Here is a 72,089-nt window from a genome sequence, read left to right on the forward strand (position 1 = left end):
AAGATTGTATATTCTTTTATCTCTGATATTTATACTCTGCACATGGTAACGTCTCTTTTGAATTAGAGCCGGCAGCTTTACACTTGGCAGCGTGTAATCAGTTAAAACATAAATAGTGGGCATGGTAAATATGCAGTAATTATTGCACATATGCACATACCAAACCAACACGCAACCCACTAATAAATGATTATGACTGTTTTTATCTCACTTAATTATTTTTCTAAGAAATATAACCGTTACAGTAACTACCAAAAAATAAGTCAAGTAAATAAATAATGCCACGCAAGCATCAGGATTTGCATCAGAACTTGACTATTATCAGAATTTAACGGTCATCAGAACATGGCTTCTGTACTTAAAAAGTGAATGACTATTTCTGTGTTTCTTCACATAAATACTGACTGGTTTCTTCAGAGTTTAATCATCAGAACATAATCAGAACTTGTCCTCAGAATTTATGCAAATAATACTTAACTGTTTATCAGAAACAACTTAATCACCACAGTAATTTTCATCATTCATATGGAGTGATAGTGTGTGTATGTGCAAATGATCAGATAAAGATTAAAGTCTGATAAACTTCAATATATCTTAGAAATAAGGCATAACTAAGAAAAATGGTTAAAATATGTCTTGAATTGTGAAGTCTACTGTAGAATAAAGTTATGCAAGAATCCACCTCAACTAGTTTGTGCTTATTTTATGCATCTTTTGAAATTATTTTGACAATGGCTTCTCAGTGTAAATGAGTTACAACTGTCATCAGAATTAATGCTGTTATCAGAATATTTCTCCAGTAATCAGAGAATGTGAAAAGTCACCAAGAAAAATTAATTTGCTTTTCTAATGCATATTACTTAATACCAGCAATGCACTTGGATCTTCCCTTTCACATATTTACTCTAGATCTCAAAGGAGTACCTGATTTCAATTTTTCTTTTCTTTTATTTTCTTCAGATAAGTGAGGCTTATCAAGCATGTAGTTCATCCTTAAGATTTACTGACATCAGAATTTGATAGATAAGAAGCAATAATCTAGTTTGTGACTTAGTAATAAGATACAGGAAGTAAATTTGACTAAGATCAAAATCAGAATTTTCTTGTGTTAGTGATTTCCACATAAATAACTAATTCAAACATGGGATACATAGTTTGTTAAAGAGTACTACGTCAGCATCTAACAAGATAATCCTCATTGGATTGAATAGTCACAGAACATTCAAAATACTTTCAGAGTTTATAGAATCACATCAGATAATAAGCAGTGTTTAATATGTTAAAATTTAAGCACATATTACATTGGGATAAGAAAATCTGTAAACACTGATCATAAAGTCTGATGAATGAGAACAAAAACTAAACAGATTTTGAGAAAGAACCTGAAACCATTCCAAGTTCATTTACCAGTCTTGTAAAAGTAGCTTCACATAGTGGTTTTGTGAAGATATCTGCTAGTTGTTGATCTGTTGGAACAAAATGCAATTCCACTGTACCTTCCATCACATGTTCCCTTATGAAATGGTACATAATGCTGATGTGCTTTGTCATAGAATGTTGAACTAGATTTCCTGTCATAGCAATAACACTTTGATTATCACAGTAAATAGGTATCTTAGAAAATTCTAACCCATAGTCCAGTAACTGATCCTTCATCTAAAGAATCTGTGCACAACAGCTTCCTGCAGCAATGTATTTTGCTTCTACAGTTGATGTGGAAATTGATTTCTGTTTCTTGCTAAACCAAGAAACCAATATGCCTCCAAGAAATTGGCAGCTTCTACTAGTGCTTTTTTTGTCTATTTTTCATCCTACAAAATCTGCATCTGAGTAACCTATTAGCTTAAAATCTGATTCCCTAGGATACCACAATCCTAGATCAGCTGTACCCTTGAGGTACTTGAAAATTCTTTTCACAGCTATTAGATGAGGTTCTCTTGGATCAGCCTGAAATCTTGCACAAAGACAGGTAGCATACATGATATCTGGTCTACTTGCAGTTAAATAGAGTAAAGAGCCAATCATACCTCTGTAGTTAGTAATATCTACTGATGCTCTAGTATCTTTATCTAACTTGGTGGCAGTGGCCATGGGAGTTGATGCAGTATAACTATCTTGCATTCCAAATTTCTTGAGTAGATTTCTGGTTTACTTGAATTGACTGATAAAAGTACCTTCTTCATTTTATTTGACTTGAAGTCCCAGAAAATAACTCAACTCTCCCATCATACTCATTTGATATCTTGAATGCATTAACTTGGAAAATCATTTCACAAAGTTTTGTATTTGTATAGCCAAAGATGATATCATCAACATATATCTGTACCAAAAGTAAGTCATTTCCATGGTTGAGGTAGAATAAAGTCTTGTCAATTGTGCCTCTGTGAAATCCACTTTCCTGAAGGAATTGAGCCAGAGTCTCATACCATGCTCTAGGAGCTTGCTTAAGGCCATAAAGTGCCTTGTCAAGTCTGTAGACATGATTTAGAAATTTTGGATCTACAAAGCCTGGAGGTTGTTCAACATATACCTCTTCTTCCAATTCTCCATTGAGAAAAGCACTTTTCACATCCATTTGAAAGACTTTAAACTTCTTGTGAGCAGCATAAGCCAAAAAAAATCCTAATGGCTTCTAATCTAGCAACTGGTGCAAATGTTTCATCATAATCAATACCCTCCTATTGAGAGTAGCCTTTAGCAACCATGATTGCTTTATTCCTTGTAATTATGCCATCACTGTCATTTTTGTTTCTGAAGACCCATTTTGTACCAACAACTGATCTATTCTTTGGTCTTGGCACTAGGGTCCAGACTTTATTTCTTTCAAATTCATTTAACTCTTCCTGCATTGCTTGCACCCAATCAGCATCTTGAAGAGCTTCTTCCACTTTCTTTGGTTCAGTCTGAGATAGAAAAGAATGATAGAGACATTCATTTGAAGTTGCAGTTCTAGTTCTAACACATGCTTCAGGATCTCCAATTATTAAGTCAGGTGTGTGTGATTTAGTCCACTTCCTTGTAGATGGAAGTTGATCTCTAAACTGGATCCTCCCCCATGATCCATGTTGTCTCCATCAGCATTTTCTGATGTTCCCCCTGAAGTTATGCTCTCTGAGATTCCAGAATTTGAGTTGGATCCTTCAGGAATTGAAGAATTAGAGTTTCCAGAATTGTCAGAATTTGGCTCATCAGAACTTGATGAATCAGAACTTGAAGAGCCAGTGACTGGTTCTGATGCTTCTTGAGAGTCTTGAGATGTGGTATGATCATCAGCTTGCTCCCCTGAACAGGTGCATTTTCCTTTGGACCAGTTATCACAGTTTCAATGATATCAGAATTTAACCCGTCAGAACTTACATGATCAGGATTTAGGTCATTAGAATTTACAGAATCAAAATTTACATCTTCATTTTCAAATCTCAGCTGATCATGATCATTGAAATCTTCAAGTCCGGTAATCTTTTTATCATCAAAAGATACATTGATAGATTCCATGACAACCCTTGTTCTTAAATTGTAGACTTTGAAGGCTTTTGTGGAAAGTGGATATCCAACAAAAATTCCTTCATCAGCTTTTAGATCAAATTTTGACAGCTGTTCAGGATGAGTCTTAAGAACAAAATACTTGCATCCAAATACATGAAATGTGGCGCCCCAAAATCCGAGGTCAGGAATCTCGGAGGCCATGCCATCTAAACTACTACAACCACACTACAATATATAAATACTCACGCTTCACGATCCCACATTTATCACACACACATACTTACAGGTTATTGTCTTGGAAACGAACCGTTCATAACTAGAGTAATTCAACCATCAAGTGATAATTATTACAACCCAAAAGTGATTAAGTCTTACTGGGGAATAACCTGTAAGTAAGGCTAGTCTGTTGGACAAATATACGTTTCTTGTTTATTACCTTACATAAGTCATACTTATAAATAAGCCGAACTAAAAACAACTAAAAATTAATCAAGCTTATTCGGACTACCTGTGGTACAACACCAAACAATCTACGGAACAGCTGGCCATTTCCTACCCATTTCTTGGCTGTGGTTCTCATGGCAGGCATCTTGATTCACTGTTGTGTTGTGTCAATTTAAGAAAACAAGTGTGAGCTATAATGCCCAACATAATAATGTATAGTATGCAAATGACTGTATGATAACTTACGGAAAACATCATATATGATAATTATGTTTTATTCGAAATTAGTTTTCCTTGGTGATACACACCTTCTTATGAAAACAATTCTTTAATGGATTTTATTAACCTACGAATACCTTAAAAGTAAACCCAGCACCTAGGCTTGGGTTACGGTATTGCATCATAATTCCAATTGGAAGAATTAGGACATTCGTTAGAGCCACCGCATACGATGAGCAGTCGTGCTGCGATAAAAGTAACCTTTTCTACTAGTAGAAGGACGACACCTTCGTATCCCGGTTATCACCCTTGCCGCATACGGGCTATGTGTCCTCATTTCGGGTATACACACACTTCGCAGGTTCATAGGTACATATTGTACCATCTCCTACGGTACCAGTAGTCTATCCAATACACGAAGTACTTGGATCCTACCCCTCCCTCGTCCTTTAGGAGATCCTATCATACCTCGAGAACTCGAACCACATCGAAGTTCCCCCAAGCGTTTTGCTTGTTGATAGGCGTAGCTTTACTTTATATATATATATATATGTACTTCCGAAAGTTTTCGGAGGAAGTACTAAGGATGTGAGTTGACTGTTGTCAACAGATAATTAAATAAGGGGAAAAGTTTCTCCTTGAAACTATATTCAAAATATTAAATAAGTCGGGATAATATTCTCCGACGATCTGAAATTATTCGAATGATTTTCGAAATCAGAAAGTAATTTAAATCTGGTTCTATGATTTTTAAATCATAACTAAACCCTTTAATAAATAATAATTAATTAAATGATAATCGATAAATGATTAAACCTCGAATGAGTTTACTCTTGCAAAAGAATATTTAAAATAATATTCCTCAACTAGTTTATGTCTATGAAATTAATAATCTTTAATGTTTAATCGAGTTTGAAATAAATAATCGTTGGAGTATACTCCTCCCATAATAAAGGAATAGGTATATAATATTTATTATTCGAACAATAAAATATAGTTGAGGGAATATGATCGTTGGGAAGTCGTTTTAATAAAAGTTTGAGGTATTTTAATGTTTCGTAAGTGGATGTTGAGTCCCTTTAAAATGTACTATTATGGACTTGTAATCGTCCTATAATATCACCGGAATAATTCCCGGGTTTTTATCTTGAAATCCCGACCGACTCTCGGTCTTATTATAATACGTTACGCTTATAGCGGAATTAAATATTTCACGATATATACTTATCGTACAACATTGCTATATCATGCAAAATTCAATAATTACATATCATGGCAAACATGGTACTTATGTAATGATAATAAAACAATCCTTTCACAACACAACAGTAAGTGGAGTTGGGTTCGTAAACTTGCCTAGGTAACTCGAGGTGGAGGATGCTCTAGGTTCCGCTCGAAAATCTATTAATCATAAACATAATTCGTTAGGTCCCGTTCTAATTTTCGGCGACTCGCATTCATGCGCTACTTATTATGCACCCTCTCAACCATTCATGCGCTACTTATTATGCACCCTCTCAACTTGTACTACCCTTATTATTCCTTTAAGTCCTTATTCACATCATGGTCGCTTCATTTCTCTAAGTATCTTAGGTTCATTTTCATTATCGCCGTTGGCTCTGCTTATGGATTCTACGGTTTCTACTCGCGCGGTCTCGGCTCCAATATTTTCATAAAATTGAAAAATCATTATTTTCACTTGAAATTTTTATGGCAGTTAGGAAACTCAATATGTTACTCTATGTAACATTATTTATGAACACACTTAAGTCGATCCTTTATATTTTCAAAGTTCGTAATTCGTAGCAGTTTTTGTCGCGTAAATCACTTTTAGTAAAACGGCCATAACTTTTGATCCGTAAATCGGAATTAAGCGATTCAAGCGCCTAAACAATCCTTATAAAATTGTCTATCATAATCAAGGGTTATTTTTAAAGAAACTACAGATTACATCTTCGGGACTTTCTGCAGAAACCTAAAGTTACGATTTGTTTGTTATAACAGAATTACGTTTACGATCGGGGTTTCGTTTACGCCCTAACTCTTAACACAACCACCAACAATCATCATCTCATCATCAACACACAAAATCCTCTCAAGAACATCATGTTCTTGAGGCAACAACAATCAACTTTACATCTACTTAACTAAACATCAAGATTTCAACAATACCACTTCTAAAACTAGGTTTACAACTACATACTAAATGGATCTTGAAAATGAATCTTAAATAAAGTTAGGCCAAAGATTTTTACCTTTCTTAAAAGCTTGAGATGTGTTCTTGAGGATGGTGGAGTCTTGGAAGTGCTTGGTGTAATATCCGGGATATATCGTGTAATTATTTTGCTAATAAATAATTATTATATGTGTTCAGTATCTATTCTGTGAACTATTTGTTAAGTGTTATCTGTGTTTGGATATTTAAAAATAATATTAATTGAGTATTTTATTTTTTATATGTCCAAAATAAAATATAGTTAATTGTCATATCTTCCTAATTATTTTTATGTTGATTTATGAATTTATAGGAATCATATGAATTTTATGAAATCTTTTTCCGGGTATTTAAAGTCTATTTTATAAAAACGGGAACCAACCGACGTCATCCATCTTTACGTTTTTAGAACCCGAAACTCTTCCGAGAACTCCTTCCTAACCGAATTTTAATATTCAGAGCATTTTCCTTGTTTCGACTTTTTCGATCCGGCGTACGGTTTGTCCTGCGCGGGTCCCGGTGCAACATTTTCGATACAATATTCGTTTCGGTAAATCAATAAAACTCGTATTTTCGATAAACGGGAGCTTTTTATTAAACTATCACAATTATCACCTCGTAGTACGTGTAACCAGGCGCTGAGACCAAGACTGCAGTACAAATTGTACTGATTTGGATAATTATCCCGAAAACCGATACCGTTTGGATCAGTTTTTACAAATAAACGTACCGTTTTATATCCGGAATGATCCAACGGGATACTAATTTCCGTAAATATAAATAGCCTTTTACCGTATTTTATTCCGTATCAAAATCATTTGCAGTCAGCTAAAAATATAATTTTTCAGAGAAAATACTTATATTCATATAATCTTCTGAAAATCAAACCAACTTTTGGAGGTGTTATTGATCTTTGTTTAGAAAGCTTGAGTAACCAAAACGAAGGATTTGAGGAATACTATCAGATTCTGAGCTTCGATTTACTGCCGAAACTAATGTTATTTTTCTATATTTTTAGTTAATTTCAAATTATTTTTATTAAAAATATGAAATTCTGTTCGGATGATTGTTTGTATGATTTGATGATTGCATGTTGTAGAGCTTGTTTTCCTGATGATTTTCATATGTCATACGTCTGATTTGGAGTTCAATAACATGTTCAAAATTGAGTTTAATTCTCGAATTTTAAAATTAGGGTTTATAACCCGTATGAATGTTTTCAATTGAAATTTGGGGCCTTTTTGATTTAGGGGTTATTTGCTGTTGATTTATAGTGGGTTGTGTTCCTTATGAAATTTGTAATCGATTGGTATATAGCTCGTTAACAGAGGATTAGTGAATCGAAGGGAGTTGTGTTTTGAAGATTTATGATATTCGCCGGAAACCGGCGATGTTCTTGGCCAATTTCCGGTCAGGACAGGGATGATTGATGTGTTTTGATTGCACGAATAGATTCCTGGTGTTGTGTAGTGTAAATATGGAGCAGATGGTGAGGTGAGGGTGCCGGAATCAAGTTCTCCGGCCACCCCTAAATTTTCCGGCGACGGGGGTGTAGAAATTGCAGTTTAGTACCCTGACTTTTGAAAACGATGAAGTTCAGTCCCTAAACTTTCCAGAGTTTTCAAAAATAGGATTCCTGTTTTAAAAATATTCAAAAATCATATTCCCTATTTATTTTTATTATAAAAATCCGTTTTTAATTTCTGAAAATTCCAAAAATTATTATTTTAATTCGAAAAATTATTTTTAATTCAAAAATAAATCTTAATTAATTAGTTAATTAATTTTAATTAATTTTTAATTGATTAATTGGTCAATTAATTCGAAAATTAATTGATTAATTGATTTAATTAAAGTGATTTTAATTAATTATTTAATTAGATTTAATTATTTAAAAATGATTTAAAAATTCCGAAAAATAGTTTCGAGCTTTAAATATTATTTAAAGTTGTTTTCAAGGCTCGATAATTATTATAAAATTGTTTTGAAGCCAGAATTGGCCAGCCGAACCCTGTTTATTACTCCATAATTGATCCAACGATCCGTTTTAATTCCGAAAAATGTTTTAAAAATCATTTTAAATATCCGAAAGCCTGTTTATGACCCGGGACTTCTTTATAAACGTTATATCATTGATTATGTGACGTGTTATGTGCTGTGTGTGACTTGTTGGTTAACTGTCAGTCTATATATTCGATGTTTACTTTTTTATTGTGTAACTTTCAATCCGTTAATCGGATTTGGGTGAAACGAAGGGTAAATAGAAGTATGTGTCGAATAGAATCGTATGAGTTGAATATTGATAGATGCTTATGATATGTGAGCAGAAGAGGCAAGGCGTAGGAAAGGAAAACAGGTAGTCGAGGAGTAAGACAGGGGTGATTGAAAGCAAGTGCAGTATAGTAAGCTAGTACCAGGCAAGTGTTCTGAACTTTCTCGAGATATTGTAGTAATTGATAGTCCTATTTTATACTGCAAGTGCTTTGAAGCATTGAACCCTAAACCCTGATTCCAGTTATTGATCTTGAGCCATAAACCTAATTCTTTCTAGACCATTGATTGTTGTATGCCCAAATGCGAATCTCAAATATACGCTACTACTCCACAAATACATACAAACTAAATATCAAACACTGAACCAGATTGCTTACACACTCAAACCATTGTATCTTATGCTTTGAAAGGCCAAATCCTTGAAACCTTAAAACATTATTTCCTTTGCTATCCAATTCTTTCATTACCTAGCGTCCATAGCTTTGAAAATGCCATATTGATCCTTATGCAAATTGAAACCATTTTCATTATTTAACGTCCAATATTGTTAATGATTCTGTTTATTGCTTATTACTGTTTATTCTGTTATTATGTTAGAATTGGATTGTTTTTATAAAATTGTGGACCAGATTCCTGGTCAGAGCATATAATGGTCAAGTTAGGCCAATGTGTGCCTTGGATCCAGTAGTTAGAGCAGTGCTGTGTGCTTTGCTCGGGGTTAGTGCGTGACTGATCAGCAGCCTAACCTTGATTTTTAAAATGAAAATATAATATCCAATTCTAAATCATAATTTATTGTTCACTTGATACCATAACCATTTTCACCTGATGATCATTATTCTCAGTTTTGTCATTGTGACTTGCTGAGCTAGTTAGCTCATTTGTGCGATGTTGTTTATGTTCTTTTCCAGTTAAAAAGGAACCAGTTGTTAGCGAGGATCCCCAGTCCAGTGCGAGAGCTAGGGGTTCAGGTTGATCAAGTTGAGCTAGTAGGCTTCTTTTGGAATAATTTAAGTTTGTAAAAGTTTGTAATATTGTTTAATAGTCAATTCTGAGTTGGAATAGTTGGGATTCGAATGTTTGTAATATAAGTAAGTGTGTTTGGCTTGTGTGCATACTTTAACCTGTTGCGGTCCATGGTAGTTGGTAAGTAGGATCACTGCATATTGTTATTATTATCTTTATTATTATTATAAGCAGGTTATAAATAGTATTTGTGTGTGTGGACCCCAAACTTCTGACCCGGGTTTGGAGGGCGTCACACTTGGTGTGGCGCCCTCCAAACCCGGGTCAGAAGTTTGGGGTCCACAACACATACACAATGTATAAACCTAAATAAAAAATAGTATTTGCAATGACCCTGCTTTACATAACCACGGATCGTAACAGGTTAAAGTATGAAAACAAGCCACAACCCTAACTTTTATTACAACGTACCAAATCCCAACTAATTTAACTTACAACTGATAATAAAATTATTCTTACAATCTCACTACCGCAACAAACTCCAGCTAGGTCAATCCAACTCAATCTGGAATCATAGCTCGTACATTGAACTGGGAAACCTCGCTATCAACCGTATCCTTCTTAACTGTAGAATACATAAAAAGATTCGCAAAAGTGAGCTAACTAGCTCAGCAAGTCACAATGACAATAATTGGGGTTAATCAATGATTAAACAAGATGATTCAGATGAATCAAGTTTATTGCTAGATAATCATTAGAATTGGATATTCATTTTAAGTTTTAAAACCAAGGTTAGGCTGCTGATCAGTCACGCACTAACCCCGAACAAAGCACACAACACTGCTCTAACTACTGGATCCAAGGCACACATCGGACTAAATTGACCATAGATATGGTCTGACTACGAATTTGGTCCACATATATAAAAAAAACTATCCAATTCTAAAGCAGTTCAGAATGATAAATAATATAATTCGATAAACAAGATCATAATCAATGATGGTTAAACACTTGAATAAAAACAGTAAGGAAACTCATGGATATCTCAAGGGTATATCGAGGTATGTATAAGAAACGGTTTTCAGTCTGTAAAATGATCAGGTATTGGACGAATACTGATTTTTCAGGGTATAGTTCTTTGATGTTATACAGAATGGTTGGAGTATAAAAGTTTCTGTGTTTTCAATCAATTTTTGGCTCCAGTGTTTGGTGTTTGGTAGTTATACATTTGGGGAGTGGTATCATATTTGTGTGATTTGGCATCTGAGGATCAACAAAGGATGGTTTACAAAGAACAAGGCTTACGGCTCAAGATCAAGAAAAATCAGGGTTTAAGGGTAAATAGTTTAAAGCACTTGCAATATAAACAAGAGTTATTTTGAATAAGAGCGACATGTTATGAAACAGTTCGAAAATAATTGCGATATATCTTGAAGAAAAGGTCGGAAGTACTTGCCTTACAGGACTTTATAACTATTACTGATCAACTCTGAGTCGACTCTGTCGCTCAGGCTTTAACGTCCAACTACTAGATCCCATTGGATTCGACTTCGACACTCAGGTTTTTCTGTTAAAACTCTACTGAGCTCGCCGACTGACCACTAGGTTATATTTAGTCCATCGTCCACTTTCAAGTTCCCGACTATAACCTACAGGGTCGAAATACCCTACATTAGACATCTAGGTATGCTTGACATATCCTCGATACCAATTTTACCCAATGATATTCAAACCCGACTCGTAATTAGTGTATATTATAATAACACATGCAACAAGTAGGGTTCACAATCTCGGAAATCGGTTTGGTGTTCGTTTTCGAAAAATACATATACTCTTTATTTTACGAAATTAGGGTTATCAATTTGGCAGAATATTTTATCACATCGTACAACCAAGTTTCGTATAAAACACTCACACATATATATATATATAGTCTCTCGACATCCCGATTTTCATCAGATACGTTCCCGTATTTACGTAATTCAGTTTACCGAAAATCGGACAGCGTCTCCTTTGTTTATCGAACTACCCGTCGAAACATCAATCGACGTCAATTCAATAACAACAATCCAATTTAAAACACGACAACCAATCACAACTCGCAAATTCCAATCACCGATACAATTTAGTTATTAATTATTATTATTTGCATGTTTATATTTTTATTCGTAGGACTCAGAAATGATTCATCACCGTCCACCGCCCGCTCGTAAAAGTAATCGCGGACAGCGGCAAAATTCCGCGGGTACCCGATTAATTCCCCGGGTTTCCAACGCGAAACTTCGCTGATTAATTCAATTAAATTCCCGCATGACATCGATAACATCACGAATATTGACTCAAATATTTCCTGCAATTAAAAGGAAATTAAATCAAAATGTATAACATCCAACCCAACTGCACAAGAGGCCCAACACTGTCAGGCCCAAAATACAGGGCCGAAAGTTCAGCCTTGCAAAATAACAGGAGAAGACAGAAGCAGAACCATGGCGCAATGTGACCAAACATAGCCACCGCCACTTAATCACAACACACACTAACACACGCACACCACGAACACACACATACACATACCTACACACAACTGTATATATATATATATGCATTCTTATAATCTGAAAGCGGGGAAGAATCGAAGGAATCACCGGAAAATCCGATCGGAAGTCACTGGAAAACCAGAACCCGAGGAAGGAAATTGGGGAATTAGAGAGAAAAGAAAGAAGAACAGGGAAGAGAAGAAACAGAGAGGAGAGATGGAGAGATTTCGAGAATGCAAACAGGAGAGACGAGGTAGCCGAGAGATTAGACTCGGAGGAAAAGAAAATGAATGCTTTAATCTCTTAATTTCTGCTGCTATGCCACGTATCTGTAATTCCTGACACGTGTTAGAAAATAAACACGTAACCCTTGGGATAATTACGCAGATTCTGAAGCCCGAAGTTTGAAATTAACGAACCGAGCTACTCTTAAAACAATTTTAGAAAATTACGAAAATATTTTTAAAATGTTAGAAATATCCCGAAATTTATAAAAACATAAATTTCATAATTTTAAAATAATTTCTGAAATACAAATTATACCCGCTTTTAACAAATAAACGAATCAACGCGGGGGTGAAATAAATCCCGAAAATTTCCAAAATAATTTTAAAATTCTCGAAATATTCCAAACTTAAATAAATTTGAGTTTCATAATTTTTGAAGAATTCTAGGAATTAAATACGTATTTTACAATTAAATGTAATCAGAAAATCATACAGGGTTAAATAATTGATACAATATTGATATCTAAATTTTGTAAAATCCCAAAAATAAGTATTAAAATTATAAAATCATAAAACTAATTTTAGAGACAATCCAAATATTTATGGGTTTTAAAACTGTAATAAAATCACCTTTAAAAATAAAACAGAACAATATAACTCAATTTTTAACTACACATTCCAATCCTTTGCACCAATAAATCACAGACAAATAGTATATATCAACATACTACTGCCAAAACCAAGACACATATTTTATTTAATTAATATTCCATAATTACATATTTAAATAATTCAAAAATACACGAGTCGTTATATTCTTCCCCCTTAAAAAGATTCTGTCCTCAGAATCTGGTTTAACTAAATAAGTGAGGATATTTGTCAAGCATATCTGACTCTAGTTTCCAAGTAGACTCTTCCACTCGAGGATTTCAAACGTACTTACTATAGATATACACTCATTTTCAATGACTTACCTTTAACGATCACGAATTTAGATCGATCACTATATGCAAAACAACTTGGACCAGAGCCCATTGGCTCCTGATCAATCACTTGGTTCGAATCAGATACTTATCGCCCTAACCTTGACGGGAAAAACACATTATATGTGCATACTGTTGTGACGGTAACATCAACTCATAAACAACTTTATCTATATTATCGATACCTCAGATGGTTTACTAAATTTTAGGACTTAACCTGTCCCTTTTTACTCAAACTTATCTAGTCTCTTTCAAGAAAAAACTTGTACTAACATTACTGGTCCTATTTCTATATTCATACTCTCCCTCGATACAATTCTGCTTCTTTCTTTGTCTACTCTGAACTGCTTCAATCAATACCGTTACGCCCTAGGTGTGCGGGATTAACTTAAAATTTGACAACTTCCTTTCTCCCACTTTATCTTAATAAAGTGGGGATCTATACTTACGTCCAAATAAGGCTTGATAAAATGGCATTTTAAAGCTGACATCGATATTAAATGATCATTCCAGTGTTTCCTTAAAACTCAACCTCTCAATATATATTATACTTCCTGAATCACTTCCTTACTTTAACTCTCCGTTTTAGGATGATAGGCGGTGCTTATTTTTAACTTTAGCTTCCAAACATTTAAACATCTCCTATTCGTTTCTATCCGTTAAGGTTGAAAAGTAATCTCATATATTCACTTATTATCACTTTTAGGCAATTGAACTTCATATTCTACTTTTTCCAATTCCTTTATTAACTCCTCAGGGTTCTTAATTATATCCAATCCTTTCTTTCTACACAAGGCATCGGTTACCATTCGGCTTTGTTTCGGTAGTTGTTAGTGGCTTAATCAAAATCTTTTGTTAACCTCGGTCAAAATTTCATACTTGAAGACTCAACGTATAGTTGCTTTCCTTTTACTCTTTGGAGGAAAATCCTTGGGCATTCCATGTGGACTTTCTTATTCTTTGAGTAGCTGAGGATGTTATCAATAAATACAGTTTGCTTATCCAAGTACTCCTTATATACCACGTTCCTTAATTCCTTATAGCCACCTGATACACTTATTATTTCATATAATATCACCAGAGCTTGCAATGCTCTTAACTCACTTTAATCGTAATCTCTGATGTTTTCTCAGGTCGGATCTTAAGTTAATCCTCGAGACATAACACACTTCTTAGATTAGGTTTCATAGGTAATCAATCCTCATAGGGGTCACTTATTCTTATTCGTTGTTTTATTGAACTCCCTGTTAATCAGTTCATAATCTCATAATTTTATTCCTTTTCTCCAACAACATCACTGATACATTTTGCGATTCGCTTCTTGTAAAACCACTCCTTGGTCTTCCTTGTTCATTAGGCCTCCGATACTTCGCCTTAATTCTTTGACATGTCCAACACTTCCCAATCTGTTTTGAAATTCGCTTCTTATACCTGGTTATCCACTATTTTTCTTTAAATTTCCATATATCTTGGCATCTCTTCAATAGATTAAATACTTTATATTGTGAATTCCCCGTGGGATCTCATTTCTTAATTCTTCTACTTGTAGCATCCAAGTGCTGGAAAAAAACCTGGGGATATCGTGATCGTTCTCCTGGGCACATAAATTTCCTTTTACTAACTACTAACATCACGATCCATTATCTTCTCTTGACATCTTATATTTCCCTTCACAACTTCAACTGAAAGGTCATACTATCCATCTTTGTTTTTTTGGATTATGAACTTTAGCTTCCAATTCCAACTTCCAGAGTTCTATAGTTAATTCCTCTGGTGCAGTCTCAATGTTCGTTCTCTCCTTTTTGCTTATCGCTTGCCACTACATTTGCTTTTCCTCATGAATACATATTTTTAACTCTTATGGTCCGTATAGATCTTACACCTTTCTCCATACATATCATGTTTCCCAATCTTTCAAAACAAATATTATTACTGTTAGTCCCAATTAGGAGTAGGATATTTCTGCTCATAAGGTTTCGGTTGTCTGGGTGCATATACAATAACTTTATTGTGCTGCATCAAAACACATCCTACTCCCTTATGAGAAGCATCACTATAAACTACCAAATCTCCTTAATACTTTCAAAATGATAAAGCAGGTGCTGTAACCATTCTTTCATTTAACTCCTTAAAACTTTCTTCACCCTTCTCTACTTCATATAAACTTCTTGCTTTTCCTGGTTAGCTTCATCCAAGATGTTGTAACTTTCAAGAAATCTTGCACAAATTTTCGATAGTAACCGGCCCATGATAAAACTTCTTACTTTTGTTGGTGTTTCTGGTCTCTTTTCATTCATAGTAACTTTAATTTCTACTGAATCTTTTTGATTTTCTCCACATTGACTATTTATGCTAAGAACTATACTTCATACAACTTCTTTTTTCTCCAACTTTCCAGTTACCATTAAATGCTTTGCATGGTCCTTCATTGACTTTAAGTATCACAATTACAGCTTATCCAGATGTTCCTTAAAGATTCTATCCATCAAGTTCAAATATTACTAGTATATTGGTTAATCCAAATGGCAAAAAATTATCTTTGATATATCTATAGGTTTAATCTTCAATTGGTGAAATACCAAGTCTTAAATCAATCTTATAAAAGTATTTTGCTTCTTCCGTTTGATCAAACAAATCATTGGGTCAAGGTAACAGATACTTGCTCTTGATAGTAAACTTGTTGAGCTTTCGCTAGTTGACGCATAATCTCATACTTTTATTTTTCTTATTAATAATTAGTACTGGTGCATCCTCATGGGATACACTGGGTCTAATCGCTTCTTCTTCTAGCATCTCTTGCATCTGCTTTGCTAACTTCCTCATTTTAACTGGTGCCATTTTGTGTAAGGCCTTGGTTACTGGCTTCGTCTCAGGTGCTAAGTCAATCGCGAGCTTCATTTCCCTATCTGGAGGAAATAGTTGATAACTCATCTGGAAACATATCTTTAAACTCCTTAACTGTTATAAAATCTTCAAATTTTATTTGCTTCTGACTTTTATGTATCCCATAATCACCATAATGCTCATATCTTAATCACTGTAATCACCATTAACAAATTCTTTACATTCTTTCATCTTCTGAGCCTCATCACCTTCTCATTTGGCGTCCTCAGAATTATTTTTTTCATCACGACGGTCTATCTGGACATCACACTTTAATAGTTAATCCACTCCTTAGAATAATGTCAAATCCTCTTATCTTCCATGATATCAATTCTTCACAACTTATTGCCAGAAATCTCAATTCCACCATTGGTACTCACTTAGTCAACAATTTCACGTTCTTGACTTGTTAGTCCTTTGATCCTAATCTTATCAATTCAACAGGGTAATTCATCTTATCAACAAAACCTTGAGAGATAAACAATTAAGTTTCTCTCACATCTTTTAATACTTTAACGCATAAGGTATTCACCATAATCATCCATGTCATCGCGTCCGTATTCTGAATAACATATTTCACAGGAAAATCATATATTCTCGTTCTCGAAGATGTATTCCTTATTGGAGTAGTTTCCCTGATTCTTAGTGCGTCCCTTACTGGGTTAGTGATTTGCAATTCTCTCCATATGCCCTTGTTTGCTTTCCATGTGTGAGAGGTAGATGGAACTTTGCCCACTTGGTCCATAATACGTTGATTCCTGATTGAAAAACTCTTGCAAAGAAAGACAGTACAACGAAGCAACAAGAAGGATTCACAATTCAACAAAAATTAGAGTTGAAAAGAAAGAAGAAACACGGATTTGAATATGAATGAGACAACCACATTGGTACTTAAGATGGCCAGTCTTTCATACCATATGGCATACATCACATGATTAGGTGGCGTCCCACCCGACTCTTCGTCATTCTGACAAAGTGTCTCACCATAACACTGTTTGTCCCAATCAGAAAGCAAAACTTGAGGGAAACAATTAAGTTTGAAAGAAATGCAATATACTTCTTTTCGATATCATAGCAAAAAGTTTATTTAAGAAAAGAAGTTCATACATTTTTAAGAATTAAAAAGGAATTATACGCTGTAATATTGAAAACAAGAACAATACCATTGGTCACCATCCATATTTCACTTGTATTCATCTTTCGAGCTTGTTCGATCATATCCCAATTGTGTCATATAAAAATTTTAGAAAATACGCTGAAATGCCTTCGCAAATTAAGCATTATGATAGATTCTTACTTGCTAAGTCTTGCGTCCTTAACATCATACCTACACATACAATACTTTAACAATTTGATCATAATGGCGTTCCTACCAGATAACTTCGAGTTTCCTCTTTTTAATTTAGAATAACCACGAATCATTTAACATAACGATCCTTTTTTTAATAACATTCTTCTTTTTAGAAAAAATATGGAAATCTTCCCAATATTCTTCGATCGCGCCCAGGCTCCTTTTAAATCAATGAATTCTTTAAACTTAAATGGTCTCTGCAACTGGATGAACAATTACTCCGTACGCGGATTCTGTTATTAACCTTGTCAAACAATATTTGCACCTTAGCGTTGGGAATAATCAACTTCTTCATATTCGCGGGTTACTTTGCTTTCTGAATTAACAATACTAAGTCTGAAACAAGTATCCTTCTGGGTAATCCAGGTCTTTTAACAAACAAGAAACTCAAGTAGTAACTTGACAACCAATGTTTAAAACTTATTTTATTCAAAAAGGCTTTTAGAAATTTTGTAAGGAAAAATCTTTTTCGAAAACTTGTTAAAAATTTTTTGCAAATCACAAATCTGGTTGTCCTTACTATATGAGTTGGTTGTTGTCCTTCCGACCTATAACAAGGTGCCAAATTAAAGGAATGATCACATAAAGGTCCATTCACTTCAATCTACCTTCTCTCCTTTATTAGGTCCATTTGCCTATCTTAATCAACGATCACTTCAATTATCGTTGCGTGTTATCGTATTCGTAGCTTCACATCAAAACTTACATACTGGTAATGCTCCAATCATCAACTTTGCAGTCGTTAAGTAGAACAGGTTATCCAATAGTCAACAAGTCTAGTTTATAGAACAAAATTTGCTCATATCACATCACATCACTACTTTACATATCGCATTTATCATAGCACCATCATTTAATTCTACCAAAAATTCCAGATTTATACTTTTCTCTCTAACTTTTCAAAATTCATCTAATCCATCCCACAACTAATCACGGGTGGCCTAGTTACTAATGGCTTCTTTTAATCTGGTAGAAACTATCCTCCGAAACACTTAAATCTCTTTTTTTTCTTAAATTTCTTCTCACCTTTATTTGTATCCCAATACTCACCATTTACTGCAACTCCCGAATCCATCTTCATAGGTATAATTGCTTCATAGGACAAGTTCTAAACTGGGGGTATAGAACAGGGGGTAGGGTAAACTGAAAAGATACATTCACAGCCGAAAGTCCAGTAAAATAAGAATAAACAGATGGAGGTTCTTAAATAGGTTGTCTCGTATCAAGAGGTGGTAAAATAGCGTAGAATAGCTTAAAGAGGTGCAACTGTCATAACAAAAGATAGTACCATTAATACTGATGGAGGAACAAGGTGCAAATCAAATCCGAGAGAAGATGACGATCCTTGAACGGAAAGCTCCAAATGATCGGATGTTATAGGGAAATCAGGATCTGCCATTGCCGTTGTCTGGAAATCACGTCGCAAGCTAAGAATCCCGAATTGCAACACGAACCGTGCCGGAGACCTGTTATACAATCGCACTCAACCTCACTACGTCTTATCTTTCTATTTCCTATTCCTAATCCTAACCCTCAACCCAATCCCGACAATCTAGGCTTGTTTCAGTGACTTATAACCTGTAGCTCTGATACCAACCTGTGGCGCCCTCCAAAGCCGGGTCAGAAGTTTGGGGTCCACAACACATACACAATATGTAAACCTGCATAAAAAATAGTATTTACAATGACCCTGCATTACATAACCACGGATCGCAACAGGTTAAAGTATGAAAACAAGCCACAACCCTAAGTTTTATTACAACGTACCAAATCCCAACTAATTTAACTTACAACTGATAATAAAATTATTCTTACAATCTTACTATCTCACTACCGCAACAAACTCCAGCTAGCTCAATCCAACTCAATCTGGAATCCTAGCTCGTACATTGAACTGGGAAACCTCGCTATCAACCGTATCCTTCTTAACTGTAGAATACATAAAAAGATTCGCAAGAGTGAGCTAACTAGCTCAGCAAGTCACAATGACAATAATTGGGGTTAATCAATGATTAAACAAGATAATTCAGAGGAATTAAGTATATTGCTAGACAATCATTAGAATTGGATATTCATTTTAAGTTTTAAAACCAAGGTTAGGCTGCTGATCAGTCACGCACTAACCCCGAGCAAAGCACACAACACTGCTCTAACTACTGGATCCAAGGCACACATTGGCCTAAATTGACCATAGATATGGTCTGACCACAAATCTGGTCTACATATATAAAAAAACTATCCAATTCGAAAGCAGTTCAATATGATAAACATTATAATTCGATAAACAAGATCATAATCAATGATGGTTAAACACTTGAATAAAAACGTAAGGAAACTCATGGATATCTCTAGGGTATATCAAGGTATGTATAAGAAACGATTTTCAGTTTGTAAAATGATCAAGTATTGAACGAATACTGATTTTTCAAGGTATTGTTCTTTGATGTTATAAAGAATGGTTGGAGTATAAAAGTTTCTGTGTTTTCAAACAATTTTTGGCTCCAGTGTTTGGTGTTTGGTAGTTATACATTTGGGGAGTGGTATCATATTTGTGTGATTTGGCATCTGAGAATCAACAAAGGATGGTTTACAAAGAACAAGGCTTACGGCTCAAGATCAAGAAAAATCAGGGTTCAAGGGTAAATAGTTTAAAGCACTTGCAATATAAACAAGAGTTATTTTGAATAAGAGCGACATGTTATGAAACAGTTCGAAAATAATTGCGATATATCTTGAAGAAAAGTTCGGAAGCTACTTGCCTTACAGGACTTTATAACTATTACTGATCAACTCTGAGCCGACTCTGTCGCTCAGGCTTTAATGTCCAACTACTAGATCCCATTGGATCCGACTTCGACACTCAGGTTTTTCTGTTGAAACTCTATTGAGTTCGCCGACTGACCACTAGGTTATCTTTAGTCCATCGTCCACTTTCAGGTTCCCGACTATAACCTACAGGGTCGAAATACCCTACATTAGACATCTAGGTATGCTTGACATATCCTCGATACCAATTTTATCCAACGATATTCAAACCCGACTCGTAATTGTGTATATTATAATAAACACGCAACAAGTAGGGTTCACAATCTCGGAAATCAGTTCGGTGTTCGTTTTCCGAAAATACATATACTCTTTATTTTACGAAATTAGGGTTATCGATTTGGCAGAATATTTCATCACATCATACAACCAAGTTTCGTATAAAACACACATATATATATATAGTCTCTCGACGTCCCGATATTCATTGGATACGTTCCCGTATTTACGTAATTCAGTTTACCGGAAATCGGGCAGCGTCTCCTTTGTTTATCGAACTACCCGTCGAAACATCAATCGACGTCAATTCAATAACAACAATCCAATTTAAAACACGACAACGAATCACAACTCGCAAATTCCAATCACCAATACAATTTAGTTATTATTTATTATTATTCGCATGTTTATATTTTTATTCGTAGGACTCAGAAATGATTCATCACCGTCCACCGTCCGCTCGTGAAAGTCATCGCGGACAGCAGCAAAATTCCGCGGGTACCCGATTAATTCCCCGGGTTTCCAATGCGAAACTTCGCCGATTAATTCAATTAAATTCCCGCATGACATCGATAACAACACGAATATTGACTCAAATAATTCCTGCAATTAAAAGGAAATTAAATCAAAATGTATAACATCCAACCCAACTGCACAAGAGGCCCAACACTGTTAGGCCCAAAATAACAGGGCCGAAAGTTCAGCCTTGCAAAACAACAGGAGAAGACAGAAGCAGAACCACGGCGCAACGCGGCCAAACATGGCCACCACCGCACAATCACAACACACACTAACACACGCACACCACACACACACGTACACATACATACACACAACCGTATATATATATATATGCATGCTTATAATCTGAAAGCGGGGAAGAATCGAAGGAATCACCGGAAAATCCGATCAGAAGTCACTGGAAAACCAGAACCCGAGGAAGGAAATTGGGGAATTAGAGAGAAAAGAAAGAAGAAAAGGGAAGAGAAGAAACAGAGAGGAGAGATGGAGAGATTTCGAGAATGAAAACGGGAGAGACGAGTTAGCCGAGAGATTAGACTCGGAGGAAAAGAAAATGGATGCTTTAATCTCTTAATTTCTGCTGCTATGCCACGATCTGTAATTCCTGACACGTGTTAGAAAATAAACACGTAAACCTTGGGATAATTACGCAGATTCTGAAGCCCGAAGTTTGAAATTAACGAACCGAGCTACTCTTAAAACAATTTTAGAAAATTATGAAAATATTTTTAAAATTTTAGAAATATCCCGAAGTTTATAAAAACATAAATTTCGTAATTTTAAAATAATTTCTGAAACGCAAATTATACCCGCTTTTAACAAATAAACGAATCAATGCTGCGGGTGAAATAAATCCTGAAAATTTCCAAAATAATTTTAAAATTCTCGAAATATTCCAAACTTAAATAAATTTGAGTTTCATAATTTTTGAAGAATTCTAGAATTAAATACGGATTTTACAATTAAATATAATTAGAAAATCATACAGGGTTAAATAATTGATACAATATTGATCTCTAAATTTTGTAAAATCCCAAAAATAAGTATTGAAATTATAAAATCATAAAACTAATTTTAGAGACAATCCAAATATTTATGGGTTTTAAAACTATAATAAAATCACCTTTAAAAATAAAATAGAAAAATATAACTCAATTTTTAACTACACATTCCAATCCTTTGTACCAATAAATCACAGACAAATAGTATATAACAACATACTGCTGCCAAAACCAAGACACATATTTTATTTAATTAATATTCCATAATTACATATTTAAATAATTCAAAAATACATGATTCGTTATACTTGGTATGATTTTTGGAACCTATAACCACTATTGAAATCAAGAAACCAAAGAAGAGTTACTATTCATACTATTCACTAGTAACTTTCTTGATTTTATTTCACCCATCAAACCTTGATAAAAAGAAATGAAATAATTTTTTTCCTTAGTTTGGTTGTTAGGAAGCTTGAGAATTAATGGGATGATTTTACCATGGCTAGAACTTGAGATTTTGAATTGGATTTCCTTTCTTTTCTTGAAATAGCCGAATGGGAACAATGAAGGGGGGGGGGGAGAGAGGTTTATGCTTTCTTCCTTGGTTGCTTCTAGGAAATGAGATTGGTGAAATCTTATATTGATTTGATATTCTCCTAGTTTGTATCCTAAGATTTTATTCTTGTTGCAAATCTTGGGGACAAATCCAAGTAGCTTGCTAGCTTACAAGCTAAACTACATGTGCTAACTTCCTTAGCACACTATTTGGCTAGCTTGCTTGATCATCCTAAGTTTAGCTCACTATTTGATAAAGTAACCATGGTTACTTTTTTACCATGGTTAGTTAGTGCATTACGTTTATTTAATCGTTTACGAGTTCGCTCGGTCGCTTAAGCGTTTTCGTAATACTTACTCGTAAATGGTTCGCGACGTAATTTCTTTCGTATTATTCCTTATATTTTGAATTATCATACTTGAATATAAATCCGTAGGGTTTTAATCTTGTAATTATATTGTGATTCCCGTAATCCTCGATGAGTCGTAAATACGGTCATTTTTCAAAGTTCGTTTTCTTCGAAAACTAATAGCGTTTACATACACTTATTTGGTACGTATAATCATAATATCAACTCCGAAACTCATTTTCTCATGCACTACATAGTGTGGGCTCAAAAGTTTTTCCCTATCCGTCAGGGTTACTATTCATTAAATGATTTACAAGGTCTCAAAAATTCGAGTTATTACAGTCTCCCCTCTAACAAGAATTCCGTCCAGGAATCAATTAGAAAAAATTGGGGATATCTATTCCTCATTGTATCTTCAAGTTCCCAAGTTGATTCCTCAACATTTTGATTTCTCCATAAGATTCTAACCAGCTTCACAGTCTTGTTTCTCAATACTTGTTTTTTTTCGTCCATTATCCTTACTGGCTGCTCGATGTAGGTCAGGCCTGGTTGTAAATCTACCTGCTCGTATTATATTACATGTCGTGCATCTGCATGGTACTTCCTTAACATGGAAACGTGGAACACGTTGTGCACTTGTTGCAGATTAGGAGGCAAGGCGAGCTCGTAAGCTAGAGGTTCTATTCTCCTCAAAATTTTAAAGGGTCCTATGAATCTCGGACTCAGCTTCCCTTTCTTCCCAAACCTCATCACTCCTTTCCACGGAGATACCTTCAATAGCACAGAATCTCCTACTTCATATTCCCTATCCTTCCTGGTCTGGTCGGCGTACTTCTTTTAGTCTGTCCTGAGCAGCTACCAGTCTTTTTCCTGATGAGTCTCACCATTTCCCTGGTCTGTTGGACTAACTCTGGCCCTAATATCTTGTGTTCTCCAACTTCATCCCAATATAGGGAAGAGCGACATCTCCTTCCGTAAAGAGCTTCATACGGAGGCATTCCTATGCTAGCGTATTAGCTATTGTTGTAAGCAAATTCGATCAGGGGTAAGTGTTCATCCCAATTTCCTTTGAAATCAATGGCACACACTCGTAGCATATCTTCTAGGTTCTGAATAGTCCTTTCGCTTTGTCCATCAGTCTGGGGGTGGTAAGCGGTACTCATGTTTAGTCTGGTGCCTACACATTCCTGGAAACTTCTCCAAAATCGATAATTAAACCTTGGGTCTCTATCTGACACTATGGCTACATGAACGCCGTGTCTCACTACAATTTCCTTCAAGTAAATATCCACCAACTTGTCTACGGTGTACCTTTCATTGATTGGTAGGAAGTGTGCGGACTTGGTCAATCTATCTATGATAACCCATATGGCATCGTGATTGGTCTTTGTCCTTGGTAAGCCTGTCACAAAATCCATGGCTATATGCTCCCATTTCCATTCGGAATTTCCAGGGGCCGTAATAGTCCACTAGGTCGCTGATATTCCGCCTTCACTCTCTGGCATGTCAAGCAGTTGCTGACCCACTCTGCTACTTCTCTCTTCATGTTAGGCCACCAATAATATTCCTTAAGGTCACGGTACATTTTCGTACTTCCTGGGTGGATTGAATATCTGGAGCTATGCCCTTCATGCAACAGCTCATCCTTTAACTCTTGTACATTTGGAATCCAAATTCGGGACACTATACCTCATGATCCCTTTCTCGTCCTTCTCGCATCTCACTTCTTCACCGGTCAATGTTCCTCTTTCTTCACTCATCTTCTTTTCCTGGCATACTCGTATCTTTTCAATCAGTTCTGGTACTAGCTTAATCTCAAATAATCCTTCCGTTCTCTTACCGGTCATTTTCATGTCAATTTCCATCTTCTCGAATTCTTTAATTAGCTCCTCTGATGTCATTATCATCTTGAGTCTTTCCTTCCAACTAAGGGCGTCAACCACCACACTGGCTTTACCCGGGTGATACAAAATTTCACAGTCGTAGTCCTTAATCAACTCTAACCATCTCCTCTGTCTCATGTTCAGTTCCTTTTGAGTGAAAATATATTTGAGACTTTTATGGTCAGTGTAGATCTCGCATTTCTCACCGTATAAGTAGTGTCTCCAAATTTTCAGGGCAAACACTATAGGCTGCTAATTCTAGATCGTGCGTCGGGAATCTGCTCTCATACTCCTTCAATTGTCGAGAGGCATATGCTATAACTTTGCCGTGCCAGCATCAGTACACATCATAATCCTTTAAGTGATGCGTCGCTGTATATCACAAACTCTCCCTTTCCATCGGAAGAGCGAGCACTGGTGCTGACACCAGCCTCCTTTTCAGCTCTTGAAAACTCTCCTCACATTTCTCTGTCCATACAAACTTTTCTGCCTTCCGGGTAAGTCTAGTTAGTGGACCAGCTATCTTAGCAAAGTCTTGCACGAATCTTCGGTAATATCCTGCTAAACCCACAAAACTCCTAACCTCTGTTGGGGTAGTTGGTCTTTCCCAGTTGGATACCGCTTCTATTTTGGAAGGGTCAACTAAAACTCCTTTGCTACTCACCACATGTCCTAAAAACTGAACTTCTCTCAACCAAAACTCGCACTTCGAGAACTTGGCATATAATTTCTCATTCCTCAAGATTTCTAAGACTATCCTCAAATGTTCTGCATGTTCTTGCTCTGTCCTTGAGTAGATCAGAATATCATCTATAAAAACTATCACACATATATCTAGGTACTTTTTGAACACTCTGTTCATCAAATCCATAAAGGCTGCGGGTGCATTGGTTAACCCAAACGACATGACTAAGAACTCATAGTGCCCATACCTAGTGCGAAAAGCAGTCTTCGGTATATCTTCCAGTTTGATTTTCAACTGGTGATATCCTGTTCTCAAATCTATTTTGGAAAAATGTAAAGCTCCCTTGAGTTGGTCGAATAGGTCAACAATCCTGGAGAGAGGGTACCTATTCTTAATAGTCAGCTTATTCAGCTCTTGATAGTCTATGCATAATCTCATACTGCCGTCCTTTTTCTTTACGAACAGTACTGGCGCTCCCCATGGCGACACACTGGGTCTTATCATTCCATTATCTAATAACTCTTGCAGTTGAGAAGCTAGTTCCTTCATCTCAACTGGGGCTAGCCTATATGGGGCCTTGGATACTGGTGCCGTTCCTGGTGCTAATTCTATAGCGAATTCTATTTCCCTGTCAGGTGGCAATCCTGGTAAGTTTTCTGGAAACACATCCTCGAATTCGTTTACTACAGATATGTCTTGTATATTAGAGACTTCCTTCTTGGTATCTACCACATAATCCAAATAGGCCTCGTTACCCTTCCTTAACAACCTTTTTGTCTGTAGCATGGTCAGAAATTTCTGGTTCTGTCATTGACCTCTAAACACTACTTCTTTTTCATTTTGTACTCTTATCTTTACCCTCTTCTGTTCACAATCTATTTGTGCTCCGTTACTGGATAACCAATCCATTCCTAGGATTACATCAAATTCTCCTAACGCAAATGGAATTAGGTCAACCTCGAAGACATTCCCTTCTAATTTTAACTTGCACTTAGGGTGTACTTGATTTACATGAATTATTTCTTTGTTTGCTATTTCCACTTGTAATATCTCACGTAGGGGTATGGCATTAAGTTTTAACTTTTTAGCAAAATCTTAAGATATAAATGACTTGGTTACTCCGGAATCAAATAGGACATTTGCATGTTCGGAATTTAACAAAAAGGAACCTGCTATCACGTCAGTGTTTCGAACAGCATCCTGAACAGTCATGTTGAAGGTCCTAGCAGCTGGGGGTCGGTTGAATGCACCTTTGCTCATACCTGAGACTGGGGGCTTCATTATCGGGAAATCCTTCCTCATATGTCCTACTTTCCCATATTGGAAACATGTCTTGCTATATTAGGGACAGTTGTTGGCAAGATGTCCGGGTTGGTCGCACCTGTAACATTTCAGAGGGGCTCTTGCCTGGGTGCACATCCCAAGGTGTCTTTTTCTGCATGTCTGACATTCTGGTATTGGGGCACGTGGTTGGCTATAAAATGTTGCTCTAGATTGTCCGCTGCCCTGGCCAACACTCTCGCTTGGGACCTTTCAGAATCCGGGTCCTCGTGCAGGTTGGGACACCACTCCCCTGATGAACCTGCTTGGAAGGCTCCTGTTCCTGGTTCCTATTCCCTAGCTTCCTATCTTTCTCTTCATATTTTCCTTTTCCTTCACACTCTGCTCACTGCCAGCTTCAACAATCGAGGCTTTCTGCACTAAGGTGGCATAGTCTGTCAGCTCTAACACTGCCACTCGATTTTGGATCCATTATTTCAGACCAAGCTGAAACCTTCGTGCTTTCTTTTCTTCAGTATTCACGAACTCAGGCACAAATCTCGACAACTCAGTAAACTTGGCCTCATATTCTGCCACAGTCATCTTATCCTGTTTCAACTATAGAAACTTAATTTCCATCTGGGTTTCTATAAACCTAGGGAAGTACTTGTCTAAGAAAAGTCGGGTAAATCTATCCCATGGGATCACAACATTAGTGTCTAGGTTTCGTTTGGACTCCCACCAGTAGTTCGCTTCTCTTTTCAGCATGTAAGAAGCGAAAATGGTCTTGTGTCGTTCCTCAATACCTAGTATCTCGAAGGACTTTTCTATCTCTTTGAGCCAGGCCCGTGCTTCAACGGGGTCGGAAGATCCTAGAAACTCTGGGGGTTTGAGAGATTTGAAGACCCTAAAGGCAGTGGCTATAGTCTGTTGGGCAACATGTGGGTGTGGTGGAATAGGCTGTTGGTTCAGATTTGCTCTTAGCAGCTCCATAAATTCATTCATGAGGGTTCCCTCCCTGATAGGTATCCTCAGCCTCTTCTTCTACATATTCTTCCTCATCATATTCATTATAGTCTAGGTCCTCTTTACTTTCTTCATTTACTACAGGGTCAGGTTCATTCCGTTGTTGGTTAACTGATTCTGCAGGCTGTGCCCTGGTTCCTCTTCAACGGAGTGGCATTGTTCTGATAATGAAGATTTTTCAATATAGTTGTAATTATAACAGTTGGAATAATTTATTCATGTGTAAGCATGTCATTTATTATCTAGCATGTTTTTATAAAGTGCAATAATATGGACATCAATTTCTTGATAACTGCTTAGATATATATTTCATAAGGTCACCCACTTATATCTTGGGGAACAAAACAACTAGCTGAGTTCATACATGTCTGATTATAATACATCACTACTTGTCCTAAATACTGAAATGCAAATACATAAGCTGTGTACCCTGAAGGGTTAGGAACGCTATCTACTACTAGCTATCCTATCAAAATTGGTGACAAGTCACCCGGCCTTTTTCAAGGTCAATCTCTAGTCACTAGTCCCTAAGTCACTGTCACTGCGCGTGAGGTCACGCACCCTCTTCATCGCTCCTGCCAATATCAGCTTTGTATCAACTACCGGGATGTATCCTCCAATCGCTGTCATCCTCATCTGAACCCGGGTACGGAGCTCGATCCCATCAATCTCTCTATATGCTATGGCCGGGGAAGCAGCTCTGAAATCTCCTGGGTATCCTAGTCTGATGACTCTCTCAGCTATCAATGCCTGGCGTAACTCCGCAATGCGAGCAGATGCCGCAGTAATCTCAGCGTTAAGCTGAACCACCATCCAGTCGTGTACAGCTACATGTATGGTTGCTGGAGGTGGTAGAGGTGAGTCTGGGTCGCTAGAGGATATGTCGTAAGCCTCGTAGAGCTGTGCATATATCCCATCCTCGTCATCATCATCAGTATTGGGCATAGGGCTCTGAATCCCTAGGGGTGGGGTAGGAGAGTAAATAGTCGGGTGAGGGTACATCTCTACATCCCTCCAGCCTATGCCATCTCCCTGGGTCATCTCAACATCATTAGTTATTGGGACAGGAAGGTCAGTCTCCTCCTCTGGGACATCCTCAGTAGGGTCATCATCTGAATCATCAATGGGTGGGTTCTCTGGCTCGGGAGTAGGGTCACACTTAGGAACCATAACATCCTCAACAGGGTCAACCTCCCTCATAGGCTCCATTGGTACCTGACACAATAGGCAAGGTATTACTAACTTAGAGTCGAAATTCCCTTGAGGGTAAAACTGTCAAGACTACCCTTGTAGCCCAATGACGAACTCGACTGGAGCTCTAATTGATTATTTTATTATTCTTATGTCTACGTATTTTATATCCTATCGTTTCCAAGATTTGATAACCTAAGGCTTTGATACCATTTCTGTGGCACCCAAAAATCCGGGGTCAGGAATCTCGGAGGCCACGCCATCTAAACTACTACAACCACACAACTCACACTACAATATATAAATACTCATGCTTCACGACCCCACACTTATCACACACACACACACACTTACAGGTTATTATCTTGGAAACGAACCGTTCATAACTAGAGTAATTCAACCATCAAGTGATAATTATTACAACCCAAAAGTGATTAAGTCTTACCGGGGAGTAACCTTTAAGTAAGGCTAGTCCGTTGGACAAATATACGTTTCTTATTTATTACCTTACATAAGTCATACTTATAAATAAGCCGAACTAAAAACAACTGAAAACTAATCCAGCTTATTCGGATTACCTGTGGTACAACACCAAACAATCTATGGAACAACTGGACATTTCCTACTCGTTTCCTGGCTGTGGTTCTCATGGCAGGCATCTTGATTCACTGTTGTGTTGTGTCAATTTAAGAAAACAAGTGTGAGCTATAATGCCCAGCATAATAATGTACAATATGCAAATGACTGTATGATAACTTACGTAAAACATCATATATGATAATTATGTTTTATTCGAAATTAGTTTTCCTTGGTGATACATACCTTCTTATGAAAATAATTCTTTAATGGATTTTATTAACCTGCGAATACCTTAAAAGTAAACCCAGCACCTAGGCTTGGGTTACGGTATTGCATGACAATTCCAATTGGAAGAATTAGGACATTCGTTGGAGCCACCGCATACGATGATCAGTCGTGCTGCGATAAAAGTAACCTTTTCTACTAGTAGAAGGACGACACCTTCGTATCCCGGTTATCACCCTTGCCGCATACGGGCTATGTGTCCTCATTTCGGGTATACACACACTTCGCAGGTCCGTAGGTACATATTATACCGTCTTCTACGGTACCAGTAGTCTATCCAATACATGAAGTACTAGGATCCTACCCCTCCCTTGTCCTTTAGGAGATCCTATCATACCTCGAGAACTCGAACCACATCGAAGTTCCCCCACGCGTTTTGCTTGTTGATAGGCGTAGCTTTACTTTATATATATATATATGTACTTCCGAAAGTTTTCGGAGGAAGTACTAAGGATGTGAGTTGACCGTTGTCAACAGATAATTAAATAAGGGGGAAAAGTTTCTCCTTGAAACTGTATTCAAAATATTAAATAAGTCGGGATAATATTCTCCGACGATCTAATATTATTTGAATGATTTTCGAAATCAGAAAGTAATTTAAATCCGGTTCTATGATTTTTAAATCATAACTAAACCCTTTAATAAATAATAATTATTAAATGATAATCGATAAATAATTAAACCTTGAATGATTTTACTCTTGTAAAAGAATATTTAAAATAATATTCCTCAACTAGTTTATGTCTATGAAATTAATAATCTTTAATATTTAATCGGGTTTGAAATAAATAATTATTGGAGTATACTTCTCCCATAATAAAGGAATTGGTATATAATATTTATTATTCGAACAATAAAATATAGTTGAGGGAATATGATCATTGGGAAGTCGTTTTAATAAAAGTTCGAGGTATTTTAATGTTTCGTAAGTGGACGTTGAGTCCCTTTAAAACGTACTATTATGGACTTGTAATCGTCCTATAATATCACTGGAATGATTCCCGGGTTTTTATCTTGAAATCCCGACTGCCTCTCGGTTTTATTATAATACGTTACGCTTATAGCGGAATTAAACATTTCACGATATATACTTATCGTACAACATTGTTATATCATGCAAAATTCAATAATTACGTATCATGGAAAACATGGTACTTATGTAATGATAATAAAACAATCCTTTCACAATACAATAATAAATGGAGTTGGGTTCGTAAACTTGCCTGGGTATCTCGAGGTGGAGGATGCTCTAGGTTCCGCTCGGAAATCTATTAATGATAAACACAATTCGTTAGGTCCCGTTCTAATTTACGGCTGACTCGCATTCATGCGCTACTTATTATGCACCCTCTCAACTTGTACTACCCTTCTTATTCCTTTAAGTCCTTATTCACATCATGGTCGCTTTATTTCTCTAAGTATCTTAGGTTCATTTTCATTATCGTCGTCGGCTCCGCTTATGGATTCTATGGTTTCTACTCGCGCGGTCTCGCCTCCGATATTTTTATAAAATTGAAAAATCATTATTTTCACTTGAAATCTTTATGGCAGTTAGGAAACTCAATATGTTACTCTATGTAACATTATTTATGAATACTTTAAGTCGATCCTTTATATTTTCAAAGTTCATAATTCGTAGCACTTTTTGTCGCGTAAATCACTTTTAGTAAAACGGCCATAACTTTTGATCCGTAAATCGGAATCAAGCGATTCAAGCACCTAAACAATCCTTATAAAATTTTCTATCATAATCAAGAGTTATTTTTCAAGAAACTACAGTTAAATATTTGGGACTTTCTGCAGAAACTTAAAGTTACGATTTGTTTATTTTAACGGAATTACGTTTACGATCGGGGTTTCGTTTACGCCCTAAATCTTAACACAACCACCAACAATCATCATCTCATCATCAACACACAAACACCTCTCAAGAACATCATGTTCTTGAGGCAACAACAATCAACTTTACATCTACTTAACTAAACATCAAGATTTCAATAATACCACTTCTAAAACTAGGTTTACAACTATATACTAAATGGATCTTGAAAATGAATCTTAAATAAAGTTGGGCCAAAGATTTTTACCTTTCTTAAAAGCTTGAGATGTGTTCTTGAGGATGGTGGAGTCTTGGAAGTGCTTGGTATGATTTTTGGAACCTAAAACCACCATTGAAATCAAGAAACCAAAGAAGAGTTACTATTCATACTATTCACTAGTAACTTTCTTGATTTTATTTCACCCATTAAAACTTGATAAAAAGAGATGAAAGAATTTTCTTACCTTAGTTTGGTTGTTAGGAAGCTTGATAATTAATGGGATGATTTTACCATGGCTAGAACGTGAGATTTTGAATTGAATTTCCTTCCTTTTCTTTAAATAGCCGAATGGGAACAATGAGGGGGGAGAGAGTTTTATGCTTGCTTCCTTGGTTGCTTCTAGGAAATGAGATTGGTGATATCTTATATTGATTTGATATTCTCCTATTTTGTATCCTAGGATTTTATTCTTGTTGCAAATCTTGGGGACAAATCCAAGTAGCTTGCTAGCTTACAAGCTAAACTACATGTGCTAGCTTCCTTAGCACACTATTTGGCTAGCTTGCTTGATCATCCTAAGTTTAGCTCACTATTTGATAAAGTAATCATGGTTACTTTCTTACCATGGTTAGTTAGTGCGTTACGTTTATTTAATCGTTTACGCGTTCGCTCGCTCGCTTAAGCGTTTTCGTAATACTTACTCGTAAATGGTTCGCGACGTACTTCCTTTCATATTTATTCCTTATATTTTGCATTATCATACTTGAATATAAATCCGTAGGGTTTTAATCTTGTAATTATATTGTGATTCCCGTAATCCTCGATGAGTCGTAAATACGGTCATTTTTCAAAGTTCGTTTTCTTCGAAAACTAATAGCGTTTACATACATTTATTTTGTACGTATAATCATAATATCAACTCCGAAACTCATTTTCTCATGCACTACATAGTGTGGGCTCAAAAGTTTTTCCCGTCCGTCAGGGTTACTATTTATTAAACATTTTAAAAGGTCAAAAGAATTTGAGTTATTACATGAAAGTACTTCAGATTTGGTTTCTTTTTCTTCACCATCTCATATGGTGTTTTTCCATGCTTGTTTATGAGTGTATCATTCTGTATAAAACAAGCAGTCTGCACAGCTTCAGCCCAAAAATAGGTTGGTAGCTTTGCTTCATCAAACATAGTTCGTGCAACTTCAATAAGAGTCTTGTTCTTTCTTTTTATAACTCCATTCTGCTGTGGAGTTCCGGGTTTAGAAAATTCCTTCTTTATTCCTTGCTCTTTGCAGAACTCTTCCATGATTGAATTCTTAAACTCAGTGCCATTATCACTTATTATTTTAACAGAATCTTTGACTAACTTATCCAGCTGTCTGACATGATCAGTTAGAGTAGATGCAGTTTCATTCTTCTTGTGCAAGAAATACACCCAAGTGTATCTTGTGAACTCATCCACTACAACCATAGCATATTTATTCTTTGCAATAGACATGACATTGACTGGACCAAATAGATCAACATGTAGTAAGTGATAAGGCTCAAGAATTGAGGATTCAGTTTTGCTCTCGAATGAGGATTTTCTTTGTTTTTCCTTTTGACAAGAATCACAAAGACCATCAGGAGCAAATATTGATTTTGGCAGTCCTCTCACAAGATCTTTCTTTACTAGCTCATTTATTTTGTTGAAATTTAAATGAGATAGTCTCTTGTGCCAATTCCAGCTTTCTTCTATTGATGCTCTGCTTAACAGACAGATTGCAGAACCATCAGAATTTGTTGAAAGTCTGGATTTCTATATGTTATCATGTCTGTAACCTTTCAGAACCACTTTTCCTGTAGAATTACTTACAACTTCACAGTGTTCTTCAAAGAAATCCACATGATAACCTCTGTCACATATTTGACTCACACTTAGCAGATTGTGTTTAAGTCCTGAGACAAGAGCTACTGTTTCAATTATGACATTCCCAAGATTGATATTGCCATATCCCAGAGTCTTTCCCATGTTTCCATCTCAATAAGAAACTCCTGGGCCAACTTTCTCCACAAAGTCTGATAGCAGGGCTTTATTTCCAGTCATATGTCCTAAACATCCACTGTCCAGAACCAGAATGTTTTTCCTATTGCCCTGCAATCACAAAGACCACTATTGATTAATTTTAAGGACCCAGACTTGCTTGGATCCTTTGGCCTTGTTAAGTTTGTTAGCATTTGCAGCGGATTTAGTTTCAGAGTTTATGCTAACATGCTTTTTATCAGACTTTATATCAGACTTTGCATCAGAATTTAAACTAGAAGGAATTACACTAATTTTCTTTAAAGAAGGTTTTATTTCATAATAATCATAGTACAAACTATGATATTCCTTACAAGTATAAATAGAATGCCATACACTACCACAATGAAAACAAGGATTTGTGGTTTAAACCTAACAGACTGACTCTTAACTCCTGATCTAGGAGGTAAAGAGTTTATATCTTTATTTTTCCTGCAAAAAGAAGCAAGATGGTTAGAGTTTCCACAATTATATCATTTCTTTCTAGGAGCATTAGGAACAGTCATATAATTATTACTTTTATTCACACCTTCCTTTCCATTCCTATTTTTCCTAGCATTCTTTACCTTGTTCATATTTTTAATCTCTTTCAGCTTATACTTAAGCTGCTTCTTTGTCATTAAGCCAATGTTTACCAAAGCTGATTTATCCTGTTTTAATTTATCAAAAGTTGACTTTTCTTTGACTTCTGTTTTAGAGTCTTTCATCTCTTCAGAATCAGACACAACAGTTTTTGCAACAAATTTAACATGATTTACATTTGGCTTTTCAGTCTGTTTGATAGCAATTGGCTTAATTAGTAAAGTCCCTTTCTCACTTTTACCATCTTTATAACCTAACCCCTCTTTCCAGTTTCCACTACTTAGAATATTCTGAGTTATTCTGCCTGAGTTAGTCCAAGTCTTGATGATTTCTCTTTCTTTTTCTAATTCAGTTTTTAGATAATCATTCTGTTTAAGCAATTCATTCTTAACATACACAACATTATCTCTCTCTTTCTGAATAGTGTTCATCTTGACTAACTTTTCTTCAAGATAGCTATTTCTGTTTTTGTACTTTAGATTTTCATATTTTAATCTTTCATTCTCTAAAGTCTGATCTCTATAGCTAATATAAATGTTTTTCAGAAATAATCTCAACTCAGTAATATCTTCTGTATGAAAAGCAAGAGTTGACAGAGGTACCTTCAGTTGAGCAGCATCAGAACTGCTATCAGCATTTGCCATTAAGGCATATTTCACCTCTTCTCCAGATGCTGAAGTGTCTGCCCAGTTTTTCTTCTTTATGATAAGTGAAGGGTTTTTAGCACATAAACGAAACGAAAACGTAAATTTAAATCTTAAAAAAAAAACAAAACCCTCCGCAGGATCCATGCGAAAAATAAAATTTAATTCGTAGTTCAGTATGTTTACCTTAAGAAGATTTACGTTAATAGAAAGATGGAGGTCTTTAATAGCGATCCAAGAATGATGAATGGAAATCCCTAGCAGCTGCTCCTCAAGTGTGAAGCACTCCACCGGTATCCACCAAGAGTACAATGTGATGTAGGAGGAAGAGGTTGAGAGAATTAGTCGCCTCCCTCTTGTTCTACTTTAGAATTAGGGTTAATTATTTGGGTTGAGGCAAATAGGGTTTATAATAGTATATTTATAGGCAAAATTTTCAGCTGAAAATTTTCCATAAAATATTATTATTATTAACCCTTTAATTGATTATTCTTATTAACCAATTAACTAATAATTAAAACATATTTTAATCATTAATCCCTTTTCTAAACACTTTAGAAAAATAATTCTCTCACTTGATTTAATTTCCAAAATTAAATTCTTAATTAATAATATTTAGAATTAAATAAATTTCATTTAATCAATTATTAAATCTGCTAATTAATTATTTATTTCACAAATAAATTATTACCAACCATTATTAATTAATTCCTCCACCATTAAATGATTCTTTTTTATGGTGTGACCCTGTAGGTTCAATATTAAGCCGGTAGTAGAAATAAATAATAATAAAACTATTTTATCATTATTTATATAAATTCTCTAATTCATTGAATATGATTAATTAATAAATTAATCATATTTATTCTACATCGTGAGGGATACTTCTCAGCATATCGCGACTATCCGGATAATACGAATTCACTTCTTAGAATACCAAGAACCTATTCAGTGAGTAATTACCGTACAATCAATTCCTTCTACCCTGCAATGTCACGATTAAATACAAGGCATGGAACTTGTGTTAAGCCTATCTTATTTAATCATTTGCTTTCCCATTCACTATGTTTAGTTCTATTTAATGTAAATTAGAAACTCCTTTCTAATTTCATTCACTCTGGCCAGAGATTCCTGAACTAGCATAAGTGGATCAACATTGAACATTCTCTTCCTTCACTGGAAGGGGTAGATCCTTTATTGATCATCACTATCTTCGTGTACTAAATTCCTATACCCAGTAGAGCCCTTATAATTGTCCCTGGAGACTAAGAACTAAACCAAAGCATAGTTCAGTGTACACAAGATGACTATGATGACCTCAAGTCTAAGGATACTTGTACAACTATCACTATGTGAACAACTGCTGACATGTGAGTGAACTCCATCAGTTGTTCAGCTGTGTGAGTCATGTTCAGTGAACTTATTCTATAATAAGCACCTACATACTAGCTATAGTGTCACCACATAAATGTCTATGAGAACAGACATCCTTCATAATGAAGCAAACATAGTATGTACCGATCTTTACAGATTACTAATTACCAGTTAGTAATCCTACGACCAGGAAATATTTAAGTTCAGAGTTATCATCTTTTAGGTCTCATTATTATGATCTCATCATAATCCATAAAAAGCTTTACTCTAAACTATGGTATATCTTATTTAAACACTTAAATAGATAAAGCCCGCAATAAAACCAAAACAAGTCTTTTATTAATATCAATGAAATCAAAACAGATTACATAAAAGTTATTCCTAAATCATCATACATGATTGGACTTAAGACACATCTATTTCAATCTCCCACTTGTACTAAAGCCAATCACTCTGGTATCTAATACCCATCTTGTCTTTATGACGATCAAAGTGACTTTGAGAAAGTGGCTTTGTGAGTGGGTCTGCTACGTTGTTATGTGTTTTAACTCTCTTGATGTCTCCTATTTTAATACAATACAAGAAATGTTACTTGCGCTCCCACTAACCCTTTTGTAGACACATGGTTCATCTATATTTTTGATTAAACCAAACTCTTTGATTGTCTCATCAAAACGGATGTTCCATCTACGAGAAGCTTGCTTTAAACCATATATGGTTCGCAGCAGCTTACACACTAGGTGTTCATTTCCCTTGGAAAGAAAACCCTCTGGCTGTGTCATATACACTTCCTCTTCAAGTTTCCCATTGAGGAAGGCCATTTTCACGTCTATTTGCCCGATCTCATAGTCGTAGTAAGCAGCAATCGCAAGCAAAATCCGAATTAATTTTAACATGGCTACATGCAAAAAAGTTTCATCAAAGTCAATCCCTTGCCTTTGTCTGAATTATTTTACCACGAGCCTGGCCTTATAGGTCTCCACCTGCCCATCTGCTTCAATCTTTCTTTTGTATACCCACTTGCACCCAATAGGCTTAACACCTTCAGGCGCCTCAACCAGAGTCCATACTTGGTTGGTATACATAGATTCCATTTCGGATTTCATGGCACTATGCCATTTCTCTAAGTCAACACTACTCATAGCCTCATTATAGGTCACAGGGTCGTCATCATCAATGATTGACAACTCATTGTCATTCTCAATGACAAGGCCATAATACCTCTCAGGTTGGCGAGACACTCTCCCTGACCTACGAATGGGCTGTTCCACAGAAGGTTGTTCAGTCTGAACAGGTGTTTCCACATGATCCGTAGTAGTTTGTGCTTCTTGAACTTCATCAAGTTTAATTTTGCTCCCACTGTTTCCTTCAAGGATAAACTGCTTTTCCAAGAAGGTAGCATGTCTGGAGACAAACACCCGATGATCGGTGTAAAAGTAATACCCTAAAGTCTCTTTAGGATATCCCACAAAATTATATTTTACAGATCGAGATTCCAGCTTATCTGGGTTAACTTTCTTGACATAAGCTGGACATCCCTAAATCTTAACGTGTTTAAGACTCGGTTTCCTTTCTTTCCATATCTCATATGGAGTTTGAGGAACAAATTTAGAAGGCACCTTATTCAGTAAATATGCTGAGGTTTCCAATACATAACCCCACAGAAATACTGGAAGATTCGCATAGCATATCATGGACCGAATCATGTCTAACAAAGTTCGATTTCTCCTTTCAGATACCCCATTCAACTGTGGAGTATATGGAGGAGTCCACTGGGGGACTATACCATTTTCTTTGAGATAAGCTAGAAACTCTCCATTTTAAGTATTCACCACCTCGATCTGATCGAAGAGTTATAATACTATGTTTGGTTTGTTTCTCCACTTCATACTTATATTCTTTGAACTTTTCAAAGGCTTTAGACTTGTGTTTCATCAAATACACATATCTAGATCGATCATCTATGAAAGCAATAAAGTATGAAAATCCACCCATGGCTTGCGTAGACATTGGTCCATATACATCTGTGTGTACCAATCCTAGCAAATCTGCAGCCCTCTCTCCATGTCCACTAAATGGAGATTTGGTCATTTTACCCAATAGACAAGACTCGCATGTAGGATATGATTCAAAATCAAAGGGGTCAAGTAACCCTTCCTTATGCAATGTCCGCAGTCCATTTTCACTAATATTACCAAGTCTGCAGTGCCACAAGAAAGTGAGATTTTCATCATCTCTTTTTTCTTTTATTAGTATGTTCAATTTGTAGTAAATTATGCTCTACGTCACATACATACAGACCATTGTTTAAAATACCACTTCCATAAAGAACGTTATCTCTAAGAATTGAACATTTATTATTCTGAATAACAAACGAAAATCCAGCCAAGTCTAACATGGAATAGAAATAATATTCATCACAATCGAGGGAACAAAATAACAATTATTTAGTACAATAGTCTTGCCCGTAGGCATATGTAAATGAAATGATCCTACAGCTTCAGCAGCAACTCTTGCTCCATTTCCCATCCATAGAATCACCTCCTCTTCTTCAAGAGTCCTACTTCTCCTTAGTCCCTGCAACGAATTGCAAATATGAGAACCACAGGCGGTATCTAATACCCAAGTAAAAATTTGACTGAGTGACATATTAACTTCGATCATGAACATACCTGAATCAGAAGCGGTAGTCTCACTATCCTTCTTCTTCTTCAATTCTGCAAGGTAAACCTTGTAGTTCCTCTTCCAGTGCCCCACCTTATTACAGTGAAAGCAAACAACTTTGCTCTTGGGGTCTTCAGCTTTTGGTGGAACCGGCTTTTTCTCACCTACTTTTTTCTTCTTGGAAGGGTTCTTCTTCCTTTTCTTAGGATTGGAACCTTCACCAATTAGAAGAATAGAACTCTTCTTAGGGGGGAAATTCGATTCCGCAGTCTTCAACATGTTGTGGAGTTCAGGCAGGCTGACATCCAGCTTATTCATGTGAAAGTTCACAACAAACTGCGAGAACGAACTCGGAAGTGATTGTAAGACCAAGTATTGGCTCAGATCCCCATCCATGGCAAAACCAAGTTGTCCAAGACGTTCAATCAAATTGATCATCTTAAGTACATGGTCATTCACAGATGATCCCTCAGACATCCTACAACCGAACAGTTCCTTCGATATCTCATATCGAGCTATCCTCCCTGCCACATCATACAACTCTTGTAGATGTATAAGGATAGTGTGAGCATCCATATGCTCATGTTGCTTCTGTAGCTCAATGTTCATGGAAGCTAGCATGATGCATTGAGCAATATTTGTATCATCTATCCACTTTCGATACACAACATGTTCATCATTATGTGCATCGCTAGCAGGTTCAGTAGGCTTAGGTGAGTCAAGCACATATTCCAGCTTCTCAACCCTGAGAACAATTCTCAAGTTTCGAAGCCAGTCAGTAAAATTAGGACCAGTCAACTTGTGAGCATCTAGTATACTCCGGAGTGATAGTGCAGAAGATATAACGAATATAATAAATCTGTAAATGATGAATACATAACAACACTTAGCAAATATTCAATTTCATTTCAAGACACTATATGAATCGGGTCTTTAATCATAAGTGGCTCCCACTAGTTTATGTAATTTATACAACCCCTAAGTGAAAATTAAGCATTCATAATGCTAGTGGGAATAGGGATCCTACATTCCATCACACAACCTCGGCTGTAGCATGAAATGTCATGTGATGTTCAATAGGCAGACAACTCTTGTCAATTACATCTTATGTTATTCCCTAATAAAACTTTAGCCTCTTGAATAATTGAGTCACGGTTGTAGCACGCCAAACTCAATATTCTAAGTCAAGTCTAACCCAACATTTCGTACAATTGAATCAGTCTCCAATGGCCTACGGCTGTAGCACGTAATGACCTTTAGATTCTAATTCAATGTACACATCTCTATGTAATAGACAAGTATTTCTTATTTTGAAATCAAAGCCCTCGGCTATAGCACGAAACGATAATGATTTAAAAATAAGAACCACTTTCTACCATGTTGGAAGGTTATGACCGACACAAGCCCGTTGTGTCATTGGCCAATTACTACTTGATATTATTTAATTTTAGAGGGATTGTATTGTGTTACAATCATAATCATATTATAAAGAGATTCTTCCTTTTAAATTAAATATTTTAAATCAATAATCGATAATCAGATGATTCCCAGATCGGGGGAGCATTGTCAAGAGGCGTCACTTAATACCCCTTTCTTACAGATAGAAATCTGCTTTTGACAGAATCATCCTTTCTCTCAATATTGAAAATTCATATTTAATTACGTGTTTCATAAACACAAGAATCTCATGATTGTATTTATAATATTATTGTTAAGGCAAGAAACGATTCCTATTCTAGATTTTCTAGAGCACGCCTTATACTGATTTAAGTTCACCTAAATCTATAATCGCATGGTAAACATAGGCATATATCTCATATATAAAATTAAATAAACAAGTAAATGTAAAGTGCAATAAAGTAAATGTGTTTGGTTATGGCCCCATCCTATGTGATCTTTATCAAGCTCATGATAAAGATCAAGGTCAATCTAATATGGTGATGGAAATAAATACAACTACTTATACATAAGTCTTCTTCTTTGTTTAGACTTCTTGTATGCCTCGTCTTCTTCTTTGTATCACCTCCATTGGATAGCCTTCTTGAGTCTTCAATTACATTACATAGATTGAAAGTAAAACTAATCTAATGAACTTACAAGAATAACTCGAGTTACATTCGAGATTTATGATTACAAAGATTGACGACATGCAAGTCGTATTTAAAACCAAAACCATTACAATGAGGTCGAAAGGCCATAACCATCCACCATGCTCATACAACACATAAAAGAATGTTAAAACACATAATCTGATCTTAACATATCATATTATCCATGATCTAATCATAAAAAAAAAATATGACAAAAATCAGAAAAATAAGAATCACTGTTTACGGGTAGTAAACGATGTCAAACGCCTTACAGACGAGTCGTTGATAGCTTTTGCTATCAGTTTTGTTCAGACGCTCTTTTACCTATGTAATAGGGTATTCGTTTGCGTAAATCGGACACCAGACCCAGATTTCAGCAAATCTGCAGCAGCCAATTCAGAATCCGTATCTAATATAATTCTCATAATTAGAATAAACATAAATCATGTATATATCAGTATATACAGATTACATAATCATCTTATGATTATACAACTCATATGAATATCATATATTCAAAACCATACATATATGAGCATATTATATCAACATCAAATCATGGCGAATCACGTACATGCTCATATATCAAAAATAGTTAAACACATAAACGAATTAAAAACTTTTCGGAAGTAGCTCTGATGCCATTGAAGGGTTTTTAGCACATAAACGCAACGAAAAACGTAAATTTAAATCTTAAAAAAAACCGAAACCCTCCGCAGGATCCATGCGAAAAATAATATTTAATTCGTAGTTCAGTATGTTTACCTTAAGAAGCTTTACGTTAATGGAAAGATGAAGGTCTTTAATAGCGATCCAAGAACGATGAACCGAAATCCCTAGCAGCTGCTCCTCAAGTGTGAAGCACTCCACCGGTATCCACCAAGAGTACAATGTGATGGAGGAGGAAGAGGTTGAGAGAATTAGTCGCCTCCCTCTTGTTCTACTTTAGAATTAAGGTTAATTATTTAGGTTGAGGCAAATAGGGTTTATAATAGTATATTTATAGGCAAAATTTTCAGCTGAAAATTTTCCAAAAAATATTATTATTATTAACCCTTTAATTGATTATTCTTATTAACCAATTAACTAATAATTAAAACACCTTTTAATCATTAATCCCTTTTCTAAACACTTTAGAAAAATAATTCTCTCACTTGATTTAATTTCCAAAATTAAATTCTTAATTAATAATATTAAGAATTAATTAAATCTCATTTAATCAATTATTAAATCTGCTAATTAATTATTTATTTCACAAATAAATTATCACAAGCCATTATTAATTAATTCCTCCACCATTAAATCATTCTCTTTTATGGTGTGACCCTGTAGGTTCAATATTAAGCCGGTAGTAGAAATAAATAATAATAAAACTATTTTATCATTATTTATAAAAATTCTCTAATTCATTAAATATGATTAATTAATAAATTAATCATATTTATTCTACATCGTGAGGGATACTTCTCAGAATATCGCGACTATCCGGATAATACGAATTCACTGCTTAGAATACCAAGAACCTATTCAGTGAGTAGTTACCGTACAATCAATTCCTTCTACCCTGCAATGTCATGATTAAATACAAGGCATGGAACTTGTGTTAAGCCTATCTTATTTAATCATTTTCTTTCCCATTCACTATGCTTAGTATATTTAATGTAAATTAGAAACTCATTTCTAATTTCATTCACTCTGACCAGAGATTCCTGAACTAGCATAAGTGGATCAGCATTGAACATTCTCTTCCTTCACTGGAAGGGGTAGATCCTTTATTGATCATACACTATCTTCGTGTACAAATTCCTATACCCAGTAGAGCTCTTATATTTATCCCGGGAGACTAAGAACTAAACCAAAGCATAGTTCAGTGTACACAAGATGACTATGATGACCTCAAGTTTAAGGATACTTGTACAACTATCATTATGTGAACAACTGCTGACATATGAGTGAACTCCATCAGTTGTTCAGCTGTGTGAGTCATATTTAGTGAACTTATTCTATAATAAGCACCTACATACTAGCTATAGTGTCACCACACAAATGTCTATGAGAACAGACATCCTTCATAATGAAGCAAGCATAGTATGTACCGATCTTTGCAGATTACTAATTACCGGTTAGTAATCCTACGACCAGGAAATATTTAAATTCAGAGTTATCATCTTTTAGGTCTCATTATTATGATCTCATCATAATCCATAAAAAGCTTTACTCTAAACTATGGTATATCTTATTTAAACACTTAAATAGATAAAGCCCGCAATAAAACCAAAATAAGTCTTTTACTAATATCAATGAAATCAAAACAGATTATATAAAATTTATTCCTAAATCATCATACATGATTGGACTTAGGACACATCTCTTTCAATAAGTGCCTCGCCTTTATCACCTTTTCCTTTCTTGCAATCAGGAGAGATGTGGCCTCTTTCACCACAATTATAGCATTTCACATTTGAGTTGTCTCCTCTGTCAGACTTTCCTCCTTTGCCTTCAGTCTTTCTGAACCCTTTATTGTCAGAACTTCTACCTTTCCTGGAAAACTTCTTACCCTTTCTGAATTTCTTGTAGGCTATCTTTGTGATACCCTTCACCATAAGAGCACACAGTTGCATCATCTCTGCATCAACATCCACTTCAGATAAATTTTCAGGTTTTGAATCATCATCATCAGAATCTGATGACTCTGAGTCAGACTGTATGATAAGAGCCTTTTCTTTTGCCTTTCTAGAGATAATTGGGTTTTTTTCAGTCTTTAAAGCAACTGTCTTAGACTTCCCTCCATGCCTCTTCTTTCTTTGCTCCATCTCAAGTTCATGAGTCTTGAGCATCCCATAAATTTCATCAAGATACATATCAGCAAGTTCATAGTTGTCTCTTATTGTAGTAGCTTTCAAATACCACTTTTCAGGAAGAGCTAGTAGGAATTTCAGATTTGAATCTTCTGGATCATATTCCTTATCCACTAGTGACAGATCATTCAATAGCTTTTTGAATCTGTCATATGTATCAGTTAGTGATTCATCAGATTTTGAGTCAAAGTGCTCATACTCCTGTGTCAGTATTGTCTTCCTGTTCTTTTTGATGGCATTGGTTCATTGACATCTCACTTCCAATGCATCCCAGATTTCTTTTGCAGTCTTGCATCCAATCACCCTGTTTAACATGACATTGTCAAGTGTACTATGAAGCAAGTGTCTTACTTTTGCATCCTTGCCTAGTGAAGAGATGTCTTCAGTGGTGAGTTCTCTATTTTCTTTGGGAATCATCTTCTGTGTCTCATTCCCAACTGCAACAGAAAGCTTTGTGGGCTTGTATGGACCATCATAAATTATGTCTAAATATTCTGAACCTGTAGCTTCCAGAAACATGGCCATCTTCACACTCCATATAGGGTACTCAGACACCCTGAGTATAGGAATCTTGATGGTTTCATATCTACTGATGTTTTGAATGGGTTGAACCTTTGCAGGTTCTTGAGGGTCTTGTGTTTTTGATTGATCAGACATGATTGATTGTTTGTTTAGATCTTAACTGTTTGTAAGCTTAACAGATTGGCTCTGATACCACTTGTTAGGCCTCAATGATACTATAGAAGGGGGTTGAATATAGTATCTACAATCAATTCGATTATAAACACAAGTATGTAACAGAAAACAAGTTTAATCAATATATCAAACTCTGTTACAGTAGGTTTAATCTACTCTCTCAGTGATGTATGATATCACTAAGAGCTGTTAGGGTTACAATGAATAATATTCTCTTGAATGATAATACATATAGTGTAAACCCTAATCTGTGTTTATATACTACACAATTACAAGATATCTCCTAACTGATATGATATGTTTTGTTTCCTAAAATACATCAATAAGAGATTATCTACTATAGTCCTTTAGCTGTACAACTCTCCAAGCATATCTTCTTTTGTTTAATCCAGATCCTCTCCTGTAAATCAGCCGCTTTTCATCCCTGAAGTGTATCTGCACTTAAGTTCTGATGTAAGTCCTTATAGCTTAAGTTCTGATAACTTCCTGTCTTCAGTAAGTTCTGATTTTCAGTTAAGTTCTGAAACTAAACAAATAAGATTAGATATGATATCACAAATATATCTAACATACAAATATACCCATCTGGAGGTGTGGTTCAAAAATATCCCTTTTTGTCCCTAAAATACGGAAACCTATCTTTTCGTCCTTGGATCGCCCCATTTACATAGGCTATTACAAAACTGTAATAACCGGGAAAATTTTATGAATATTATATGTTAAATAAATAAATATTATGTGTTTTATAAATTTGAAGTAATTATTTCCATGATATGAGATGTTATGGCTGTTATGTGTATTTCTGTGCGGGCCAGAAAATTTTTTGATTGATCAAAATGTGTTTAAACTACAATTATATGAATCGATATGCAATTCGAACTCTTATTTATTCGCATATTTATTAAGGTACTCGCTTTATTTCATTTTACGCATGTTCCAATATATTTTATGTGTTATCGGGATTTTCTGGTAATTTAGGGATCGTTTCCGTTTTTCAAAAATCAACGGACCGGGACCCCACCGGGATGTCAAACCCCACAAAATCGATGTTTTTATTTTTATAAAATTATTCGTATTTCAAATACCCTTTATTTTTGTATTTTTGAATTATTCGCAATTTTCGGGGAATTTTGACATTAATTTCGTATTTTATCATTTTTAAAAATTATTCCCCGTAATAATTATTTTGGGGCTTAATTATTGTAATTAAAGGATAAAAACACCCTTAATTAATTTTGGGGATATAATTTTATGATTAATATAAATATCCTATTATTCTTTTTATTTCATTTTAATTTTATTAAAAATAAACACCAAGAACAACTTTGGGAGTGAGAATTTCTTCCTTAACTTCAATCGTGATTTTTGATCGATTCTGGAGACCAAATCAGACGTGCTAGTAACCAAAATCTTCCTCTCGAAGAGAGCTTTCCATTGATACCAATATCTTGATCTGAGGTACAGTAAATCGAAAAGTTGATTTTTATCTTTTTATTCTTGAAAATCAATTTTTGTTTTTGGATGATTCTGGGTTGATTTGATGTTACTAGTAGTTTTAGATGATGATTCCCAGTCGATTTGACTATAAATTTGTATTATTTGATGCCCGGAATGCCAAAGTCGAGTTCTGAGTTTGGTTGATTTTTCAAATTGAATTTTTTTGTTTGAGTTGATGTTCTTATGATTTTGAGGATGTGGAATAGTTTCTAATCGTTCTGGGCTTCGATTTGGTACTGGAATTTCGAATTTTGGTTTTGATTTGAGTGGAATCGGGTTCGCCGGATTCATCCGCCGGCTTTTGTCAAGAACTCGACGGAAACCGTCGAGTTGTTGCTGTTTGTCGAGTTTCTGGGTTTACAATTGTTGCTGGGATGAATTGGAGTCGTTTAGGATCGAAAACCGGTTAGAACGACATGAAGTTGACCGTGTTTTGGAGTCGCCGGAAGTTGGCGAAACTCGCCGGTTTCTGGGCGTGTTCCCAGTTTTTGGCCGAGTTCGTCCGAGCTCCGGCCGAAACTCCATCACCCAGCCTCCGCTTGATCTCTTGGAGAAGACAGTCTGAGTACAAAACATGTTTCTGTTATTTTCTTTTTTTTTGTTTATTTCAAAATTCATTTCTTTTTCTTTTAAAAATCATTGATTTTGAATTTCAAAAATCGTTTAATAATTATTTATAATTCTAAAAATTATTTTCTCAATTATTTTAAATTCCTAGAATTCTTCTCTTTAATTATTTTCAAAAATACAATTTGATTTAATTATTTATAGTTTATTTTAGTTAATTATTTATGAATTTAATTAATTGATTAAAAATCAATTAATCAATTAATTTTATTTATAAATAGTTAAATAAATGTAAATTATTTATAATTGATTCAAATAATTTCTATAAATTATTTTAATGTTTTAAAAATTATATTTTGGTATTTAAAAATCAATTAATATTTTTATTAATTGATTTAAATCTATTTATTTCTTATTTTATTCATAATAATTAAACCGTTCGTCCGTTTAATACGAAACGAACGCGTATAGACTCAGAAAAATATTGCGCTTTCAATAAAAATATTTTTGAGTCCTAATTTCTTTTGTATTGCAATGTCATTTGATTTGTGCATCAGTTTGAGTCGGTATTTGATCGATAAATGCTAATATTGACCTGATTTTAATTCTGAACGCCTTAGGACGTATCTTTTAATGATCTGACTTATGTGTTACATGAAATATGTGATTTCGTGTTATATGAATGCCATGATTATGTGTTACGTGATATGTATGCTATCTGTTTACAGTTTTAAAATGCCATGCTTAGTTATAAACGATCGGGTAGATGTCAAGACGTATAGTTACGTCGATTGAGTTTGGTTCTGTCATTTAAGATAGTCCTTTTGTTTATAGAATCGAGTAGCAAGGAGTGCGATCAAGTGTTAGACGGAGATAGTAGCCAGCAGCTATAAGCAGAGTTATAGAGAAAGGTTATTGAGCATAGCAGGCAAGTACCATTAACTTCACTTATTGTTCAGGTGACGTTTATTTCGAATCATATTATGCAAGTACCTATATCTTCATTTATCATTCAATTGATATTGACTCTGAACTTTATTCTTTCAATTTCCATACTATTCTAAGTTTAGAATGGTTAAACGTTTTATATTTTTCTATAAATTACTCTATACAGTGGAACGTTGAATTGAGGTTAGCGAATAACTAATTGTTCTAGTTATTTCGCCATCAATTGTTAAGATAACTCTGGACCATGAGAAATGGAGAGTTATATGGTTAAGGATGTCCTTTGGTTCGGCTCCTTTGATCAAAATGTTTTATGGATTGGATGAATGCGTAAGTGACCGGGACGGACGGTCCAGCGGAGGGCTATTTCTATGTGTTGTATGAAATATTATGACACCATTGTTGCCACAGGCGGGTATATTGCCTTTCTATTTAAGTACTCGTATTTTGGGGACATGTTTCTATGAATCATGACCTTGTGCTATCACACGGGCTGATCAGCATGTGATAGTACGTCCGTCGGAGTTAGATTCCAATCTAAAAATTATCGTTTATTTTTGATAGCTTGTGAAGCTTTATTGATCAAATATTACTGCTTTTATCCTTTTGTTCAGTTATTATCGAAATATGGTTTATCATTTCAAGTACATCTTATATTGCTTACTGAGCATTTCTTTCGCTCATACTTGTTTATCAATCTAATCTTTCAGCTAAGCCAGAGCAGGCTTGAGATCCAGGTTTGGTCAGAAGTCGAGTGCTTGTAAATAGTGGTGTGTATTCCAGGTAGACTGTTTTGGGACACTTGGATAGTCTAGAGGTTTGTAATAAAATTTGAATAATCTGTAAAACTAATTAGACCATGGTTTGTAATAACAGTTGGTTTGTATTAGTGCCTGTTCCATACTATAACCTGTGATCGATCCAGTGCAGGTAAAGGGGTCGTATTTATTATATTATTCCGCTGTAATTATTTTATTATAATTTAGTGGCAAGTGACCCCCAAATCTAGACCCCGGGTTTGGAGGGCGTCACAGGTTGGTATCAGAGCTACAGGTTATGGTCACTGAAACAGGCGTAGGATTGTCATAGATGAGTCATAGGAAGATCACATAAGATAGGCGCGTGTAGTTTAGCTTTTATAGGATTAAATTTAGGTTATTGGGTTAGGTTATAGTTAAGTTATTTAAGTTCCCTATTTTGCATTTAGCTTTAGGCCTTGTGTCATTGCCCTGCTATTTTGTTGGTTTAGTTAAGATTTAACCAAGGATTTAAAAGGGTTGGATAATTCGGAGTAAATTTTCTTTGTGTTATTATTCTTGAGATAATAAGCAGGATTATGTGATAATCATGTCGCTTGTGTTAATATGGTAGCAAGTTTATGATATTATGGGAAGAGATATTGTTTGTGAATTTTGATATGCTAAGGAATTACTACATATTTGACACAATGCTTGACAGATTATTATATATGTTGCTTGTTCTTTTACCAGAATAATGGCACCAAAGAGAAGGAATAATTCAGGAGAGGGTAGTGCCGAGAGCCGTACAGATCCAGCGATTATCCAGATGTTGGGACTGATGCAGCAGCAGATGTTACATCTTACACAGCAGCAACAACAGCAGCAACAGCAACAGCAGCAGCATCACCACCTGCAGTGACTTTTAAGCAGTTTCAAGCTGTGAAGCCACCTGAGTTCAAGGGAAGTGCTGATCCTGTGGAAGCCAATCCATGGCTCAAGGAGATGGAAAAGGCTTTTGAATTAGTCAGAGCAGGAACTGAACAGAAGACCAAGTTTGTAAGCTACTTTCTGAAGGGCGAGGCGAACTATTGGTGGGAATCCACGCGAGCATTGGAAGGAGGTGAGTTTATAACTTGGGAGAGATTCACAGAGTTATTCTTGGAGAAGTATTTCCCGAGGTATATGAAGAACCAAATGGAGATCAAATTTTTGAATCTGACCCAGGGTGATCTTACTGTGGCTGAGTACGAGGCTAAGTTTACTGAATTGGCAAGGTTTGTGCCAGACCAGGTTAATACAGATGAAAAGAAAGCAAGAAGGTTTGAGCAGGGATTGAAATTTTGGATTCAGAACAGAGTGGCCATGTTTGAGTTGACTTCATATGTGGCAGTGATTCAGAAAGCAATGGTGATCGAAAGTAAGAGTGACATGTCTCAGAAAGGAAAAGATGGGAAGAAAAGAAAGATAAAAACCTCAGAAGGAGGTCAGCAGCTAAGTAATTTCCAGAGCCATTTCAACAGAAGGCCAGAGTTTCAGGGTAATAGGAATATGGGATTCAGAAGACCACAATCAGGAAATGGAGGACAAGGCAACCGTTTTCAGAATTCAAATCAGCAGAGGCCCAATCGTCCACCAATACCAGATTTTCAGTTTTGTGGTAGGAAGCACTTTGGGAATTGTAATGCTAATGTGACGTATTTCAAGTGCGGCAGGAAGGGACACTTTGCTAATGTGTGTCAGAATCAGACTCAAGGTCAGAATGTGGGAACTGGATGTTATAAGTGTGGAAAGCCAGGGCATATTTCCAGGAATTGCCCAACACAAGGTACAACGAGCAACACCCCAAGGCTTACAGGTGCTCCATCTCAGAATGTGCCAAGGATTGAAGGAGCACCAGCAAAGGACCAACCAAAGGCCAGGACATTTAATATGACTATGAAGGATGTTGTTCAGAGTTCAGACGTGGTTGCAGGTACGCTTCCAGTCAACTCCATAGATGCTAAAGTTCTATTTGATTCTGGAGCTACAAGGTTATTTATTTCTCAAGATTTTGTCGATAAACTGCATTGTGAAGTTAAGTTGTTAGAACAAGCGTTAATGATAGAGTTAGCTAATAAGGACCAAGTTTTTGTCGACCGAGTATGCCCGAGGTGTGATATTGATATAGGAGGACATCATTTCTATGCCAACTTGATACCTTTTAAGTTGGGAGAATTTGATGTAATTTTAGGAATGGATTGGTTGTCAGAAAATAACGCTCCAATTGATTGTAAGAATAGGAAAGTAAGACTTTAGACCTTGGGTAGTAAGAAGAAGGTGATATTTCGAGGAAATAGGCAAGAGAAGAAGTTCTTAACGATCGCTCAAGTGAAAAAGTTATTGCGTCGGAATTGCGAAGCATATTTGGCCCATGTGGTAGACACCAGCAAAGAAGTTCCAACACTAGAAGCGATCCCAGTTGTCAACGAATTTTTAGATGTCTTCCCAGAAGATCTGCCAGGATTACCTCCCGATAGAGAAATTGAATTTGAAATTGATCTAGCACCTGGAATAGAACCAGTCTCTAAAGCTCCGTACCGGATGGCACCAGTGGAGATGAAAGAATTGGCAACTCAACTGCAAGATCTTTTGGAGAAAGGAGTTATAAGACCCAGTGTATCCCCATGGGGCATACCAGTACTGTTTGTCAAGAAGAAGGACGGGAGTATACGACTGTGTATTGACTATCGAGAATTAAATAAGCTGACCATTAAGAACAAATACCAATTGCCGATGATCGATGATCTGTTTGACCAATTGAGAGGCGCTGTATGGTTTTCTAAAATAGATTTAAGATCCGGATATCATCAACTGAAGATCAAGCCTGAAGACATTCCAAAGACCGCGTTCAGAACCAGATATGGGCATTATGAGTTTCTAGTGATGGCATTTGGATTAACCAACGCACCAGCAGCTTTCATGGATCTGATGAATCGAGTATTTAAGAAGTATCTGGATAAATTCGTGATCGTGTTCATAGATGACATCTTGATCTATTCTAAAACAGAAGAGGAGCATGTAGAGCATTTAAGAATAGTTTTGGAGATACTGCGACAGGAGAAATTGTACGCAAAGTTTTCTAAGTGTGAATTTTGGTTAAAAGAAGTACGATTTCTTGGGCACGTGATTAGAAATAAAGGAGTGGAAGTGGATCCGGCAAAGATTGAAGCCATAATCAATTGGGAGAGGCCAAAGACACCAACACAAGTAGGAAGTTTCATGGGATTGGCAGGTTACTATAGAAGATTTGTACAAAATTTTGCGAAGATAGCTATGCCATTGACAAAACTCACCAGGAAGAATCAGAAATTTGAATGGGATGAGAAGTGCGAAGAAAGTTTCCAGGAATTAAAGAATAGATTAGTATCTTCTCCAGTACTAGTCTTGCCAGACGAACAAGGAAATTTTGTGATTTATAGTGACGCATCATACAAAGGATTGGGATGTGTTTTGATGCAGCATGACAAGGTGATAGCCTACGCTTCAAGACAGTTGAAACCACATGAAGAGAAGTATCCAACTCATGATCTTGAATTGGCAGCTATAGTGTTTACATTGAAGATTTGGAGTCATTATCTTTATGAGGAAAAATGCGAGATCTACACGGACCACAAGAGTTTGAAGTATATCTTTACCCAGAAGGAATTGAACATGAGGCAGAGGAGATGGCTAGAACTAATCAAGGATTACGACTGTACTATTAACTATCATCCAGGCAAAGCAAATGTGGTTGCCGACGCTCTGAGCAGAAAAGAAAGATTGAATATGATAACTTCATCCGAGGAGTTGATCAAGGAATTTGAGAAGATGGAAGTAGAGATCAGTACCCCAAGTATGTCTACAGAGGTGTTGTGTGCAATGTCTTTTCAACCAGAACTATTAGAGAAAATAAGAAGATGTCAGGAAGAAGTTGTGAGCCATGAATGAGACAGTTTGACTGGAGAAGAGATAGGGAGTCAAAAGGATGATAAATGAATTTTAAGATTTTCTTCCAGAATATGGATACCCAACGTAGCCGAGCTGAAAGATGAAATTCTTCGAGATGCTCACAATTCTAGATATTCAATTCATCCCGGGAGTACAAAGATGTATAGAGACTTAAGAGAAAATTTTTGGTGGCCAAGCATGAAGAAGGAAATTGCAGAATGGGTAAGTAAGTGTTACACTTGCCAGCGAGTCAAAGCGGAACATCAAAGGCCTAGTGGACTGATACAGCCATTGGATATTCCAGAATGGAAGTGGGAGCATATCGCGATGGATTTCGTAGTTGGATTACCGAGGACCGGGGCGAATCATGATGCTATTTGGGTTATTATCGACAGATTGATGAAGTCAGCGCATTTTCTTCCTATCAACGAAAGATTCCCAATGGATAAATTGGTTCGGTTATATCTTAAGGAAATTGTGACACGACATGGAGTTCCAGTATCCATAGTTTCCGATAGAGATCCTCGATTTAACTCAAGATTTTGGAGAAGTTTTCAAGATTGTCTCGGAACGAAGCTGAACATGACTACCGCGTATCATCCGCAGACAGACGGCCAAAGTGAAAGGATGATTCAGACTATTGAAGATATGTTGAGGGTATGTGTACTAGATTTTGAAGGGAGTTGGGACGAACATTTGCCATTGGTTGAATTCTCCTACAACAACAGTTATCATGCCAGTATTGGAATGCCGCCTTATGAAGCTTTGTATGGGAGAAGATGCAGATCTCCAATATGTTGGGAAGAAGTTGGTGAGAGAAAGATTTTGGGTCCAGAATTGATCCAGCAGACAAAAGAGAAAATAGAACTCATTCGGAAAAGATTAACAGCTGCTCAAGATCGTCAACGCAAATATGTTGATCCTGCCAGAAAGGATATGGAATTTGAAGTTGGTGAAACAGTGCTATTAAAGGTTTCACCTTGGAAAGGTTTATCAAGATTTGGAAAGAAAGGAAAGCTAAGTCCACGTTATGTTGGCCCTTTTGAGATTTTGAAGCGTGTGGGAAAGGTTGCTTACGAATTAGCATTACCACCTCACATGCAGCATATTCACAACGTGTTCCACGTGTCAATGTTGAAGCGTTATTTTCCTGATTCGAACCATGTAATAGAATATGACTCAATCGAGATTCAGCCAGATTTGTCTTTTGTAGAGCAACCAGTGCAGATTTTGGATAAGAAAGAAAGAGTACTTAGGAATAAGTCTGTATCTTTAGTGCGAGTCTTGTGGAGAAATCCCAAGGTTGAAGAGTCGACCTGGGAGTTGGAAAGCGAAATGCGATCCAAATATCCTCATTTGTTTTCCTAGGCTGATTCTGAGGACAGAATCCTGTTAAGGGGGGAAATATGTAATAACCGGGAAAATTATGTGAATATTATATGTTGAATAAATAAATATTATGTGTTTTATAAATTTGAAGTAATTATTTCCATGATATGAGATGTTATGGCTGTTATGTGTATTTCTGTGCGGGCCAGAAAATTTTTTGATTGATCAAAATGTGTTTAAACTGCAATTATATGAATCGATATGCAATTCGAACTCTTATTTATTCGCATATTTATTAAGGTACTCGCTTTATTTTATTTTACGCATGTTCCAATACATTTTATGTGTTATCAGGATTTTCTGGTAATTTAGGGATCGTTTCCATTTTTCAAAAATCAACGGACCGGGACCCCACCGGGACGTCAAACCCCACAAAATCGATGTTTTTATTTTTATAAAATTATTCGTATTTCAAATACCCTTTATTTTTGTATTTTTGAATTATTCGCAATTTTCGGGGAATTTTGACATTATTTTTGTATTTTATCATTTTTAAAAATTATTCCCCGTAATTATTATTTTGGGGCTTAAGTATTGTAATTAAAGGATAAAAACACCCTTAATTAATTTTGGGAATATAATTTTATGATTAATATAAATAGCCTATTATTCTTTTTATTTCATTTTAATTTTATTAAAAATAAACACCATGAACAATTTTGGGGGTGAGAATTTCTTCCTTAACTTCAATCGTGATTTTTGATCGATTCTGGAAACCAAATCAGACGTGCTAGTAACCAAAATCTTCCTCTCGAAGAGAGCTTTCCATTGATACCAATATCTTGATCTGAGGTACAGTAAATCGAAAAGTTGATTTTTATCTTTTTATTCTTGAAAATCGATTTTTGTTTTTGGATGATTCTGGGTTGATTTTGATGTTACCAGTAGTTTTAGATGATGATTCCCAGCCGATTTGACTATAAATTTGTATTATTTGATGCCCGGAATGCCAAAGTCGAGTTCTGAGTTTGGTTGATTTTTCAAATTGATTTTTTTTGTTTGAGTTGATGTTCTTGATGATTTTGAGGATGTGGAAATAGTTTCTAATCGTTCTGGGCTTCGATTTGGTACTGGAATTTCGAATTTTGGTTTTGATTTAAGTGGAATTGGGTTCGCCGGATTCATCCGCCGGCTTTTGTCAAGAACTCGACGGAAACCGTCGAGTTGTTGCTGTTTGTCGAGTTTCTGGGTTTACAATTGTTGCTGGGATGAATTGGAGTCATTTAGGATCGAAAACCGGTTAGAACGACATGAAGTTGACCGTGTTTTGGAGTCGCCGGAAGTCGGCGAAACTCGCCGATTTCTGGGCGTGTTCCCAGTTTTTGGCCGAGTTCGTCCGAGCTCCGGCCGAAACTCCATCTCCCAGCCTCCGCTTGATCTCTTGGAGAAGACACTCTGAGTACAAAACATGTTTCTATTATTTTCTTTTTTTTTTGTTTATTCAAAATTAATTTCTTTTTCTTTTAAAAATCATTGATTTTGAATTTCAAAAATCATTTAATAATTATTTATAATTCTAAAAATTATTTTTTCAATTATTTTAAATTCCTAAAATTATTTTCTTTAATTATTTTCAAAAATACAATTTGATTTAATTATTTATAGTTTATTTTAGTTAATTATTTATGAATTTAATTAATTGATTAAAAATCAATTAATCAATTAATTTTATTTATAAATAGTTAAATAAATGTAAATTATTTATAATTGATTCAAATAATTTCTATAAATTATTTTAATGTTTTAAAAATTATATTTTGGTATTTAAAAATCAATTAATATTTTTATTAATTGATTTAAATCTATTTATTTCTTATTTTATTCATAATAATTAAACCGTTCGTCCGTTTAATACGAAACGAACACGTATAGACTCAGAAAAATATTGCGCTTTCAACAAAAATATTTTTGAGTCCTAATTTCTTTTGTATTGCAATGTCATTTGATTTATGCATCAGTTTGAGTCAGTATTTGATCGATAAATGCTAATATTGACCTGATTTTAATTCTGAACGCCTTAGGACGTATCTTTTAATGATCTGACTTATGTGTTACATGAAATATGTGATTTCGTGTTATATGAATGCCATGATTATGTGTTACGTGATATGTATGCTATCTGTTTATAGTTTTAAAATGCCATGTTAAGTTATAAACGATTGGGTAGATGTCAAGACGTATAGTTACGTCGATTGAGTTTGGTTCTGTCATTTAAGATAGTCCTTTTGTTTATAGAATTGAGTAGCAAGGAGTGCGATCAAGTGTTAGACGGAGATAGTAGCCAGCAGCTATAAGCAGAGTTATAGAGAAAGGTTATTGAGCATAGCAGACAAGTACCATTAACTTCACTTATTGTTCAGGTGACGTTTATTTCGAATCATATTATGCAAGTACCTATATCTTCATTTATCATTCAATTGATATTGACTCTGAACTTTATTCTTTCGATTTCCATACTATTCTAAGTTCAGAATGGTTAAACATTTTATATTTTGCTATAAATTACTCTATACAGTGGAACGTTGAATTGAGGTTAGCGAATAACTAATTGTTCTAGTTATTTCGCCATCAATTGTTAAGATAACTCTGGACCATGAGAAATGGAGAGTTATATGGTTAAGGATGTCCTTTGGTTCGGCTCCTTTGATCAAAATGTTTTATGGATTGGATGAATGCGTAAGTGACCGGGACGGACGGTCCAGCGGAGGGCTATTTCTATGTGTTGTATGAAATATTATGACACCATTGTTGCCACAGGCGGGTATATTGCCTTTTAATTTGAGTACTCGTATTTTGGGGACATGTTTCTATGAATCATGACCTTGTGCTATCACATGGGCTGATCAGCATGTGATAGTACGTCCGTCGGAGTTAGATTCCAATCTAAAAATTATCATTTATTTTTGATAGCTTGTGAAGCTTTATTATTGATCAAATATTACTGCTTTTATCCTTTTGTTCAATTATTATCAGAATGTGGTTTATCATTTCAAGTACATCTTATATTGCTTGCTGAGCATTTCTTTCGCTCATACTTGTTTATCAATCTAATCTTTCAGCTAAGCCAAAGCAGGCTTGAGATCCAGGTTTGGTCAGAAGTCGAGTGCTTGTAAATAGTGGTGTGTATTCCAGGTAGACTGTTTTGGGACGCTTGGATAGTCTAGAGGTTTGTAATATGTTAGATATATTTGATAATGTCATGGCTAATATGTTTTATGTTTAGCTTTCAGATTTTACTGAACAGGATAAATCAGTACTTAACTGTTGATCAGTACTTATACTGGAAGTCAGGACTTAAGGATATCAGTACGTATGTTATCAGGAGATAGTCATCAGAAGATAGATATCAGAACTTAAGTGCTGAAGGATAATCAGATAAGGACAGTAGCTGATTAAAGGAAAGAAGATTGAGATAAACATAAGAAGAGATATGCATGAAGAAGGAATTCCGTGAAGAATGGAATACTTGGAAGAAAAGATATCTGATTAATATATTTTAGGAAGCAGAATTATATTCCATATCAATTAGCGATTATCTTGTAACTGTGTAGTATATAAACACAGACATAGGGTTTACACTATAAGTGTTATCATTATTAGAGAAGATTATTCATTGTAACCCTAGCATCTCTTGTGATATTTGTTCATCACTGAGTGGTAACAGTTCCATACTGTAACAGAGTTTATTGTTTTAATAAAGTTTGTTTTCTGTTACTTAAGTTCTTAAAGTTCGATTTGAGTGTACTATACACTGTATTCACCCCCTCTACAGTGTGTGTGTGACCTAACAATTGGTATCAGAGCTACTCTGTTAACACACATACAGTTAAAGATCCAAACACAATCATGTCGGACACAAAAACTCCAACTAAGCCTACCACAACTGAGGAACCACCAAAGACACAAATTCAGAGTCGGTATGAGACCATCAGAGTCCCCATACTGAGACCATCTGAATATCCCATATGGAAGGTAAGGATGACCATGTTCCTGGAAGCAACAGATCCAGAATACCTTGATAGAATCAAGGAAGGCCCTCACAAACCAACCAAGCTCGCTGTTGCAGTTGCAGGTGAAGCAGCAAAGATCGTACCAAAGGAGAAGAGTGATTATACTGCTGAAGACATAGCATCAATTGCTAAGGATGCTAAGGTACGACACTTACTGCATAGTGCCATTGATAATGTAATGTCAAACAGGGTAATCAACTGCAAGACTGCTAAGGAGATATGGGATGCTCTGGAAACAAGGTGTCAGGGAACTGACATAATTAAGAAGAACAGGAAGACAATACTCACTCAAGAGTATGAACACTTTGACTCAAAGGCTAATGAGTCATTGAATGATTTATATGATAGATTTGTCAAACTTTTGAATGATTTGTCATTGGTTGATAAAGAGTATGATCTTGAAGATTCAAACCTTAAGTTCCTGTTAGCTCTTTCGGAATGCTGGGATTTGAAGGCAACGACAATAAGAGACAACTACAATCTTGATGAAACAACTCTTGACGAAATCTATGGAATTCTCAAGACTCATGAGCTGGAGATGGAACAAAGAAGCAAGAGGAAAGGAGGAAAGTCAAGGACAGTTGCTCTTAAGGCTGAAGAAGAATTCCCCAAAGCAGCTTCCTCAAAGAAAGACAAGGGTAAAGCTCTTTTCATAAAGTCTGATACTGAGTCATCAAGTTCTGAGAGTAATGATGACTCAGATTCTGAAAGCTTGCCTGAGACTGATGCTGATGAGGAGATGATGAAGCTGTGTGCTCTTATGGTGAAAGGAATCACAAAGATTGCATACAGGAAGTTCAGGAAGGGAAAGAAGTTTTCCAGGAAAGGCATAAGTTCTGATAAGAAGAATTTCAGAAGATCTGAAGGCAGAGGAGGAAAGTCTGACAGAGGAGATTACACCAATGTTAAATGCTATAACTGTGGTGAGAAAGGCCACATATCTCTTGACTGCAAGAAGGTAAAGGGTGACAAAGGCAAGGCTCTTGTCACAAAGCAGAAAAGCTGGACAGACACCTCAGACTCTGAAAGTGAGGAGAACTATGCATTGATGGCAAATGCTGATAAAGAAAGTGCTGAGAGCAGTTCTGAAAGCTGCTGAAACAAAGGTACCTCAGACTACTTATGCTTTTCATACTGATGATATTAATGAGTTGAGAAGATATCTTAAAACCATGTTTGTTAGCTATAGAGATCAAACTTTAACATGTGAAAGATTAACTTCTGAAAATCTTGCATTTAAGAAAAGGAATGATTTCTTAGAAAAAGAGTTAGTCATGTTCCATCAAACTCAGAAAGATAGAGATGATGCTTTTTATGTTAGGAATGAAGTGCTAAAATTAAATGAATCTCTAAAAACTGAGTTAGAAAAGGAAAGAGAGATTATCAGGACTTGGACTAACTCTGGCAAAACAACTCAAAATTTGCTAAGTAGTGGAAACTGGAAAGAGGGCTTAGGTTATGGAGAAGATAAGAATGATAAAGGAACTGAAGAAATTAAGTCTGTTGTTTAGCAAAAGCCAAAGTTTAAACCTGTTAAGTTTGTAACTGTAAAGTCTGAAAATGAAAAATCAGAATTTAAAAAGGAATTAACTTCTGACAAACTAAAACAGGAAAAGACAGCTGAAGTGAACATAGGCTTAATGACAAAGAAGCAGCTTAAGCATAAGCTGAAAGATGTCAAGAATGCAAACAAGGTACAATCACCTAGGAAAAATAGGAATGGAAAGGAAGGTGTGAATAAAAGCAATGATTATAAACCTGTTCCTGATGCTCCTAGGAAACATGTCATAACTGTGGAAGTTCTAACCATCTTGCTTCTTTTTGCAGGAAGAATAAGAATATTAACTCCTTACCTTCAAAATCAGGAGTTAAGAGTCAGTCTGTTAGATACAAACCACAAAATCCTTGTTTTCATTGTGGTAGTTTATGGCATTCCATTTATACTTGTAAGGAATATCATAGTTTGTACTATGATTATTATCAAATAAAACCTTCTTTGAAGAAAGTTTCCATTGTTCCTTCTAGTGTAAATTCTGATTCAAAGTCTGATAGTGTAAGTTCTGATAAGAAAAATGTTAACATAAACTCTGATGCTAAATCCGCTGCAAATGTTAACAAACTTAATAAGGCCAAAGGATCCAAGCAAGTCTGGGTCCTTAAAACTAATAATTAGTGGTCTTTGTGATTGCAGGGCAACAGGAAAAATATTCTAGTTCTGGACAGTGGATGTTCAGGACATATGACTGGAAATAAGGCCCTGCTATCAGACTTTGTGGAGAAAGCTTGCCCAAGTGTTTCTTATGGAGATGGCAACATTGGAAAAACATTGGGATATGGCAATATCAATCTTGGAAATGTCATAATTAAACAAGTAGCTCTGGTCTCAGGACTTAAACACAACCTATTGAGTATAAGTCAAATCTGTGACAGAGGTTATCATGTTGATTTCTTTGAAGAACACTGTGAAATAGTGAGTAAATCTAAAGGCAAAGTTGTTCTGAAAGGATACAGGCATGGTAACATTTATGAAGCTAAGCTTTCAACAAGTACTGATGGTTCTACAATCTGTCTGATGAGTAGAGCATCAATTGAAGAAAGCTGGAATTGGCATAAGAAACTCTCTCATTTAAATTTCAACAATATAAATGAACTGGTCAAGAAAGATCTTGTGAGAGGATTGCCAAACACAGTATTTGCTCCTGATGGTCTTTGTGATTCAGGTCAGAAAGCCAAACAAAGAAAATCTTCATTCAAGAGCAAGACTGATTCATCAATTCTTGAGCCTTATCATCTAATACATGTTGATCTATTTGGTCCAGTAAATGTCATGTCAATTGCAAAGAAGAAGTATTCGTTGGTCATAGTGGATGAGTTCACCAGATACACATGGGTATATTTCTTGCATACAAAAAGTGAAACTGCATCAACCTTGATTGATCATATCAAACATCTGGATAAAATGGTCAAAGATTCTGTGAAAATTTTAAGGAGTGATAATGGCACTGAGTTCAAGAATTTGATAATGGAAGAGTTCTGCAAAAGCCATGGAAGAAAGCAGGAATTTTCTGCTCCTGGAACTCCACAGCAAAATGGAGTTGTTGAAAGGAAGAATAGAACTCTCATTGAAGCTGCACGTACAATGCTTGAAGAAGTAAAGCTTCCAACCTATTTCTGGGCTGAAGCTGTGCAGACTGCTTGTTTTACTCAAAATGCTACTCATCTGTTAAGTTCTGATACTAGTAAAACTGCTGAATGTACTAAGTGCTGATAAACCTCACTTATCAAAAGAAAAAGCAAAAAGATCAAAGAATAAAATCAGGTACTCCTTTGAGATCTAGAGTAAAAATGTGGAAGGGACGACCCAAGTGCATTGCTGGTATTAAGTAAATATGCATTAGAAAAGCAAAATATTTTCTTGGTGACTTTTCACACTCTATGATTACTGGAGAAATACTCTGATAATAGCATAAATTCTGATAAACAGTCGTGACTCACTTACACTGAGAAGCCACTGTAAAATAGAATTTCAAAAGATGCATAAAATTAGCACAAAACAGTTGAGGTGGACTCAAGCATAAACTCATTCATCAGTAGGTTTCAGGACAATGACAACTCCTTAGCAAAATTTTAATTATGCCTTATTTCTAAGATGTACTGAAGTGAATCAGACTTTACTCTTTGTCTGTTATTTAGCTTAATGCACACACTAATCACTCCATCTGAATGATGAAAATTTCTGTGGTGGTCTATGTTATTTTAGATAAACAGTCATTGTGTCACATTGCACTAATTCTGAGGACAAGTTCTAGTTACATGTTCTAATGATTAAGTTCTGAAGTCTATAACTCAGAACTTGTATGAGTATTTACTAAGATGGGCATTCCTCTTTCGAGTTAAGAAATTATGTTCTGATGACTGTTAAGTTCTGATATAAGTCTAAGTTCTGATATTACAGTCTAATGTTTTACTTGACTTATCTGTGAATAAAATTTAATAACAGTCTCAGTTAATAATTGAATATGTTGAAGTGGAAGATTAATAGTCACTATGATTAGGATTAATGGTATTCGTACTTGAACAGTCCACTGTTTCTTGTGTCTTGTGCGGTCTAGACCATGATTCCTCTTTCCAATGAATGTTATTCTTTTTCAAAGTCTAGGGAGACGAGGTAGAATTAATTCTACCTGTCAGCATTCAATTTCTTTGCGTCTCCTGGCATTCTCTTGTCTATATAAGCAACCACTTCACATCAGTCTTTCCATCACATTCTTCTCACACACTTATCCTCCTTTTTCTTTCAAAAACACAATGGTCAGATACAACATGTTTTTGAACTACCAAACCTTCAATATGGAGCTAAGTTGTGCCGAGTGGCAGCAGGAATGGCATGTCACAGCCATTCCTGAGGAGATATGGGACTCTTTCCCACAGGAGGTACTGACACACCTCCTGTTCTTCTATATGGACTACCATCGCCATCTGGAGCGATTGGAGGAGGAAAGGCTGGAAGCTCTCCGCCAACAAGAGCGAATCATCAGACTCGCCATTCTATTTGTCGAGAGTAGGAAGAAGAAGATGACTTAATCTCGTCTTCTTCCAGTTTTTCTTCATCATCAGCTTTGTCAGGCTTCTTAGCTAGGACTAAGGCTGTTGATGTTAGGATTAGAAGCTTAGGGAAAATCTTGTATAAGTATTGATGTAATTTCCATTTCATAAATGTATTGTCTTGATATATTAATGAAAGTTGTTTTTACTTCAAGATTTTGTCTCTGAGTTATTTTGTCTTGTGTTGATAAATCCTAATTGATATTCTGATGACCATATAAATTTTGTTTTATATTAAGTTCTGATTCATTTTCAGCACTTACTTATCTAATTTATCTTGGTCATTTTCATGTGATGTATTTTCAGAATATTAATGATGCAGTGAAAAATAATTCAATCAGTGCTAACGGTTTAAATTTTGAATCAAAACTGTTTCTCTTTATAAATGGAACGGTTTTTCCTTGAAACTAGGCAACTGGGTAAGTAATGATTCATGTTTTCTCGAGCCCGGTAACTGTCCGTTATTACTGCATGTCTGACAGGTGTCCAACGGTAACATTTTTGTTCAGAGTATAAGTACAACAGAAAGAAGATTTCTTTAATCTTTTATTTTCTTTATATTTTATCTCTCTCCTTTCTTTTACTCTCTTTCTCTTTCTTTCTCACGTTGGTTTTTCATACAGACATTATCTCAAACACCTAACAGGCATACTTGAATCTCAATATTTTTTCACATGGCACCAAAGGATTTAATCATTGATGGAGCTAAGTTTGTTCCAAACAACTATGCTGCAATTCTTGATCATGCTGAAGCTCCATCTGAATTGCATTTTGTGCAAGATCTTCTTGCACACAGTCAGATTGGGTACGCATTAACACAACCTGAAGTCTTTTCGAGTCAACAAGTTCTGACGTTTTGGCGGACTGGGCACTTTGATGATGGTGGTAAACATGGCACTCCCAGTATTGTTTTTGAAGTGGGTGATTCATCTTATGTAGTCACTCCTGGTACAATACGCAAAGCTCTACATCTCCCAGAAAATTGTACTTTTTCAACTCCAGAGGAATCAGCACTTCAAGAGTTAATGGCTGATTTGGGATATGAAAAAAGTTTGGCAAAGCTTGGGCAGTTAAAAAGGGCTAATATCAGAAGAGAATGGAGTTTCTTCTTTGACTACATTACCAAAGCTTTTGGGAACAAATGTTCGAATTTTGATGTTATCCCAATTCTGAGTCAGCACATAGGGTATGCTATTATTCATCAAACTCATTTTGATTTTGCAACTGGAATAATTGGTTTTATTGGGGATAGGATGACAGAGGATCGAGATGTTGTTTATTTTGCTAGATTCTGTCAACTTATTTACACTTATTGTACTGATGAACCTCAGTTAGTCAGCACCCAAACCCCACCTTTTAAGGTTGCAAAACGATATTTTAATGATCTGGTAAATGCTGATACTAAGAAAAAAGTGGTTAGACCATTACAGATTCCTCAGTCTGTAAAACAGATCCTAGTAAATGCTGATCCTGATACTTATAGATCTGTTTACTTTGATTTCCAACCAACCACAAACACCCAAAAACCATCATCCTCAGCACCTACCACTCATTCTACTCAACCTACCCTCAGGAATTATCTCAAATCCTATCTCTCTACTTCACAGACTGTTCAACCCTCATCCTCCAAGCCGAAGAGGACAAAACTATTCCTCAAACATCTCAAAAGAGAAGGAGGATTGTATTGAGAGATGAATCTAATTCTGAGGAACAGGTTTCTTCTCGAGAACCTGTTGTTTCTGAAGCTGAGAAAGAGGTTTCTCAGAAGGATTCTGAAATTGGGGGTTCTAGGCTTCTCAAGAGGCTTAGACGAATGATAGTTCCTGAAACTCCCAAGGAATCCAAATCAACAAGGAAGTACAAGAAACAGAGGGCACAAAGGCCAGTTTCAGATGATGAAGAGGAAGCAGCTAAGGAAGGGGATCAGGAATCTTTGATCTCATAAGACAAGGAATTTGCTCCAGTCACTTCTTCTCCATCAACTCCATCTCAGGAAGCTGTATCTGACAAGGCTAACTCACCATCTGTGTCTCTTGTTGATCCAGGCACAAGTGCTGAAATTGATATTCAGAACCTGGTTGTGCCTGAAATACTTTTCTTAGAAGCTCCAACAACAAATAATCCTTTCACAACACCTGTTACTGATGCTGTTCAAACTCCAGAGTTATCAACAACACCTTCTTTTCATCAAGATGCTGATGATCAGACTTTAGGTGAGCATCAGGATTTGGCTGTTGATCAGAACTTAGTATCAGATCAGCAATTAGAGGATGCTGAAGCCTCCATTGCTACTCACACTGTTATCTTATCCGAAGATACTGATTCTTTAAGTTCTGATGCTGCAAATGCTGGAGATACTGGTGATGCTGCTCCAACTGTAGATGCTGATGAAGCAGGTCCTTCAGGACATACTCCTCAACAGACTATTCCTAAGTCTGAACTGGTAGAGAAGTTTGTTACTGGGGCTGCACCAGCACCAGTACCTTGGAGTGAAACTCATGCAGGTCAGGAGTGGACTAAGGAATGGAACTCAGTTTCATGTGTTCCAAATGCATTACATCTTGCTGAGCACTTGACTAAAGCTGATGAAATGTTAAATTCTGATGATTTTAAAACCCAACTTAGAGTCACTACATTGAGTACTAAACATCTACAAGGTCTTCATTCAACTACTCATGCAGAGCTACACAAGATTCAGGAGAACTTTATCAAACAAGAACAAGTTTGGAAAATTGATAAGAAAAAGTTCTTTCAACCTACCATTGACAGGATTGCTTATATTGAGAAAACTCAAGAGAAACAACAAGCTCAGATTGATGACATTCTGACAAATCAACCTTCTCAGCAATCTCAACTTACTGAAATCCAATCCTCAGTGGAATTACTTATCTCTCTTTTACTACCTGCTGATGCCAAAAAGGGGGAGAAGGTAATTAAGTCCAAATGCAAAACTAACAAGACACTGCAAGGAAAGGATGATGGAAATGATGATCAAGGATACTCTGGAATGGGTAGCGGTCATAGTCAAGGTAGAAGGTTTACATCAAGACAAGCTAGTCACAGGACAAGTTCTGATACTGGGAAAAGAATAAGTTCTGCTGCTGGTAAAAGGATAAGTTCTGATGAACTCCTAGATCTTGATGAAGAAATGTCAAGACAGTTATTTCTTCAAGAAAATCTAGGAATGGACTTGGAAAGTTTAAAGGAAGAAGAAGCCAGACTTAAATCAGAGAAAGTCACATCTAAATTTGAAGCTTCTGGTAAAAAGTCACTTCCAAAACTTAAAGGCATTGTGATCAAAGAAAGGACACATACTGAAGCAACATTGGCTAGATCACAACCACAGATAGATCCAAGATCCAAGGGTAAAGAAAAGGTTGGTGAACCTATCAAGGTTTATGTACCTCCTAAGAAAGAAGAAATTGCTGATGAAAAAGATGATCTTGCTCTGACTTCAAGAAAAGTTCTTAAAACAACCTCTGACATGGCTCAAGTTGTTCAGAGTCAAAAAATTATAAGTTCTGATATTCAGAAGAAGCAAGTATCCTCTGACAGAGCTCAAGTTAACTTGATATCAGAAAATAGATCAAAGACACTCCTACCAGGATTCACTAAAGTAAAACAGACTCAATCTTTAAAGACTACTGCAAGTGGTTTTGAAGCAAAAGTAGTTACTGGAAAGGAAGCTAGAGATAAAACTGGATTGGGAAGTGCTGATGAAAGAAGAGTACACAACACTACCAATGATCCAACTTCCTTGAGTGAACCAGGTATTGGAGCAACTCCTGAGAGATTGAATCAACTGGAATCTGTACAGATGGTTTACCATACCTACTTGAAAGAATATATCATGTTGTATTTCATGACAGATGGTAGGGTTTATCATATAAGACAAAATGCCATTCCATTGAAGTATTTTGAAGAATTGGAGCATGTACTTTTCTTACTTCAAGTGGATGACAGAATAACAGGGACTGCTGCAAACTACTTAAAAGAACAGATTCAGAGACAGAAAAGGCTTTATTCTGTTAAGTCTGACAGCATATATGTTCCAAAGTACAGAGATCACAATGGTGATATTGTTGATATGAAGCCTAATACTGCACAGATCAGAACGTATCTTGGTATTAAGGGACTTGAATTCAATCTAGAGTCTGACAGAGCTTATGTTATAAGACTAGATCAGGAGTTGAGAAAAGCAAAGATCAATGATCTCAGAGCTGCAATCTTTCAAACTGGTGAAGATACTGCAGAGCTTAAAGATGTTAAAAGGAGAATGATTGATGAACTAAGATATGCTGAGAAATGTTTGTTGAAGAACTATCTCTGAACAACTCCTGACATCAGAGAGATCAGAAAATGAAGAAGCCAAGTCGAAGATCTACAACTGCTTAAATTCTGATATTTATACAGACTGAAGTTGTTATCAGAAGTTGAAATTGGAAAAAGCTTTAAGGACTGTAAGTTGTAGTTATCTAGTCTAATTCTCATGCATTTGTACTTAATGTTTTTGACATCATCAAATATCTGTTAAACTTGTATATTATGTTAATTTACAAGTTGGGGGAGATTGTTAGATATATTTGATAATGTCATGGCTAATATATTTTATGTTTAGCTTTCAGATTTTACTGAACATGATAAATCAGTACTTAACTGTTGATCAGTACTTATACTGGAAGTCAGGACTTAAGGATATCAGTACGTATATTATCAGGAGATAATCATCAGAAGATAGATATCAGAACTTAAGTGCTGAAGGATAATCAGATAAGGACAGTAGCTGATTAAAGGAAAGAAGATTGAGATAAACATAAGAAGAGATATGCATGAAGAAGGAATTCCGTGAAGAATGGAATACTTGGAAGAAAAGATATCTGATTGATATATTTTAGGAAGCGGAATTATATTCCATATCAATTAGCAATTATCTTGTAACTGTGTAGTATATAGACACAGACATAGGGTTTACACTATAAGTGTTATCATTATTAGAGAAGATTATTCATTGTAACCCTAGCAGCTCTCGTGATATTTGTTCATCACTGAGAGGTAACAGTTCCATACTGTAACAGAGTTTATTGTTTCAATAAAGTTTGTTTTCTGTTAAGTTCTTAAAGTTCGATTTGAGTGTACTATACACTGTATTCACCCCCTCTACAGTGTGTGTGTGACCTAACATAATAAAATTTGAATAATCTGTAAAACTAATTAGACTATGGTTTGTAATAACAATTGGTTTGTATTAGTGCCTGTTCCATACTATAACCTATGATCGATCCAGTGCAGGTAAAGGGGTCGTATTTATTATATTATCCCGCTGTAATTATTTTATTATAATTTAGTGGCAAGTGACCCCCAAATCTAGACCCCGGGTTTGGAGGGCGTCACAAAAACAAATTACCGAAAATATAGAAACATACATAGTGATCTCAGATTCAGAAAAAAATAATTGATTGAAATTAAATACACACCAATTTTAGTTAGTTATAGGCACTACAAGAAAAAAGGCTAAATTCGACAGAAAAAATCGGTCGAATTCGGTCGAATTTACTTAATTTCGACCGATTTTGAATCGGTTGTAATAAAGGGAGTCGAATTCAGAAGTTCGGTCGTATTTAACTAAATTCGACCGTCTAATTAAGACCGAAAAATTACAACCATTTAAATTCGACTGGAGGAATTCGACCAAGGGCGGTCGAATTTGATTTTTGATAAAATATTTGAATATCCCGCCCAAATAATTAAATTTTATGAAAAAATTTAAAAGTCTCTCCCAATAATTAAATTCAACCATATAGATTATCTTGTAATTTGGAATCAGTATTCAACAATCACCTCAGCATCAACCTCAGTCAAAGGGTTTTTGTACAGTCAATCACCGAGTTCCCCAATAGGTTCAACTTCAATTTACAAAACTTCTTGTTTTTGGTTGTAAGGTGTTCAAAGGTGCATGTATATTTACTCATAATCTGATCAAGCAGACCAACAAACTCTTCTTCAACTTCATAGCCCCGCTATAACCCATAATAAATATTTGCCCTCAAAGCGCTCACCTTATCATTACATGTCCCTACAACCAAATCATCAACCTGAACTTCAGAATTCTGTACCACGTGCTCTTCTTGCACCCCCGCTTCCACAGTTTCATTGCACACATTTCTATCTATATTCTCAGGATCGACCAAAATCTTGGTTGGAAGTGACATGGTCTCCTCAATCTCCATATTTTGAGATTTTATAGAAGCAGCCTCTGTATTAAGAATAATTTCCTGAAAATAAAAACCACAACATTGGTAAAAATATATCTCATGAAATTAAAAGAAAATATGTCATTGATGAACAGCGTGGTCTAGGATAATAGTTTGAGCCACAAGTTCTATAGTAGCAAGACAACCTGAAAAGCTCACAAGACCTGAACACATAATGGGTTAAAAAATAGATCTGAAATGTGAAAACTAAACAACTCCTTCACACTTTCAGATCTATGTAAAGCTACATAACATTACTTAGAAGATTTTTAGGCGGTAACACTTCGATTCAGGGCCTTCATCTTGAAGAACACCAGGAGCATGGCTTCGATTCAGAGCATAGTCTCTGTTTTTTCCTGAAAAGAAGCGGGGGAGGGGTGGTTTGTAATTGTTGGTGGCGCGTTGGTGAGGAATAAATGGTAGCTAGGCAGTAGCAAATTAGATACACTCAGCCTCCCTCTCTCTCTTTGTTGCCGCCTCCCTCTCTCTTTGTTGCCGCTGTCACCTGTGTTTTTTATTAGCTTGGGCTGGGCTTTACTTTTTTCTAATTTTATCTATCACAAAATTATTTTGGCCCACTAACTATTAATAAACTAAAACATTTTGCCTCCGTACAACATAATTATTTTTTTCAAGAACTAAAATTTAACATTTGGATAAATTTTATTCTCACCCATTCAGATATTTTTGTTTATACATTTACTAAACTTTAAATAATTTAAAAAAAATTCAAAATATAGTATGAAAAAATAAACTAAGTAAATATAATAATATATAAACATGTGATATAGTTTAGATAAGACATAAAGATAAAAATTAAAATAAATTCAAAAAATTAAAATATAACTTAAAATATTATTTAGATCAGAATAATTTTATTTGGTTTGCCATTTTAATAGTCATACATCAGTTTGACTAGTACAACTAACTAGTGTTTAGTCGTGAATTAGTGTTTCGAATTTTTAAAAAATATTTTTCATCAATCTAACTATATGGATGTTAATATATATATATATATATATATATATATTAAAGATATAACTAAAGTTTTAGATCAAAATAATTTTATTTGATTTTCCATTTTGATAGTCAAACATCAGTTTGACTAGTACAACTAAGTAGAGTTTAGTCGTGAATTGGTGTTTCGATTTCTTTAAAAATATTTTTTATTGATCCAACCATAAGGACGTGAATTGATATATATATTAATGACATAACCAAAGATATAGATCAAAATTATTTTATCTGGTTTATCATTTTTAAAAGTCAAACATCAGTTTGACTAGTATAACTATATAGTGTTCAGTCCTGAATTGGTGTTTCAATTTTTTCAAAAATATTTTTCATTGATACAACAATATGGATGCCAATAGATATATATATATATATATATTAGTGATATAATAAAATTTTCAGATCAAAATAACTTTATTTGGTTTTCCATTTTAACAGTCAAACATCAGTTTGAGTGGTACAACTAACTAACTTTAGTACTGAATTGATGTTTTAATTTTTTTGAAAGTATTTTTCAGCAATCCAACCAGTATGTATGTCAATAAATATATATATTAGTGATATAATCAAAGTTTCATATTAAAATAATTTTATTTAGTTTTCCATTTTAACAGTCATGCATCAGTTTGACCAGTACAACTAATAAGTATTTAGTCCTGAATTTGTGTTTCGATTTTTTTAAAAATATTTTTTATCGATCCAACCATATGGATGTCAATATATATATATATATATATGTTAGTTATATAACCAAGTTTTAGATCAAAATAATTTTATTTGGTTTACCATTTTAACAGTCAGGCATCAGTTTGACTAGTATAACTAACTAGTGTTTAGTCGTGAATTGGTGTTTCAATTTTTTTAAAATTATTTTTTGTAGATTCAACCATATAGATGTCAAATGATATATATATTAGTAATATAACCAAATTTTTAGATCAAAATAATTTTTATCTGGTTTGTCATTTTAAAAGTCAAACATCAGTTTGAATAGTACAACTACATAGTGTTTAGTCCTGAATTGGTGTTTTCAATTTTTTTAAAAATATTTTTCATCGATCCAACCATATTAATGTCAATATATATATGTATTAGTGATATATTCAAATTTTCAGATCAAAATAACTTAATTTGGTTTGCCATTTCAACAGTCAAACATCAGTTTGAGTAGTACAACTAACTACTGTTTAGACCTGAATTGGTGTTTCAATTTTTTTAAAAATATTTTTTAGTGATCCAACCATATGGATGTCAATATATATATATATTATATTATAATAGATGAAATATTAAATATTTGGTAGTCGGTTAGTCGGTACTTGCTAAATTTACTTAATTACCCTTATTTTACTATTCTAATTCTAATTGGTAGGTAGGTCAATTCTAATTATAATTGATATCGAAGTCAACTTCTTCTAACAATTTAAATTATATTTCATGTCGAACTCTATATCATTATAATTAATATTAAAGTCAACTTCTTCTACCAATTTATATTCTTATTCATATTGAATTCTACATATGGTTAAGACAAAATAACACATCCTGCTGATTCTGCTAAAACAATTATACTATTGAACTAGGATAAACAAATTAATATATATTATTCATCTAGGACAAAATGTTTATTACATAATTAATCCAAAATAACACAAAATTAAAAGGTAAAATCAAAATATAATTTGACCAACATGAACTAAATCATATATACTAATTATTTGGCTTAAAACAAAATTATCTTATTGATCTGGACTTAAAAAAATTAAAATTAAAATAAAAATAAAAATAATTAGTGGGATTTAGTCGGAGTAATGGGCATCATTGACTGGGGATAAATCAAATCAACATTATCTTTTTCAAATAACTCTTATTGTTAGTCGATTAAGTAATAATCTTGCTAAAATAGTATTTTTTAAGGTCCCAAACATAATGCGGACATTGTATTTTGTGTATTAAACTAATTATCATGAAGTCATATCATTTAAAATTTAAAATGAGTAGATTTAATAATCAATTAAAAATAATGTTCTTAAAAATTATATATAATACTAAAAAAGTATGTGCAATCTGTGCATCGCACGAGTTTTAAGCTAATATATATATTAGTGATATAATCAAAGTTTCATATCAAATAATTT

The sequence above is a fragment of the Apium graveolens genome, chromosome 3 (genome assembly GCF_009905375.1).
Source record: "Apium graveolens cultivar Ventura chromosome 3, ASM990537v1, whole genome shotgun sequence".
NCBI lineage: Eukaryota > Viridiplantae > Streptophyta > Magnoliopsida > Apiales > Apiaceae > Apium > Apium graveolens.